Raw genomic sequence first — 60,952 nt, forward strand, 5'->3', positions numbered from 1 at the left:
TGGTGTGAATTATTTGTTCTTGTATCTAATTTGAGCTCTAGGATCCTTTCAGCAGCCAAATGTGTTAAGCAGTTAAAAAATCAATAGACTCCTGCTGGGGAGTAAGTCTCTTCCCATCTCCTGTGCTGATTTATTCTGTAACCTCTGACAAGACCACTTTCCACTTGTTTCCCACTTTGTCTGCATCTGAAACTGTTTGCAATAATGGCCTGAGAAGTGCAATGGCAATTTCCAGTCCTGGGAAGCAGAGTCCACTCCACTCATCATGCACTTCTTCCAGCCTCTGTGGCTTCCAGCAGTGGCAGATAAGAGATATTTGGCTTTGGTTGTCCTACCCTTTCCCACCATGCCCAATGCTTTCTCTGGAAAGCCCTATGAGAGCCACAGGGCAGCATAATGCAACTGAGGAGCATGCTCTGGGGGTATCTTCCAGTGAGACCTCCTTCCCCTTCCAAGGCCCAGTTAAACTATGATTCCAACATGCATTTGTGAGCACAAAACTTGGTACAGAGCTAACCAGGCCCCACATATACCCTGTATGTATATAATTTACAGCCAAATCTATATTTAAGTATATGGGTAACTGCAAGCCTTTAGAATCACAATATTTCTGAGAACTGACAGATGTGTTAAAAAATGGGATTGTTTACATGGATCCCTATGTAAGATCATAAACTAGTTTCCTTCCAGACTTAATATTGCATCATAGTCACTGACAGTTAGCCCCCATACTGTTTAGGTTGCTAGAGAGCTTATTTGCCACCCTTATGGCTTCCATCAACTGTAAGGGTAAGAGCAGTCATTTTAATTAAAAGTTTATATGCAAGCATCTCTCCAATTTCTGTGTGACAAATGGTTCTCCTCACCCTATGGATTTTCCTGCTGCTGCTCAGAACAAAATGCCTGCCTTTGAAAAAAATGACACATATTGGTCAAAACACACAGAGGAAAACAGTGATTCACACAGCTTAACCATGGGCTTCTGTGCAGGAAGCAAATTTCTGTCTGCCCTTCTTTCTACCCTGACTTTCCATGCTTATGGCTTCAATTCACAGAAGATTCTGTTTGTGTCCTGGGTTCACCTAGGACAGAGTTACTTTCTAACAGGAGGTTTGGAGAAGGCACAGCCAGGATAGATGACCCAAACTAGCCAAAGGAATATTTGGTACCATATGATGTCACTCAGTATAGAAGCTGGGGAACTAGCCAGGAAGCAGGAGGAATCACAGCCTGGAAATGGGCTAAGCATCAGGTTTCAGCTGGTGAGCAGTTGTATTGTGCATCACTCACTTTGTATACTCTTACATTAGTAGTATTAGTATTTATTTATTTGTATTAGTGTTAGTATTTATTAGTATGTCAAGCTCAAAAGGGCTCTGGGCAACCTCATCTAATGGAGGAGGTCTCTGCTTGTTGCAGGGGTGTTGGAGTAGATGACCTTTAGAAGTCCCTTTCAACTCAAAGCATTCTATAATTCTATGATTAGTATTAGTATTATTTCTGCTCTCACAGAATCACACAAACATTCAGGTTGGAAAAGACCCCCCAGGATCACCAAGTCCAACCAAGAACCCTACTCTACAAAGTTCACCTTCTAAACCATATTCCCAAGCACCACATCCAAACAACCCTTACACACATCCAGGGTTGGTTACCCAACCACTTACTTGGGCAGCACATTCCAATCCCTGACCACTCTTGCTGGGAAAATTTTCTTCCTGAGGTCCAGTCTCAACCTACCCAGTTGTAGCTTGAGGCCATTCCCTCTTGTTCTATCACTAATTACCTGGGAGAAGAGACCTTATGTTGTCCTGTTAAACTATGCCTAACTTCACGTCATTAGTCTGCAACTGCTTTAAAACAAAGACCATTCTCTTCTTCATTCCTGTCTACTACAAAAGAAATCTCAACAATAATATACTGAAAAAAATATTATAAGACTTGGAAGTTGTTTTACAGTGTACAGTGAAATGAAATGTCCAAAGCTATAATTGTACAAGCTATGCTAAGAGTTAAATAATGTGAGAAATGAAACATGTTTAATGTAAATGTTCTGGGTATGTCTGGTTTCCATTTCTGATTCTTCCTTTTCAGCCCTCTTAAGATGGACTGTTCTCTCTTCTTACCATATGGCTACCCAAATAACATTCTCCACAGGCAGTTGCTATAATTGTTGATGCAAATTCATTCCATAAACTGAAAGAAAGGTTTGGAGTGATTTTCTTCGTATCAACATATTGCAGTGGACCAGTCTAATATCATAGAATCATAGAATCAATAAGGTTGGAAAAGACCATCTACAAGTTGTGTCATTCTGTCCAATGCAAATTCATTGCCATGCAGTCTTGGACCAGCACAGATGAAGTCTATTTAGTACAGTTGTATACAAAGGGAAAACTCAGTATCTCTATAAAGCCCTCAGATTCTGTCTTGATTTGTGATATGGTGATGCTAACTCAGTGGGAATCTTTCTTGTAAGAACAACTTGTAAGAAGTCTTTTCACTGCAGGGTAGAATTTTGTACTTCATTGAGTTTCAACAACATTAAATAATCATTCTGACTGCTAATGGCCAGGAAATGCCTGTTTGCAAAGCTTGTTTACATTCTGAGTGGAAAGAATGGCTTTGAAAACCACTTCATGTAACTCTAGATGCCACAAGGATGAAGAAACAGGGAAGAGGAAGGAGAAGGCTTGAGGGAACACAGTAGGAGCCTTCAAGTACTTGAGAGAAGGTGACTGAGAAGATAGAGCTAGGCTTTGCAGAAGTACCTGGCAGGAAGATGAGAGACAATGGTCATCAAGTGAAATAAGGGAGAACTTGACTGATCACAAGGGAAAATATTTTTATCATAACAGTTAGCACTGAAATAAACTACTGAGGAATTTGTGGTATCTTCTTCCCTAGAGATTTTCAAGTAACTGGAGCGACCTGATCTGAGTTCAGTGCTGCTGAATTCAGGCAGGAGGTTGGGCTAGAGACATCCTGAGATCCTCTCCAGTCTCACTGATTCAATGATTCAAAGTTTGGACTTGGGAAAACGATATATGCAGTTATATTTCACTATGGTTTTTGACTTGCAGTTTTGCACTGTGAAAATGCAGGCACAGGACTTGCATGGCACATGGTGATGGGTGAACAAGGTAGGCAAGAGAAGATTATTATTTATTCCTCACTGAAGGAAAGTCAATGCCAAGCATTCAAAACCAAACCTCTGACATTCCAGCCCCTGCTCCAATGGCTTATTACACAAGCTGGAATAAGTGCAATGGAAGAGAATGAGGAAAGAACCAATTCCAATTTATTTTATTCTTCTTTTTGTGAAATATGAATATTTTCCTGCCCCAAACTCCACCCTGAACTGCTCTCCTCTGTCATCAGGTGCATTCTGCCCTTCTGCCAGGGCGATGGTGAAAGATGGAGACATCTAGCTAGCCTGGCCCTTCTCCTCTGCTCTTCTTAAGGCACTTTGTTGAGCTACAGAAGCTGGTTCCCCTGATCTCTCATATCCTCTGCGAGCACTGATCCAGAGAACTATTGAATAAAAGGTCACAACTACTTTTCTTCTAGTGCTTTCTGCACTGTTTGGTTGTTGGTTTTGGTTTTTTCCCATACTCAAGAATTCTCTTTCTTTTTTTCCCTGTGCAAATTAAATGCATCACTTTACTTTGGAGTTTGTACAAATAACACGTTTAAGATCTTCAGCCAGCACAAACCTCCCTGCTCTGTTGCTTTTCATGGAGCTGTACCCCAGCTGAAGGTCTAGTTTGAGACACAAAGCTGGCATCTAGTCAGGTGGTCCACCTGAACCATCCTACTGCTCATGTCAAGAGTGCCAACACCTGACATCTCTGTAGTGATAAAGTTCACAGTCAAAAACCACACACACAAACCCATTGCACAACATACCCAGACGTCTGGAGCCCAACAGAGGGACATCTGTTTTCATCAAGCAACCTTTCATAGTCAATGGATATATTTGGCTGCCTTGTGTTGTATTCAGGTGCAGGGCTTCAAATACATGCAGACACTAAAGTATTTATTCCAATGCACAATTATTTAACTGCAGGCAGCTGTGACATCAAAATCTGGCATGTGCAATCCTCTGGAGTTCCACATCTGCATTTATTGAAAGATTCCACATCACTATACACCAGCTAGTGTTTGCATATGTTGGGAGCTCTGCACCTGTATGTATATGAAGATATCGCCCCCAAAAAGGAGTTACAGAGTTCCTGCATTTCTTGCTTTTTAGTGACTGAAAGGCAAGCCTATATGGGCAGTCCTATTCTGTTCCTCTCAGCAGGAGAAAGAAATATCACATTTACCCTTCTTGGCACCTCAAACTCAGCAAAAAGTAACAAGATCTATGTTCAAGAAAACATTTGTTTATTCTTAGGTCTCAGCACACGTTCAAAGCTCAGAACTTCAACAGTTCTTGGTACAGCAAAGTACTCCCAGTGCGAATCTCTCCTCTTCCTCTTCCCTCTTCCAAACTATATAAACTTTTCCATTACCTTATTTTTCCAGTTAGCCTGTTGTTCACCTCTAACAACCTTGTTGCATAAATCGTTACCAGATTAACAATCTTCCTCTGTATATAAGGTACAATGACACTACTCCATAAAGAAGCTAAAGAAAGTGAAAAGACAGAAAATCAGGCAATGTCCCTGACTGACAAATGCAAATAGGTCATTAATCCTAAAATATTCCTGTGATATTTACAAAATATTTAGCCAAAAGGCCAGCTATTGTGTTCCCAGTCTGGTTTAGTTATTCTTGGAAGGATGCACCATTATGTCAGCAATAAGGAAAAAGATGCATAGTTTTAGGATTTGTCCATGGAAAGAGAGAAAAACAGCAAGATGTTACAAAAGGCTGCAGCTGTTTGGCACTGCCAGATTTAAAGATCCAGCTCCAGAAGCACCTGCCAGGAATAAAAGCCACAAACAAATGCAGTTTTGCCAGTGACAAAGTCAACAGGTCTCAACCTATGCGAGCAAAACACTCCCAAAAGATTCTTTCCCTTGATAGAATCACAGTGCTGTATGTGGTGATGTAATGTAATAATGTTACAAAATCAACTTTTCTCCTTTTTGATTAAAGTGCTTTGTTTAGGAGTGGAATACATGTAGAAGCTGACCCACAGATAACTAAGAGGCACAAAACAATAAAGGGCTACAGTCCAGAGGTGCACACAGCCCTCCAGCTCCACATCTGCTTGACAGCCACACAGTTTAGAGCCCAGTCATGATGAAGGCTGCTTGTGCCCTTGAATAACCCATTTTGGAAAGTCTAGACAAACAGATTGATCACCCCAAGGCACTTGCTGAAATATGTTCTGAGAGCCTCAAGGTGTTGCTGTCCCTTGGTCCTTATTTATTCTTGTTTGCAACTTCTCTCTGCCCTTGTTTTAATTTCAAAGCAATTTTCGGCTGAATCTGAACGGATGTGCAGAATGATGTAAAGCTGATAGATGTGTGATGGGAATGAGAAGTACCAAACACTTCCTACTGCCCTCTGGGTCACAACATAGACAGGCACTTAGCTTCAAATTCTTTGAAATCTTACTAGTTCCTCTTCGCTGTCCCAAAATGTCCTTTATACCAACTGGCTGACGACAAAGTGACATTCCCTCTGCAACTCACTTAATCCAGTAGATCTGCAGCATTTTGCAGGTGCCATGTTTTAAGATGCTGTCACATCCTTCTTTCTGGCAATAAAGATCCTACTGAACCAGAGAGTCAGTCCATTTTCCTATTTTCAAAGCTAAGTGGAAGGTGGAAGAGCATATCTAAGTGATGGGTTCTACACATTGGCCACTACAACCCCATGCAGCGCTACAGGCTGGGGTTGGAGTGGCTGGAGAGCGACCAGGCAGAAAGGGACCTGGGAGTACTGGTTGACAGTAGGCTGAACATGAGCTAGCAGTGTGACCAGGTGGCCAAGAGGGCCAATGGCATCCTGGCCTGCATCAGGAACAGTGTGGCCAGCAGGAGAAGGGAGGTCATTCTGCCCTGTACTCAGCACTGGTTAGGCCACACCTTGAGACCTTATTGCTGTCTACAACTACCTGAAGGGAAGTTGTAGCCAGGTGGGGGTTGGTCTCTTCTCCCAGGCAACCAGCTCCAAAACAAGAGGACAAAGTCTCAAGCTGCACCAGAGGAGGTTTAGGCTGGATATTAGGAAGAAGTTCTTCACAGAAAGAGTGATTGCCCATTGGAATGGGCTACCCAGGGAGGTGGTGGAGTCATCATCACTGGAGGTGTTTAAAAAGAGGCTGGATGAGACACTTAGTGCCATGGTTCAATTGATTAGATGGTGTTAGATGATCGATTGGACTTGATGATCTCAAAGGTCTTTTCCAACCTGGTTAATTCTGTATTCCATTCTGTATTCTAAACTTGGTAGAGCTGAAAGATGGCACTTTATATTGGATATCATGTAAATATGAGTCTATGTCAGGAACCATTTTTTCTCAACCAAGCACAGAGGGCAAAAAGCCATTACTCACACTATGCATCATGTGTCATGGTATGAAATCATGTCCAGCAGACTGAAGGTGGGGCTGGAATTATATTCAGCGTTTCCATGTATTAGTGGTTAATGGAGGAAGCCCATAGGCCCAGTCCTGCAGAACCAAGTTGCCTAAGCAAACCCTGTCTGAGGCACTTTTGCTGCTGAAAGTGTCCATCTTGCACAGGCACAATGCAAATGCTCCACTGTGGAGTCCTTACTTTGGGGGAGTGCTCCATGTTTTAACTGCATAAAGCTCTGTCCACTCACACATTGTCAGCTTAAATGAGGTCAGTGCTACACATGCAACAAGGACAATAGCTACCTACTGTGGCAATGTACATATAATAAATCAATTTTAACAGGAAAATTTGACCTCTGTCCACTCTGATGGAGAAATTTAGATTTGAATGTAGTTCAAAACCTCCTTCCAATAATAGAAAGAGGCTCAAATTTACTGTTTGATCAGAAAACCTGACTAGTTTTTGTCTTTACTCCTCCAGGAGCATTCTCATTATAGCCTAAACTTACAAACACACACAATAGATCTCATTAATTTTTAAGGTCAGAGCCATTTCTGTCCAAGGGCAGGCATATTTTTTGGTGTGAGAAGGACATTACTGGCAGTCAGGGATCCCATTTCAGGCATGCCACCATGGGTGGCTCTCAGAGGATACAATCCTTCTGATCTGCTGGAGTAGCCACTTGCATGATAGCTCCAACTAGAATTTACAGACTGAGTTTTTCTAACCAAAGTCTGATATGGATGACATCATTTTCACACAATGAGTATACATCAGCAAGTCTGGAAAGGCAGTACCTTCCAAGGTGGGATGGTACCTGGGTGCTCCTGACAAGCAGAATTGGTCTGTATTGGCTCTGAGCAGAGCAGGATGCTGCCCTTGCTGTGAGAGTGGGAGCCTGGGCACAGCTAAGCTGCACGGGGCAGAGATCATCTGGTTTGGGCTGAGCTATCTAACTTCAGAATGGGATATCAAAGAACTGCATCATTTGGCCTCAGTGACAAGTATGGTGCTGAGCTGTGACAAATAGACGTAACAAGTCCATTGCAGATTGCTTTGGCATCTTCCATGCACTGTTGTACTACAGCAAGCTTTACAGACCGTGCATCTCCTGAAGACTTTGTGTGTTCCCCGATTATTGTGCCATAACATATTTATTTCTTGCAGATGATTATCACATCTTGAAAGCATTTTTCTAAAGCTGTCTCTTGCACGTGCCTCTAAGCCTGACAACACTCTGTGTTTCTGTTAAGTGTGCATTGCTCTCTGCCTGACTGTGGAAAACACAAACGGAAAACAGAGAGGCTGCTGTGACCTTGCCAAAAGGTTTCATGTAAGTATTAAAAAGTCAGCATGCAATCAACACATGTCCTCCTGTTCCCAGTCAGAAAGGAGACAGCTTTTCATGTAAGTCATTATTTAATACAGTAAATATATCAATCCTCTCAACACATTTCATCACAATAACAAAGCTCAATAATGCCTCATATGGGTTACCTGTTTCCTCACATCAGGTGTTTAAAGAACAGAGCAAAATTAGCACTGAAAAGACTGTAATTATCAGTGGGGAAAAGCCCATGTTCACTCTCCATGAACATTATGTTTCAGCATCTGTTCCTTAAAACAGAACTGACATAATGTGAGTTCCACTGCTGCTCTTCTTTTCCTTCATTGAGGGCCTGGATTGCATTCGTGTATGTCTTCTGCTCATGTAAGTCAGTCTACACTGTTTGGTGTGTGCTTCACGCAAAAGTGCTGCTGCATGATGGAGGATTTCAGCAGACCACACCAAGCAACACCATCTGCATGCCACTTTTGAAACCTGGATTCAAATAAACTTGAGAAGCTGACCACCTTGTTGTTTGGGTGATCACTGGCTTCTGCAAACACTGAAAGTGATGGTTAATTATCTATGCACCCCCCTTGATGGCCCAGGTTGACATCCTGATATGTGGAAAGATGTCCTGTCCAAATGGATGAGGGACTACTAAGAGAAGTACCACTGGGAAGAGGTCCTGGAAAACTGAAGGTGACTGGGGCAAAGTGCCTTCAGTCATCTCTATTTTTTTCTTGGGAAAGTTTTGGAGCTACTGCTGTATATCTCATCTCTGCAGAGGGACTTGATCTCACTGTATCACATTAGCATTGTTCCAGAAATGCCAATGTGATATCCGATACCTTTCATATCTCTGTTTCTTCCCTGCCACCAGTTCGACACCCGTGCACAACCCTGCAATGCTCTGGTGTTCTTTCAGCCATTCTTTCTCCCTAAAACATGTCAACACATCATAAAGCAGCATGTGATGTTAGGAAAATCTCCTCTGGTGTATTCAAGTACTTTAACACCTCTACACATGGACAAAATTAAGCATCATATTGGGCAAATAAAAATCTTACGCTAACACAACATCAGCCTAAAAAATGTCAGTGCAAGACTAGGAAGGCAGTACTTCAGCACTCCTCTGTACAGAGGGCTTGGAGATGTGGTGTATACTGCCAGCAGGCCTACTGCCCCACAAACATATAAGTAAGCCTTGTGGACACAAGCAATCAAGACTTTTACCATGCCAGGAGAGGTGTGTGCACAGAGTTTGATTTGCTTTTTTCCAAAGCACAGGACCAATGTTGGCATTCAGTAGTGCAGCCACATGTCAGGGTAATATTTCAAGCAGGATATGAAGCAGTGACAAGAGAGATAAACCAACATGAGCCACTTTTTGGTCACTGAGAGGATAAAGTCTGGACTTTTAATTGGGAGGAGTAAAACTGTTCTGGCTCCAGCAGAGTTAAAGGGGTTGTCTTGCCAAGGCTGCAATCGAGGATTTGAAGGATTTTGGCCAGGTCTCTATTACAAAGCTTTACAAACATAGCTGTGCTGGCTACCAGTGTGGAAAAATCACACCTAGCAATGCCAGCAAAAGTCCTACCCTGGCCAGAGCTGTGCTTCCAGAGAATACTTCAGTTAATTTAACTTGTGTCATTTGGGACAGGTTTCATCTAGACTGGAAGCAAGCCCCATCATAGAGGTCCCTGCTAGGTGCCTCTGCTGACATGGCTGTGGTGGGATGACTGCCAACAGACACCAGACAGACTTGGGACACTTAAACAGTGCTAAAGTCTCTCAACATAAAACGATAGAATAATTTCAATTGGAAGAGACCTTTCAGATCATCAAGTCCAACCATTAACCCAGCACTGACAGATCACCACTAACCATGTCCTTAAGCACCATGTCCACACATCTTTAAAATACTTCTAGGGATGATGACTCCACCACTTCCCTGGGCAGCCTGTTTCAATGCTTGACAACCCTTTTGGTCAATAGCTTTTTCCTAATACACCGTCTAAGCATCCCCCGGCAAAACTTGAGGCCATTTCCTCTTGTCCTATCACTTGTTCCTTGGGAGAAGTGACTGACCCCTGACTCTCTGCAACCTCTTTTCAGGTAGTTGTAGATGAGGCTGCTCAGATTGAATCCAGCTTTCCTCCAGGGAAGAAGCCAGCCAGCATGGACTGTGTGGTTCAAATCCTTATTTGCAGAGAACTCCTGCTGTTAAGAATTAATAATGTTCAAAAACAGGATAGTGCTTTGGTGCACGTCAGCAGTCACATCCCTCAAAGCCCAGGACTGAGTGACTCAAAAAAAAAATCATCTGGGTTTACAGAACCCTCTGCAGAGAGAGATGAAGAGTGGGAGGGGACACCTTCACTGGGACATGGTGACTGAATCACCTACAGCCCAGGATCTGGGGAGATGCTTACTGGCAGAGCCAGGGAAGCAGCCCTCCAACAACCAGTGGGAACCACATCACACTGGTCTTCCCCTGTTCCTTTTTGAACAGAGACAGAGGAGTAGCAGTAAGATTAAATGCCAAGTAGATAATCCATGGGAGTAGAAAAAGTAGCATTATAAATATCTGGTTATGGAACTGTGAAATCTCAACACTTGTCAATTACTGTAAGACTACTTTGATACTGTGTGCGTGTCAAGACCAATCATGCTGAAAACCATGACATTACCACTTACACAAGAGGCAGGACCAGCAATGAAAATAAACAATGAATACATGTTTCTTTTGCAGGCTAATTAGATTGGTTCCAAGAAATGCATAAGTGTTTTTTAAATAGATGGCAACAAAACATGCTTGGGGAAGTGGCTGGAAAGCTGCCTGGCAGAAAAGGACCTTGGGGTGTTGGTTGATAGGCAGATGAACATGAGCCAGCAGTGTGCTCAGGTGGCCAAGAAGGCCAACAGCACCCTGTCTTGTATCAGAAACAGTGTGGCCAGCAGGACCAGGGAAGTGACTGCCTTGTACTTGTCACTGCTGAGGCTGTACCTTGAATATTGTGTTGAGTTTTGGGACCTTCACTACAAGAAAGACATTGAAGTGCTGCCATATTAAAATTCTGAAGAATGGCTCTTACATCAGTCCTGTCCTCACTGGACTCCACTCCAGACTGAAGTTCAACTATTTGGACTATAATACTAGATTTTCTTTTTCATGTTATTTTTGCCATCCAGTCTTCACCAGTTTTATTATCCTGATATCTTCATTTCCAAAGAGTTTGTCATTCTAGGCTTTCAACCATCTGGATGACACTTTTTAAAGTTTCCCCTAAAAAAATAAACACATTTTCCTTGCTCTCCTTTTTGATGCTTATTTCCATATGCAGTAAGGATCAACAGCCAGTTTTTTGTAATAGAGGTTACACTGATGTGCCTTCCAGTTTATGTTAAAGCAAAGCCTTTTGCATAGACAAAAGCTGGTTTACTGTAAAAGCAATTACAGAGGCCTGTGAAATACTTCCAGCACTTTAATTGCAGAATACAGGAGAGATGCAGTGTTACAGAGTAATACTCCTCTAGTTTTCTTTGAAACCAAAGATAGACTACTATTGCCATCAATCAGAAACAAATTTGGCCTTGGATATGTACTCGTTTAAGCAAATTACTTGTTAGCTTCTCCCACCAAAACCAGGGTTGAGCCTGCCATTGCCAGGCTGAGATAAAATTCACTTTCATTTAGAGAGCAACTGCCAAGGCATAAGCATAAGGGTTGCAAACTCCAAGTTGTTTTGGCTTCTCTGCTTCCATCAGCCACTTCCACGGAGGGGAAGGCAGGCAAAGCAAAATCAGCCCCACAGTTCTGGCCAATATGAAGCAAAGGTCTTCAGCAGCCCAGCATTACCACTGGGATGCACTGAGTTTGCAGGGTCTCAGAAAAGAGGCCCGCACACCTTGCTCTGCCCAAACATGTCTTGACCTGCATGGGGCTTTGATTTTACTCAGTCCAAGTACTGGATGATAAGGTGCAGCTTTCTTGGACCTTTACAAAACTCTGGAGACCTGCAAGAGAATCCCAGAAGCATATATAAACTCCAAGTGTCAAACTGCCTGCCCGTCCTTGTTGTCCTCGCTGTGAAATAACTGGGAAGTCAATACAGAGTTCCCAGCAGGTTTTATTCCTGGAGAATACAAAATGGTCTTGCCTTGGCACATTTACCAAAATGAATGTAAAACTTGCCCCTTCCACAAACCTCTTTGAAAGGACTGCATGCAATAAAAGGGTTAATAAGTCAGCCTCTCCTGTGCCTGTAGACATTAGTTTTTACAGCTAAACATTAAATTTTACAGTTACATATGTTTTATAAGCGATGATTTTTATTGCCTAGACAGTTCTGCATTTACGAGAGATTTTATCAGATCTTTCAGCTATTTGAATCTAGGAATGGAAGTTTAAACACTGCATGGTACTCATAAAGCTTGGGTTTGTTTTTCTTTGCCAAAAAAATAAATAAATAATAAAGCAACTTCCAAAGCATTACACTGAAGGCACAGTTAAAAATTCTTATTTTCAGGAAAGAACATTTAAACTAATGAATACCTGAAGTGATACATATCCCAGTGAGATCAGCATAGACATTGAATGTGTCCAGAGAAGGGCAACGAGGCTGAGGAGAGGTCTGGAGCACAAGCCCTGTGAGAAGAGGCTGAGGAAGCTGGGGTTGTTCAGCCTGGAGAAGAGGAGGCTCAGGGGAGACCTTATTGCTGTCTACAACTACCTGAAGGGAGGTTGTAGCCAGGAGGGGGTTGGTCTCTTCTCCCAGGCAACCAGCACCAGAACATGAGGACACAGTCTCAATCTGTGCCAAGGGAAGTTTAGGCTGGAGGTGAGGAGAAAGTTCTTCCCAGAAAGACAGATTGGCCATTGGAATGTGCTGCCCAGGGAAGTGGTGGAGTCACCATCCCTGGAGGTGTTCAGAAAAGGATTGGACGTGGCACTTGAAGCCATGGCTTAGTTAGTCAGGAGGTGTTGGGTGATAGGTCAGACTTGATGATCTTTTCCAGCCTTCTTGATTCTATGATTCTATGACATTTAAAGAACTGAATATTGTACAGAATGACATGCTTGAAGATTAAGTGAAGAATGAGACAAAGACCCTTTCCTATACAGACATTCTCTTTCAACACTTTTTTAAAATATAAACATCACTTTCCCCTCCACCCTCAGTAAAATATTTCTGTATTTCCAAACAATGCCATGTGTTCTGCTACCAAATTGGATCAAGAGGCTTGTGCAGCTTATCCATAATGCCATTGTCAGAACTCTTTATGGAACATATATTTCATCCACGGGATCTATGCCTTGAAACACAGTTTATTATTCTGGGCTCACGGCGACATTCAGTGCTTTGGATCCAAAAGCTGCTGACAGTTCATTTTAATTTCTCAGTCTCTGCAGTTCTGTGTTTAAATCCAGTCGAGTCCTGGCAAGCTGTGCCAGGAGTGCACCTCCAACCAAAGACACAGAGGGACAGATTTTTATTAGCAGAAGATAAACATCAAACTAAATTACACCACGACTCTTTAAGGACAGATAGATACATTTGAGTGTAAACATTAAAGTAATTGCCATAAAAATCATCAGAAAAACAGCCACTTGTCATACCATTTCCAAGTGATGGAGCCTTCGTGCTAGTTACAGGGCAGCCAAAATAATCCATCATTGGAAAAGTAACCACTGGATGTGCATTTATCAGCTACCAAAATAATTTGAAAAGGAAGCAAAAATAATGAGGATCAGAAGAAGTAACCACTGGATGTGTATTTATCAGCTACCAAAATAATTTGAAAAGGAAGCAAAAATAATGAGGATCAGAAGAAGTAACCACTGGATGTGTATTTATTAGCTACCTAAATCATTTGAAAAGGAAGCCAAAATAGTTAGGATCAAAAAGTGAACTGTCTCAAAGCTGAAATACACCACCAAATGCAAGTGTGCAAATTAAAACAGACTTAGTCTTGTAAAGAGTTGCTCTCTGAGTCAAGCCCAGCGAGGCACAAGGACTTTCTAACTATAAGCATGTCACACAATATTGGGATATAGCCACAGGCAGTTGTTTTCATGTGGTAACAAATAGTGGCACAGTACCCAGCATCTTGCAGGATTGCACCCTTTCTGCTTAGTTTGTATGTCTTGGACTGTAAGATTTAACTGCACATACCTTCCAAATATCCAGTATCTACAGACAGAGAGATACAAGCATGCAGATCCAGACATCTGTTTCTCTACTTACATAATAGCTATTAGAATTTAAATGCTTGTATAGCCACAAGAATTTAAGCTTAAATTATACTGTTTTTTTGTTAAAAGCACCTCCAGCCCACATAGCAAGATGAAAATCATCTGAAAATGAGTTCTTTAACCTCTATAAAAGTTTTGTCCCTTAACAGGTGTTTTTTCTATCATTCTCTGTTTTGCTTCAATGTTTTCTCCTTAGCGATAACTACCACATCTTGCCTATCATGCAAAGCTGTTGTAAGAGAATTAGATTTCACAGAAAATGATGGACATTTCCTAGGGACTATCACATGCCTTTAATTTCTTAGTAAATTTAGGTTGATTTAAGTGTAGGCAGGAGCTCTGTTGGAAGAGTAAAAGTTGCTGACTACTATGAACATCTCAGAAACTTGAGGGAACAGGTACAAAGTTAAGAGACACAAAGCACACCAGATTCCAGCATTGCCAGATGTTTCCTATAAATGCAAAATAAAACCATAATGTCATTTCATTATGGTCAACACCAATTTCCATTTTAACCCTATTGAAAGATCAGTGGATCATGATAGGTGATGCTGATAACTCTAGCTCTCTAATTTTCTCCTGTCAAGTTGTTTTCAGGGGCTTATATCTTGCCAAAACTAACCATTTAGATTATATTTTCCTTCCTTACTCTGGCTGGTTATGGTTTTGTTTTGATTTTTAGGTTTTGGTACAGCCAATTCAGCTGTTTCTGAGAAATGCAGGGTGAGGGGAAGTCAAAAATTTTGCATGAGCTCAAACTAATACACTAAATGCTTTTTGAAGTGTGCTCTTTATGTTTACATATAGCACTATGCAAATTCAATGTTGAGGGTAGGAGAGCTCTGCAGAGGGACCTTGACAGGCTGGACAGATGGGCAGAGTCCAAGGGCATGAGATTGAACACATCTAAGTGCTGGATTCTACACACTGGCCACAACAACCCCATGCAGTGCTACAGGCTGGGGTCAGAGTGGCTGGAGAGTGGCCAGACAGAATGGGACCTGGGAGTACTGGAGAGTGGCCAGGCAGAATGGGACCTGGGAGTACTGGTTGATAGTAGGCTGAACATGAGCCAGCAGTATGCCCAGGTGGCCAAGAAGGCCAATGGCATCCTGGCCTGCATCAGGAACAGTGTGGCCAGCAGGAGCAGGGAGGTCATTCTGCCCTGTACTCAGCACTGGTTAGGCCACACCTTGTGTCCTGTGTCCAGTTCTGGGCTCCTCAGTTTAGGAAAGATGTTGAGTTGCTGGAACGTGTCCAGAGAAGGGCAACAAAGTTGGGGAGGGATTTGGAGCACAGCCTTACGAGGAGAGGCTGAGGGAGCTGGGATTGCTTAGCCTGGAGGAGACTCAGGGGAAACCTTATTGCTCTCTACAACTACCTGAAGGGAGGTTGTAGCCAGGTGGGGGTTGGTCTCTTCTCCCAGGCAACCAGCACCAGAACAAGAGAACACAGTCTCAAGCTGTGCCAGGGGAGGTTTAGGCTGGATGTTAGGAAGAAGTTCTTCACAGAAAGAGTGATTGCCCATTGGAATGGGCTGCCCAGGGAGGTGGTGGAGTCACCATCACAGGAGGTGTTTAGGAAGAGACTGGATGGGGTGCTTGGTGCCATGGCTTAGTTGATTAGACAGTGTTGGGTTATAGGTTGGACTCAGTGATCTCAAAGGTATTTTCCAACCTGGTCTATTCTTCCCTTCTATTCTATTCTATTCTATTCTATTCTATTCTATTCTATTCTATTCTATTCTATTCTATTCTATTCTAAAATCTTTGATGTGCCCATGAAAACTCCCTGCTTTTGGCAAATGATGACATTCTAAAATACTTTCTTAATATTTAACCTACATTTTATAAGTGTAAATACAATATTTTCTATATAAAAGTTGTGTATATCCATTTATACATATGTTTATCTCTAAAAAGCAGTATATATATATATATATATTTATTTTTAAAACACCCTTGTATCAGCAGAACTTAATGGATGTTTGCTGAAAATATCACTAGACATCCCATCTGCAGTGAGGATGCTTCACCTCACCTGAAACAATTTATAAATAGCAAGTATAGCAAACATACCATCAGGAAAAAAAATAATTACAGCTCTGAGTGAATTTTCATTGCAGAAATTGCCCTTTGACCAGGGAAAACAAACAGTGAAATTGAGGGCAGGAGAGAAACTAAATAATTAGATGACTGGAGCACCTCTCCTATGAGGACGGACTGAGGGAGTTGAGGCTATGCAGTCTGGAGAAGAGAAGGCTCCGAGGTGACCCAGTTGTGGCCTTCCAGTGTCTGAAGGGGGTTACAAGAAAGCTGGGGAGGGACTTGTTAGGGGGTTGTCTCGGTCCAGAGAGGGAAAGAGGCTCAAGTTCTTTTAGAACATTCCCATGATGTGAAATTAGAGGCACAAACGAGGCCAAAATATCAACAGCTAGACTATTTATTGCATAAATAAAGTGGACATAAGAAGGGGAGAGGGAGAAAATAGAGAGGGAGAGAGAGAAGAGAGAGAGAAGAGGAAAGGAATTATATTACCACAGCCCTCATCCCCCCCCAAGACAGTTTGAGTCTGTGGAGGAAAGGTGCTGCAGGAGATGTTGGGTCTGTAGAGAAAGGGTGCTGAGGCTTTTGCTGGAGAAGAGCTGTGGTCCTCTGGGGAGATGTTGGGTTGGTACAGGAATGGTGCTGAGGCTCTGGCGGTGGTCCTCTGGGCAGCCTGGGTAGAGAAAGTGTGCTGAGGCTTCTTTTCTCCGGAGCAGCATTGTCCCGGCTTTCCCTTCTCAGTGGCATGGTCCGTCTCCTGTGTTTTCCTTCATCTCTGTTTTTCTCCCCTAAGCCAGTCTGGGGGATACAGTCCCCCACATTTTCCTTCCGCATTTTTCTTCCATGTTTTTCTCCACTTAACTCGCCAGTAGTTGCTTAAGTCTTTTATACAGCTTTTTCTGTGTGTTTGGGCAAAAGACCTGGATGGGGGATGGAGGAGGGCCCTCTACTTCCTTGGCCTCCATCCAGACAAACCCCCCATACTCATTACACATCATTGTCTACCCTTTCCAGGGTACTTGATGGGTGGAGATTATCTTAACCTGAAGGCGTGAATGGCTGGGTCATTGTTGTGGGCCAGCTGTGGCCCAGTGAGCAATGTTATCTTTGCACCTTCCAAGAGTCGTTCCAGTGGCTCTGTCAGCTATTGTCTGCGCAAGCAGCAAGTGATTTTATCTTTGTTGACTCACACCAAGAGAGACAAACTTTTAGTCCCTCACAGGGGTCAGGCAATGATAGGACTAGGGGGAATGGAACAAAAATAGAAATATGTAGATTGAGATTGGATGTTAGGAAGTTCTTCACCACAAGGGTGGTGAGGCACTGGAACAAGTTGCCCAGGGAGGTAGTAGAAGCCTGATCCCTGGAGGTTTATAATGCCAGACTGGATGTGGCTCTGGGCAACCTGATCTAGTGTGAGGTGTCCCTGCCCATGGCAGGGGGGTTGGAATTGATGATCCTTGAGGTCCCTTCCAACCCTAACAATTACATGATATTATGATTCTGATCTAAAGACTAAATAATCCTGATTTTGTTTTTTTCCCCTCAATTCCGTTCTTCATTTTCTCATCCTAACTCTTAAAAGTAGCTTTCTGAAAGTACATAGTATTTGTAGACTCAATTAATAAAATATATGAACTTGAAATACCACCCCAGTTTTGGAATTAACTCTTAACAATTCTATAACCCAAAGTCATAAATTGCATGTTAATATTTAATTGCCCATACCTAATTGGTCTAGGAATGGGATTTTCTCTGATGTAGATTTATGAAACTGACTATTAGAGGAGATGCTACTTGGCTCATCTTTCTTTTTTATGACAGTATAAAGCATTGTCAGTATTTTAATATATTGACTATTATTAACGTTTAACTGGAGTGTATAACTTGCTGTAGTGTGTGCCCCATGCTGGATCCTTGGCAGCTCAGCTTGAGCTGCCCTTAGACAGCCTGCCTGCCTGGGGCATTTGCTTGATCTGAGGGGCTGAAACCTTCATCGGCTGCTTCCACTCTAATCAAACCTCTCTTCTGTGCCTGAATAGTAGCTTTTCACCCTATCTGTCCCATGTCTAGCTCACAACTACTAAGATAAGCTCATCAATTAGTTTAAACAAGTAAGTTGATTACCAGAATAATTGGATTTAGTGACTTCTTGTGCTCTTAACGCTTTTTTCACTGGGTCTGCTGGCTAGGATTGAGCTCCTCTTAAGAGCCTGCAATCAAAACATCACTTACTTAACGATTTTTGCTAGCAGGAGATGGACAAAACTTAAATCATAGCTCAAATTAATTCCACAGTCACTGGAGATGCCAAAGCTCGGATCCAGTCGGATTTCATCTGCTGCTACTTCCAGACCCTGCCTTACATCAACTAAGGCAGCTTGCACAGACCTAGCGTGGTTTCACAGCTCACATCAGCACTGCTACTGGGACTATAGATACCCAAACTACTTCTAAATAAAATATATGGATAGGATAAGCCATACCTGGCAGGTTATAACTCTGCTCCACATGGATTAATTTTATTTAAGACTGCTGATGCAACACAGTGATACTGCAACCAGTTTTATGTTCAGCGCTCAGCCTGTCATTTACAGCTGGCCTTGTGTAGTTTTTACACCACACCAGAATATGGCCCTGGAGACCAACACTTACAGAGTACGATCCCTCCACTCTCATCTTGCTTCAGCAGAACACACATGAAGGATTTAAGCAGAAATCTTAATGGGTTTGAGCTCTGGTCCTGAAGGATAGGGAAGGAAACCTGCTTCTTGGTGACTAGTGGGGGGGGACCCTACCTAACCCTGCTGCTTCTGCTGAAACCAAAGCCAGGGAAGTCGAGGCTGTCACAGAGGGTGGGGGAAATGTGGCTATTAAAATATGTGTTTCTGTTGAGGGCTTTATTTTATTATTATTATTATTTTGCTTGGTTTTGTTATAAATTGCAGATAGCTGTTGGGGTTGCAGAGTGTCTCATCAGTCAGCACACCACGCAGTGCCTATATTAAACATCCTACCCAGTCCCATCGGGAGCATGAAATTCCTGATGACAAAAGATAAGAAAATATTCCCAGGTTTTGTTAAACAATTTACATGGTGAGGGACTGAAAGTTCAGCAAGCAGAAATTGTGCTTTACCTTCCTTGCATATATATTGCTTGGTGATTAGGTTAAAAAATGTTGCAAATACAGATGTGAGTGAAAAGATGACTATCCGCAGGCAGAGATGGGAAAACAGAGGGGTTTGTTATACTGTGAATTTTAGTCCCAGCACAACAGATGCAGCTAATGATTGTGCATTGCTAGAGTTGCTTTTCTGCCTCTTGTGGGTATTCTTGATATTTTGCCTCACCATACTTGCAAAGTTTGTATAAAATTACTAGAAGAAATTATATTTATAATCAATTCTTGGGCATCAGCACTGGTTAGGCCACACCTTGAGTCCTGTGTCCAGTTCTGGGCCCCTCAATTTAAGAAGGACATTGAGACTCTTGAATTTGTCCAGAGAAGGGCAACAAGTCTGGGGAGAGACCTTGAGCACAAGCCCTACAAGGAGAGGCTGAGGGAGCTGGGGTTGTTTAGCCTGGAGAAGAGGAGGCTCAGGGGAGACCTTATTGCTCTCTACAGCTACCTGAAGGGAGGTTGTAGCCAGGAGGGGGTTGGTCTCTTCTCCCAGGCAACCAGCACCAGAACAAGAGGACATGGTCTCAAGCTGCACCAGGGGAAGTTTAGACTCGAGGTGAGGAGAAAGTTCTTCACTGAGGGAGTTGTTAGCCATTGGAATGGGCTGCCCAGGGAGGTGGTGGAATCACTGTCCCTGGAGGTGTTCAAGAGGGGATTGGACATGGCACTTGGTGCCATGGTTTAGTGATCGTGAGGTCTGTGGTGACAGGTTGGACTTGATGATCTCTGAGGTCTTTTCCAACCTTAGTGATTCTATGATTCTATGATCTCCAGTGCAAAAATGCATGAAGAGCGAGTTCATCCTCAGCTGGCAATATTAGACAAGTGCAAATTATCTATGTTTTCATCCTATTGACTGCTAAGGGGTTTGATCATGTCTTCAAACACTTGCAAGGATGGGTGATGCCTCTGCAGACCTGGTAAGCTTGGTTGGCTGGATAATTAGTACTGAAAAATCCATAGTTCACGTTTTCTACTTCATGGGGTAAATGTATGATGGCCTTTCTGGAAAAAGAATTGATCAAAGGGAAGGGGAAAGACCAAATTTTGACCTTCTGTGCCCTGCTTAGCCAAACTGAATCACACCTATTTAGCAATGAAGCTTCTGCTATGTTTCTGTTAGGCTGAATTTAAGAGTAGTTTTCATTTCAGGGGGAAAAAAAGAAAAACAATGAAGAATTTTTAATGCAAAAGACAGGCAACTGGGCACAAGGAATTTCTGGGCTTTTTGCCCAGATCTGTCATTGACTTCTTGGTTATATCTTGTGGGTCTCTTCTATTTCTTTAAGGGACAAAAGAATGCATTGATCAGAATGTTAAGAAAATAAGGAGGTTTGATTCACTGCAGCTTGGCCTGTAGGGTCATGTTGCAGGCTGGGTTAGGAGACTTTGAGCATATTTTGGTCCTTCTCTAGATGCATTTTGCCATTTATCTTTATTATATACTGGATACAATTCTATGGTCTTCAGGGCAAATGCTCTGTCTGGCTGCATGTGTACAGTGCAAGCAGCAAAGCAGGAAAGAAACATCTATGCTAGCTTTAAATTTTGTCTCATTAAAGGTGACATTCATACAGGCAAAGGCACTAGGCTTCTCTGAGATGCACAAAGGTCCATGCTGACCTGGTGAAGATACTTCTGGTGCTTGAGAAGATACTAAGCTATGAAGCAAGATGCAGCACACTCCATATAGGAGTTTTCTGCAGGGAAGGTGCAGAGCATCCATCTCATGCTGCAGGAAGAGCTGCTCCCTCTATTTATTCCCGTCACAAACCCCTCTTCTTGAGGAATTTGTGGGAGTGGGCTCTGTAGATACATACCTGTATGCATAGAGAAACAGATACCAGAAAACAGCATGAGGAAAAGTATGCACAGAGAGCTAGTAACTGAAAGTCTCCCAAAAGCTGATAAGCTTTAGGGATTTTTGGTCTTGTTGAATCTGAGATAGCAGATAAACTCAGAAAAAAGCCTTTGAAGTGTATCCAAGGCCATCAGCACACAAGAGCATCATCAAGTTTTATAACTGAGATCATAGCCAAGCACTTGGCAGCTGCAGCATGCAGACACAGACCACAGGATACAGGCTTTATGTGCCTAAGGAAGGAAATTCTGAACCCCTTCCAAAAAAACCACTGGTGCATCAGCATGGCCCTCTGCTTCTCACTAAATACTCAAGGATGACCTCCATGCTGCTTCTGTAGTTGGATAAAATTGAGGAGGATACAGTGGATAGATTTCAGCCACCTGCTATTAATAGTAACAGCTTCATTCTAATATTAATAATAGCTTAATTCATAAAATGTGTTTGAACAAATATTGGTGGTAGTTGGTTTCTCCCTCTGACTCACTCCCCTACCTCAAAAATTTACCTTCCTCTCCCCAAAGTTGGAGTCAAGGAGGCAACACAAAGAAGATGCCATACTGTCCTTGCAGGGGATGGGGGAGGAAGGGATGATGCTCTGGCAGGGCAGACAGGAGAGCAAAAGTCTTTTGTAGAGCCAGAGAAAGAGAAACCAGCAACATACACTAGGTATCTTGGGCTTGCAGAGGTCACTAATGACAGCTTGGTACTGGTGGCATTAAATTACCAAAATTCTTGGACAGTGCTACAGGCTGTTCTCTTTCTCTCATCCCATCAGTAAAGCAAATGTGGGTAGCCATGTGAAGATTGCTAAGTATTCCCATCTACAGATGACTGTTTGCAGACACTAACTCATCTGGGAATGCAGTTTAACTTCTGGAAACAGAACACCTCCGTCCAGGAAACTTTTCTCCCATTAATAGTGTTAATTGGCTGGTGAAGGGACAATAAAATGTTTGCCTTTATGTTCTCCAGTCCTGTTGCTAAGAGCTATATACAGTAACAAAGTCTTCACATAAATATTAACATTTTTCTTAGCTAAAGCCCCAAAAGGAGAAAAAACACACACACAAAAACCCCAATTCTGCTGACATTGATGAAGAATTCAAAAATTCTCCTATGTTTTTTGCCATTCCAGGTTGCTAGTTTATAGTCTGGGAACACTATCACAGCTTCATTTCCACAACAAAAAGGCCCCATTCTTTTCTGAAAGGTTTGACCCTTCATCCTGTCCTTGGTGTTTTGCATCAGAAATGCAGTTGTGGTGGCAGCCTTTCTACGAGTACTCACTTATCAGGGTACCAAAGACAAGTCTAAGAAAAGGACAAGTGTCTAACAGGTTACTATAGTTTCTTTTGTGCTCTTAAAATTTGTGGACTTCAGGCATTCAAAAATGTGATTTACATTTGTGCATAAGATAAGTTTAAACATTGAGGGAACTTTTCACACTTGAATGTTAAGAATTTGAATTAACAATTCCCGTTGCCTGCCCTCCAGGAAATTTCTGTTGCTGATTATTTTTACTCCACGGATTTTTGCTGGGCTATAATCATACTGGGTCTTACTAGGTATTTTATAGATACAGAGCAGGAACCAGCCATTTACATTTTCGATATAAATCCATCAAAATAGAAGGTATTTTCCCTCCAAAGGTGAGAGAATTACTGCAGAAGAGAGCTTAACCTTTCCAATCTCTCAATTTTATACTGAATATGACATATATGGAATGTTAGAATCACAGAATCAGAGAATTGTTTCAGTTGGAAAAGACCTCTAAGATATCATCAAGCATAACTATCGATTTAATACCACCATGGCCATCAAACCATGTCCCAAAGTGCCATGTCCACACGTTTCTTGAACACCTCTAGGGATGGTGACTCCACCTTCGTGCCCTACTAGTTCCCATACTACACCTTGAGTACTGTGTCCAGTTCAGGGTTCCTCATTTTAGGAAGGACATTGAGATACTTGAACATGTCCAGAGAAGGGCAACAAGGCTGGGGAGGGGTCTGGAGCACAGCCCTGTGAGGAGAGGCTGAGGGAGCTGGGGTTGCTTAGCCTGGAGAAGAGGAGGCTCAGAGGAGACCTTATTGCTCTCTACAACTACCTGAAAGGAGGTTGTAGACAGGTGAGGGTTGGTCTCTTCTCCCAGGCAACCAACACAGAACAAGAGGACGCAGTCTCAAGATGTGCCAGGGGAAGTTGAGGCTTGAGGTGAGGAGAAAGCTCTTCCCAGAAAGAGTAATTTGCCATTGGAATGTGCTGCCCAGGGAGGTGGTGGAGTCACAATCGCTGGAGGTGTTCAAAAGGGGATTGGATGTGGCACTTGAAGCCATGATTTAGTTAGTCCTGGGGTGTTAGGTAATAGGTTGGACTTGATGATCTCTGAGGTCTTTTCCAACCTGGTTGATTCTATGATTCTGATTCTAGTCAATTTAGGGTCACCTCAACTGTCCACTCCTCCCCATCTGTGGGACCTCTTACATACTCTACTGTAAGTCTGGCACACAATATTTAGAGTGACCTTGATCTCCACAGGAGCAAGTATAAGCAAGAGACTACCTGCACACCAATCCTTGGTAGTATCTATAAACAAGAAGAGTTATGACTTCTACAAGCAGACTCTATCTGCAGAAGCATGCACTTCAGAGACTGCAGTCACTTGGGAAACAGAGCTGAAAAGCAAAATGACTGAAGAGAGTTCTGTTCTAACTCAAACCAGGGCATGCAAGAAGTGAGCCAAGTCACTTTAGTGTTGTCTACTTGAAAGCACACTGCTGTCTGTATGACAAAATCACATATCACAATTTCATGGTATAGACAGCTTGGTTGGCAAACTCAGTAGCATACAATGACTACTTCATTAGCCTCTGGTGGCAGCATTTGCAGGTCAGGGTGAGGTAATACAATATCAAGAAATCTGCACTGTGCATATTCCATGACACTATCCTGAAGTACATTCTCTGAGGCTGCCAAGGTGATACCTACCAAAGAGCCTACTTCAAACAGTCCTTAAAAATTCAGCTGAGGCTTTGTCTGCAGGAAGACATTAATTACAGTAACTTAAAAAGAGACAGACTTGAGACAGCACCACTGAATTTTGTTGACATGTCCTCTTTAACAATTGGTGCTCAAGAGAAAAAAATGCTGTAACATAGAATTTGAGTGTACACACCTCAGCATTTTAATAACTGCAAAAGCCATTTTTGCTAGAATGCCATGAACATTATTGCTGTAAGATAAAATGAAGGACAATTCTATAAAGCAGTACATAAAATGACAAAGACTTGTCACACTGCTTATTTCAGGTCTAAAAATGCTGGCTACATGTTCCCATTGCACTGTTTTAATGTTCCCAGCTGGCTTTTGCAGGGCAGTGCTTATTTTTCTTACAAAGAAGTGAAGCTATTCCTGCATCCAACATGATTCATACAGGGACAGAAAAACTATCTTCCTATTATCTTTTTGCTCCCCATCTCCCTGAGACAAAAGGATACTAATTGCAGATTGCTAGCACAGATATGAGACTTTGGGAGAGCAATGTAAATAGATCAATGTTGAATCAAAGGGACAAAATAAATTCAGTTCAAAAGCCTCACCCCAATGCATATATTGGTAGCCTCTCTACCATGTATGTGCTGGAGTTAGGCATGAGCATCACAACAGCATTAAAGGCATTCATCTGTCCGCTAATGTCAGAGGTAGGATGAAGAAATAGGACCCAGAATATTTACTCCACTCCAAATGGCAAGGACCATGGAATGAGAAGACAATGAAAAGAAGACACTGGGAGATAAAAAAAGCAGAGGGGGTTTTAGGTAAATTCAGAGATGTTCTTGTATTATACTAGGAATTCAAAAGGTCTACAAATTAAGACTCACAAAGCAAGTGAAATTATTCAGGCTGAAGGAAGACATTATTAGCAAAGAGAAGGTGAAGATTAGTTTAGCTTTTTATTGTTTTTTTTTTCTTCAATAGCAGTAAAAGGAAGCTTGGAAATGAGGGCATAAATGACAAGTATTTTAGCAATGAAGATAAATTGGCCTGGATAGGTTTTGTAATATCACATGGAATAAAATCATTTGATTTAATAAGTGTATTGATGGAGAGGCAAAGCATGAATGAGAAATGAAAGGTAACAATAAGGCAACAAAACAAGACGGAGAGCAAATTCTTAACCAAATAAAGGGAGGAAAAGAGCATCTTTGGTGCAGCTAGCAAAGTCTTGTCTGAAGAGAGTTTGAAATGACAAGGTAGCATCAAAGAAGGTGTGTCAGAAGCAAAAAGTCACAACAGGAGGGGAAAAAAAAATCTAAGTAACAGAAAGTGTTGAGGGGGATGAGTCAGTCAAAATAGAGACTACAAAGATAAAAGGAGGAGGACTGAGGGTGAAAATCTGAAGGGTGCCAACAGATAGTGGATAGGGAGTGGGAGGATCTACCAGAGGAGGTGATGAAGACAAGAGTATTTGAGGTAAAAGTAGAAAGCAGAGAGCACAGGCTCCCCAAAGGGTAAGGTGGAAAGGAAGATGTGGAGAAATGTCAGTGGTCCTGAAACCTGCATTAAGGGAGATTGAAAGAAGTCCTCTAGTTTGGCTAGTAAAAAACACTGGTGAAAGAGGTCTCAGCAGACACTAAAACTAATTAAAGAAGGTCTGTCAAAACTAGCCAAAAATAAATGTTTGTCAAGTGTAATTGGGTATGAGATAATCTCAGAGCAGACAGTGCAACCATGTTTCCAGGTTGACTGAAAAACAGAGGCAGAGCAGCAGAGAAATGGCTGAGGAGTTATGAGAACAAGGTACTGTGTTGAAGATGGAGCAGAGAGGCAATACCAAAAAGTCTTACCCTTCAAGACACAGAAAGCAAGGGGAGGTGGGGTTAAATTGAAGCACAAACAGATGAGGTAGAAGAATTAAAGTCGTTTTAATTATCTTTAAGGGAGATTTGTTATATAATATTAGCAAAGGATTGCAAGCTTTGAAACTGTCCTCTGCAACTGCAAGATCCAGAAGTCTTGATAGATGTAGTGCCATCTATTTAACTGATGATATAGTTGACCTTGTTTCCTGAATAAAGAGAGATATTAACATCTATGGTAGCTGTCCAGCCACTAGAAGTACAACAGAACTAGACAAAACACCATAAAATCTGTCCTAGTTATGGGGCAATCTAACCATTAGTGTTGAGGTGAAAATATTTCTGAGAATCATTAGGGTTGATTAGTAGATTTACAGGCCCTGGGAATTACAGAATAAAACTGTGTGGAGACCCCCATTTTCTGATGAGACTACAGGAACTACTGAGGCCACATCAGCCTTGTGGATGAAGTATCAAGGCAGGCTGGTTTTGATTTCTCTCAGTGACCTAGCATGGTCTGGGAAGAGCGTGTGCCTAGATGATTAGTTTTGGAAACCAACATAGATCTTTCATAGTTTTCCAGTCATTAAATGATCATGGCAAAGAAGGCCAACTCCCAGTTTCCAAGCTGCTTGTGGCTTACCAAACAATTTACGTTTCTCAGAAGGGCTGGTGATGAGACAGGCTCTACTTGCACGTTGCCACCAACTACTTATGCCATAGTTCCAAGGCAAGATACCACTGTACCCTGTAACGTGATGTAGTGTGCTGTACTGGTATTCTGGTGCTACACTCGTACTGCTGTGAAGGCCACAGTTCCCTCACAAATTCAGTAACTGCCTGAGACAGTAAAACATCCATCACAAAAATATCAGCACAGCTTCTGTTTGACACATCCTCATTGCATGTGGTAGTGTTAGCTGTGCTGAGAGTATGGCTTAGTTGAGCACAGAATAAGTTGTTGACCTACAGTAAGCCACTGACTAAGGTTGTCAGGCTGGCTCACGTCTTAATCTGAAATACAGAAGTTACTTTACATACCCAACATTGAAAATGCTAGGGCACTCCCCTATAACTAACAAGATATATGTCCTTGAAGATGACACCTAACTTCCCTGCAACAGGACAAGATAAAGAAATTGGAAGCACAAGATGAAGAAATTTGAAAGAAAGCTGCCTTAAGAGATTGTTCCCTCTTTTTTTTGTGTGTGTAGAAAAGTACCAAATAATAAATTACATATGAATAAAAATGTTTTTAACAAAGGTCCACCTGCCATTGTATGCCTTCACATAATTAAGTTCATTCAGTAGGGCATTCCCCCTAGTCCTATTGCATCACTAAGGTAAAACCAGGATTCTCCTGACATTAGCAAGTAACACATAAGGAGAACTTAGGAATATGAAGTAGGGTAATTAATTCAAATCAATGGGTCTAAAAGCTACTTTTCTTCATGTATATATGGAGCAGAAATTTCTGTGCTTCTAAAAAATATTCCTTTTTAAAAAAAAACATCTAAAAAAATATTTATATTTCCTGTGAATTGATTTCAGGGCCCTCCCTGGGTCACTGGGGACAGTTTCTCATCATCAGTGATTTTCAAGTATTTTCCTACAGTCTGATTTCCCGCCTCCCCCCCCCCCCCCCATGCTAAGGTAAGAATATGAAGGTAAACCTACTATATTTTAAAGGAACCTTAAAACCAAATTCATAACAGCACATGGTGTTTAACTGCTGGGAGTCGAGGATATTATACACAGGAAACCTCAGAGCTAAGGGATTTCTGCATCCTAGATATTACACCACTGGGAATATTTAGATTTTTGACTCAGAATTCAGGTGGATTTCAGCGACACCAATTTTACCCTGACACGGATATTATCACACTACAGGCAAATAGTGCTAGTTTGTTCCTATATCCCATCTGGATGCATTTCTGAGTGACCTGCCCTAGGTGATCCTGCTTTGGCAGAGCGGTTGGACTCAATGATCCTCAGAGGTCCCTTCCAACCCCTACCATTTCATGAGTCTATGATAAGAAAAATTTAACTTTTATTACAAAAATAATGTGCTGACTAGGTTAACTTCTGTGCTGTGCTGAAAGGTTGTATAAGGTTTATGCAAAACCTTATTCTGTAGGTACACAAAGACCTCAGAATAGTACTTGAGGGGGTGTGTGTACGTATATGGTTTTCGTTCTCAAAACACTACACTGACAAAGGCAAGAAAAGGAATGGGATTGCTGTGTCCCAGTTAGCCTGCTAGATGTTCACACTAATAGATATAGTTACTTAGTGAAAAAACCCAGCTCTCAATGTTGACATTGTTATATATCAGAGTTAGAGATAAGCAGGATTTGTTAAACTAGAGCATAGGTAAGAAAGTGGGTAGGTGATTATACACTAGTATTATTACCAAATCTCAGCCAAAGGCAATTTATCTCTTTCCTGGAACAGAGGGAGCCACAAGATAGAAAAAACAGTTATTATTCCATGTTTAACAATTTAGATGGGTTTAGCAGGTTTAGTTTTCCAATGGCTTGAAGCAGGAATTTGAAGCCTGGCATAATACAAGCATGCTCCTACTGATCTGTGTTTGGCTTTCTCTGTGAAATGCTGCCTACAGCAGAACAAGCTGTTAGCCTGAATTTGAAAGGAAATGAGGCTTATTCAATTAAAGTCTCTGTCAATCCTTCCTTAATAACTTTTGAACCAGATGGCCAGTTTAAAACAAAAAAAAAAAAAAAAAAGGCTGAAGTTCCCAAAAGCTTTCTGAAAAGAAGAAAATACAAAAAGAAGGAAGAATTAAATACTGCGTAGCCAGTGGAGAAGACAAATGAGCTCAAGTTAACTGTTGTGTTTGGCCTGCCTGGCAGCCCCTCAGCAATGGGGAATCCAGGGAAGTAGCACCCCAGTATATCCAAGGAAAAATCAGCCACAATACATACTTTCTTTATTTAGAATAAAAACCTTTATTTAGAATAAACCAAACCAGGTTGGAAGAGACCTTCAAGATCATCGTGTCCAACCCATCAACCAATCCAACCCACCCAAACAGCTAACCCATGGCACCAAGCACCCCATCAAGTCTCCTCCTGAACACCTCCAATGACGGCGACTCCACCACTTCCCTGGGCAACCCATTCCAATGGGCAATCACTCTCTCTGTATAGAAATTCTTCCTAACATCCAGCCTGAACCTCCCCTGGTGCAGCCTGAGACTGTGTCCTCTTGTTCTGGTACTGGCTGCCTGGGAGAAGAGACCATCATCCGCCTGTCTACAACCTCCCTTCAGGTAGTTGTAGAGAGTGATAAGGTCACCCCTGAGTCTCCTCTTCTCCAGGCTGAGCAACCCCAGCTCCCTCAGCCTCTCCTCATAGGGCTTGTGTTCCAAACCCCTCACCAACTTTGTTGCTCTTCTCTGGACTCGTTCCAGCAGGTCAACATTCTTCCTAAACTGAGGGGCCCAGAACTGGACACAGTACTCGAGGTGTGGCCTAACCAGTGCAGTGTACAGGGGCAGAATGACCTCCCTGCTCCTGCTGGCCACAGTGTTCTTGATGCAGGCCAGGATGCCATTGGCCCTCTTGGCTGCCTGGGCACACTGCAGGCTCATGTTCAGCCTGCCATCGACCAGTATCCCCAAGTCCCTCTCTGCCTGGCTGCTCTCCAGACACTCTGACCCCAGCCTGGAGCACTGCATGGGGTTGTTGTGGCCAATGTGCAGAACCCGGCACTTGGATGTGTTAAATCTCATGTTGTTGGATTCTGCCCATCTGTCCAGCCTTACCTTCTCTTACCTTGCCCATGGGAGGAAACTTGAGGACAAAATGGGAGGGAAAAAGACTTAAGGGAAATGAAAAAGGAATATTTTAAGAAAAGGCAAAGTACTAGGGGCTGTGAGCAAGGCTTAGAGTTCTCCCAGGTGAGGGTAGAGAGAATATGTACTAACAAAGACACAAACTGGTAAGAAATGAGACTTAAGTACTTCTGTGGATCATTTAGCTTCCTGCTTATTAAACAATCATCATGGTATCATACTTAAGCATTTTTCCCTGAACTGAACTTTTGCAAGGAGATCACACAAATGTTTAGATGTATAGATGTATGCCTATACACATGTATGCATTTAGATCTGATTAACTCTGCTATATCTGCATGTCAGGTACACAAAGATATTTCTGGTGGTCACAGCAAGGGCACTTCATCAGGCAAAGGGAAGAACAACATTAAAAAGTGAAAATTCTCTTCCTCTTTCCTAACTGTAACATGAAATTCAGGCTCACAGCATTTAGATTTGAAATTACTACTTGCAGCTTTTTTGATATAACTGTTACAGTGTGCAAATTAAAGCTGATTCTAAAAACCTACAGTATCACCAGAGTCAAGAATCCTTTTATCTTTTGCCCCACCTCTATAGAAGGTGAGCTTGAAAAGGATTCTGCAATATAAGAAGATGAGCCTGCAGATCTGCAAAGATGGGGGACCAGCATAGCAATGCCTATTTATCTTACTGCATCCTTTACTACTGTGCACTGGTTTCTCCTCCTGCTTTCATACCACTGATTAGATAATGTACATTCTACACTGAAATGTGTTGTATCACAGAATAAAACATTGGCCAGTAACAAATGTCAACAGAACATGCTGGAAGCAACAACAGGCACCAGTACAGGTTAGGCTGTACAGGGGCTGTCCTGCTGGAAAGCAGCACCATGGAGAAAGACCTGGGAGTCCTAGGGGACAGCAAGCTCTCCATGGGACAACAATGTGCCCTTGTGGCCATTAGAGTCAACAGTATCCTGGGGAGCATCAAGAAAAGTGTGTGCAGCAGGTCTAGGGAGAAGACTCATCTGGCTTATCAGTCTACAAATGTACCTCGATCTAAATCTTGATCACTCTTCAAGACCACCTGAACAGCTTGCTTATGACCTTAGCATATGAAAATCTCTAACATCTTCCACTTATATGCCTTGAGGCACCTTCAGATTATCCTATATGCAGCTGTAACTTACTTACAACATTTATTGATCTCTATTATCTCCACATGAAGTATTTATAAATGCACCCTTCATATAAAGGATGATTTATTCATCTGCAGAAATTTATTGTTTGAGGGGTTACATTATACAAAACAGAACTTTCTTATTAATGGAATGAAATTACAGTAGCTTGTAACAATTGTTTAGGATTATAAAGACACAGAAACTATGCTGATATGTTCAACAGTATGACAAATTGGGTGGCACAGATATTATGCTGTACATATAACATATAATTTTTTATGTAGCTTCAAAATAGTTATTTTGATGCATCATGTTGCTCTAGCTTCTAATATTGAATAGGATAGGATAGGATAGGATAGGATAGGATAGAATAGAATAGAATAGAATAGAATAGAATAGAATAGAATAGAATAGAATAGAATAGAATAGAATAGAATAGAATTAACCAGGTTGGAAAAGACCTTTGAGACCATCAAGTCCAACCTATCATCCAACACCATCTAATCAACTAAACTATGGCATCAAGCACCCCATCCAGTCTCTTCCTAAACAACTCCAGTGATGGTGACTCCACCACCTCCCTGGGCAGCCCATTCCAATAGTCAATTCTCTCTAAATCCTGTAGACCACGTAAATGGTTTAATTAATTGTTATTTTTGATCAAACAAATAAATATAGCCATACCTACATGCAGCAGGAGAAAATTTCAATAGACAGATAGTCCTAGACAATTTCTACTGAAAAATATTTAAACCACTTTGAATTTGTAAAGCAATGACAAACAGGAATTGTGAAAGGTAAAGAACTTTCAAAGGAGAAGTGCATAGTTAAAGAAAAATTTCAGGGAGAAAACTGCCTTTTCAATACTAAACAATTGTAAGACCTGATACTTATCTGATATGAAATACTGTATTTCTACTAACTTCCAGTACTTGATTTAATGGCAGGCTGACTTATGCCACTGGGCAACCTTGCTCAACATCTATTAATGTTACATAGTTTGACACAGAATCTCTATTCCATATATTTTCCAAAGAATTCAGCCTTGCCTACAAGAAGGTTACCTTGCAGTAAGAATATTCATTATACTCATGTCACACTAATGGGGATGCTTCATCCATGTTCAATGAGCTGACTTTCAGTTTACCATGATGCATTGCTTCTATACAGAGAATGGAATTTATTTTGAATGACATGCTCAACTTGGGGAAGAAGTATGCTGCCGTTTTGGGTTTTTTTTCACTCCCTTTTCAAGCACCATGCTTTGGGGAAATGGTTCTATGAAGTCTTGGAGGACACTTAACAGAAGGCAGTTATACTGGTAATCAATGCAATTCAGAGCATGGAGATTTTTTATGTTGGATATTTTATTCCAGACATCACTTATAATTGTATCAAGGGATAATCCTGATGTAATTTTCCATATTCTTTTAGAACAGGACAGTGTCTGGGAGCAAGGTACAACTGAATACTTTCTGTCTTTGATATGAGAGGCCTCAAGCACAAGCCCTGTGAGGAGAGGCTGAGGGAGCTGGGGTTGTTTAGCCTGGAGAAGAGAAGGCTCAGGGGAGACCTCATTGCTGTCTACAACTACCTGAAGGGAGGTTGTAGTGAGGAGGGGGTTAGTCTCTTCTCCCAGGCAACCAGCACCAGAACAAGAGGATACAGTCTCAAACTGCGGCAAGGGAAGTTTAGGCTGGAGGTGAGGAGAAAGCTTCTTCATAGAGAGAGTCAGCCATTGGAATGTGCTGCCCAGGGAGGTGGTGGAGTCACCATCCATGGAGGTGTTCAAGAGGGGATTGGACATGCCACTTGGTGCCATGGTTTAGTGGTCATGAGGTCTTGGGTGACAGGTTGGACCTGATGATCTTTGAGGTCGTATTGATTCTATGATTCTATGGATAACTGCACCTTTGGCGGCTGCTGATGGCAGTTTACAGAACGGTAGCTACATATTGCCACTGTAGTGTCAGAGATGGCTGGTGGGGCAGATCCATTCTGTGCAAAACTGCTTCCAGACTTGTGAAAAACACCACTAGGTATATTCATACAGTTAGCCCCATAGCTGCAACAGAACCAGAAGGAAGATAGGTATCTTCCTGGTGATGGGTGATGAAGTAGAGACAGTAAAAAATCTTGTGATAAAGATGTTACTTAAGCATGGGTCACCTTGTACTGATTATGTGGTGCATGATTTGCTATATCAGATCCTAACAACCTCTTCAGTTCCACCCCTCCAGTACTAGAAAACATTGAGAGCTGCATTTCCATTGTGATTTCAGAAATGAAAATTTTCATTGCCTCAGTTACATCTCTTTGTGTTCCTTGAGTGAAATAAAGTGGTAGGGGACATCTTTGACTTGCCATGCAGAGAATTCTCAGCAGATAGAAAATCCTTCTGCCAGGAGATACATGCAAAAGGATGCATTGTGAACAAAAAGTCCCTGTGGCAAAAGGGTAACATTTTCAGTTACTCACATCTTTTACTTCCATCACTTGGGATTTGTGCCAGGTGGCCCATACCAAAAATAGGAAGTCCAAAGTACCAGCTAGAGTGAAAATATTTGTCTTCTAATGTTCAGAACAGAGTGCCATGCTGATTTTGTGATGGCAGCCAAATGTCAGTTTCACAAATCATTACACCTATGGATCACCTAAAGGCAGTTGTATCTTACAGCTGAAAACTTCTATCTGCACTTGCAGTAGGAGGTCCCTTCTAGCAAGTCCCGCTCTTCTATATAGCTGCAGTAGAGCTGACTTGCTGTAAACAGAGGCTGAAACTGCTCCTCAGAGAAGGTCCAATGTATTCAAGAAACTTGAAATTATCTGCCTTGAAAAGCTTTGAAAGTACACAGGTTCTAATCAAATTACAAATGATAGCAGGTTTTTTCCTACCTCACCTGGGTAGCAGCATGACTGTGACTCCTCTGAATTTCTTCTTTGAGGGCTCAAAAAAGCAATTTTTTTTGCAACCATGTTGCCAGCGATTTGAAGTGATGGGGCAAAGTAGCTTAGACTGGAAGAAACTGGAAGATGGATATGTGATCCAAGAGAGGGACTGGATTTCAAATTTCAAGGGAAAATACTTATGTGGGGAAAATTATTACTTCAGCTATTCAAAAGGAATTACAACATATTGTTCTTTCTCCTATTGATATGTGAACTAAGCTGTTCTGGACTTGAAAATCATGGTTGTGTTGCCTGATAGATACACTTGACCGAAGCTGGAAACCAAAATAGGCTTTTTGCCTCAGTTTCTAAATGTCACTGCATAATGTCATCTGCTGTATGCCAGCAAGAGTGCACATAATAGTCACACACTTGGGTTTTTATGTACCATCTGGAATGCATGTGTCTGAGCAGAGCCAGAGGAGAAATTCTAGCTAAGAACTGAGTGCTGCATACAAATTAAATAGTGTGCTGCTTTCCTTCTGGTAGATTTTTAGAAACAAAACCTGAGTCAGGAAGATGAGTTAGGACATCCAGGACAGTTTCCAATCTGAGTGAGAAGAAAAAATGCAAACAAACAAACACTAGTAACAGAAAAAATATTATTATTTTTTTTCCAAAGAATTGATCTTCATGAGGAGCAAAGTGCAAAAGGGTACCATTGGAAAATATTTGACTTAATCATAAACATTTGAAGCAGTCATGAAATAATTTCATCTATGATCAATAATGAAGAGAGCTCATTTGTATTCTTGAAAACTGACAGGTCAGTGGATGGAGATCAAAGGAAATGAGTTCCAATACACTGTAATTGTGTTATTCCTTGTTTACAGTACTATAATTGTTTACAGTATAAATATCTGCTTGCTCATGAAGTGTAGTAAAAATGCAACATTCTTTTATCAGGCAAATAACTTCTTTAGGGATGTGCAAATTAACTGTCTGGATTTTAATTTTGATGGAAGGAAGCATTCCTGTTAGATTAAAGGGGAAAGTATCAAGCTAAAAGACCTTGGGAAAAAAATAAGCCATATTAAATTAGACTGGCATCATTTTAGAGTACATTCAAGAATAAACTAGAGGGCAAGATTACAGACTGATCTTCACAGCAGTCACATACTGCCATGAGAAACAGATGTGATAACAATTCAAATCCTTTAGATTTAAACTGAGCCAAATTTATCGACTATATACTCTCAGGGATTTGCATATACTTGCTTCTTTGAAGTAGGTACTTTTAAAGTCCTAAAATAACTAAGCATGCAAAGACTGGAAACTAAACTTCAGAAGAACTGCAGAATCTGACTGCAAAGAGTCATCTGGAAAGGATGAAACCTATTTACTAACTTTATGTTTTAATTAGATGGTAAATATCAAAATCCCTTCACTCTAAGCATCCTAGCTTTGTTTATTTTAAATGATCTTTTGCTTAAATGGTACAGAGCATAAGACAAAAATATCTGAGGCCCATTTTTTATTTCATTTAAAAACTGGGCAATGGTTAGGGAAATGCTAGTGACAGTTTATTAAAAAATAGTTATTGTTAATTCTCTCCCATCATTAATTTCTGATGCCAGTCAAAGGCAATCTGATGTAGAGCTTCTAGAAAGGCAATGAGCACACACTGGCCAATACCAGCTAGAAAAGGAATTCTTGCCAAAGGCTACTGAACCCTCAGTGTCTGTCGAGACAGAGGATTCCTTTCAAAAATGCATGTAAATGAAATAAGTCCTCAACAGGGCCAGACCCAAGCACATGTATTCTACAGACTTTTCAGCAATGCTAGGGGATGGGCTATAAGAGTTTAAATTTCTGATTCACACAGTTGTGCTATTCCTTTATGAGTATGGCTTTTTTTCATCCCTGTGAGTGGTTTTCCTAGAGCAGCAAGCAATGTGTCTTTACTGGTCCACACTTTTGCTGGGTTTGGAAGTCCAGTATATCAGCAGTGTTAATTTACATTTGTAATCAATGGCTCTAGGCCTTGGCCTGTAGCCTAGACACTCCCTAATTTAATGCCTAGACCACTAACTGATTTCATACTGAGACAAAATAAATAGTGGGGACACTGCAAATGTTTCCCTGAACAAAACCCTCCTTAAAACATCACCATACCTAGCAGAACTCTATGTGGGGCCCTCAGTGAATGGATATTTGCTCTAAATAAAGATGAATGCTGAAATATGAATAATTGAATCTGAGGAAAGAGCATCAGCAGACTGAGCCTGGATGTTTTTACATATTATTTGTTGATGTTATCAGTCACTAAGATGTATTATCCAAGTGTCACAACTTGCAGTCATACTTCTTAAACCCTTGGTAAGCATATTTCCCAGCACTATTTTTGTAAACTGATGCCCCATTACACATACTAAAAAAATACTATTTCTGAAAGGTTTATAAAGGTTTTGTATCTTGGATCCCTTCAGGCTAAAGACTTTGCTGTTGATATAGAATGTTACTTTATTTACTTATACCTCCAGACTCAGAGAGAAGACTTTTTGACTTCCCATTCCTTTTAGTCCTTAACCCCTGTTTAAATTCAGTTGTAGCCACAATCCCTCATCAAAGGCAGCCAAATGGAGGTGTTCAAGAAAGGATTGGACGTGGCACTTGGTACCATGGTCTGGTAGGCATGAGGTCTTGGGTGACAGGTTGGACCTGATGATCTTTGAGGTCTTTTCCAACCTTGTTGATTCTACGATTGTAAATTACAAACAAAAAAAAAACTCTACCGCCTTCCTAGATGCCATTGAAATAAAGCAAGCCCAAAGAAAGCAAAATGCATGGCGTGTGCAGTTGCTCCCAACATAGCAAACATCCCCGCAGCGTAACAGAAACGCCTGCAGTGTTTGAGAGCAGGGGCAAGATGCAAAGCTCCAGGAGACCTGGTTATTAACCTCCTTAAGTAAACAGGCTGCAAAATAAAAAAGGAAAACGAAGGGGTGGAAAAAAAAGGATATTCGTTTAAAATTAGACCCTTATGTTTTAAAACAAATTAATTGAAAACTCAAGAGTCATCTTCGAGACAGAACTTTTTATTTGCCAGGTAACAAGAGACCCAAGAACTACATCCAGCGCAGCCCAGGCTGAACTCGAAGGCTGGGCTATGCACTCCCGAACGAACGGCGTCCCCAGACTGGGCCTGACGATGAAGCACCCCGCCCGACCCCATGCCCCACTGCTGCAAGGTAGAGCCACCGGATCGGGCCGGGCCGCACTCCAGCGCCGCACTCGCCCCGGTAACGCCGCGTGCCTGCCCACCGCCCACTTCCGCCGCTCCCTAGGGCAGCCGGAATGCACCACAGAGGCTAGATAGCGGCACAGGCGCAGTGACTCCATCAGTGCCTCAGCCTCACGCCTCACGTGCAGCTGTCACTCATGCAAGCTCACTGTTCCGCCCCTTCTCTCCGGGGCCGAGTGCATGCGCAGCTGGCCGGGTCCCGCAGGGTGCCCTCCTCCTGGCGGTCCGTCGTGCGGAGTACCGCGCAGGCGCCTTGGACGGCGGCGTGGCCCGGAGGAAGGAGGGGGCATTTTAACAGTAAACATCCTGCCGATTTGAACGGCTGGTTTGGGCGGCAGGAAGGGCTGCGGCCGCCATCTTGTTTGTTTGAGTGAGTGGCTCTAGGAGGAGGAGCGGAGCGGATACCGAGCCCGGCCTCGCTAGCCTCCCCACCAGTCATCTCCTGCACCGGTCCAGGGTAAGAAGCGACGCTAGCTGCGCTCGCTACCGTCGGGCGCCCCGGTTCGCTATCGCTGTCCCAAGAGGTGTGGCGGGGACCGGCCGCAGCCTGGCTCTTGGGGCGCTGCCGGCCTACTCGGGCTCGGCTGGCGGCCTCTGCGGCTGGGTACAGCCGCACCGGCTCTTCTGCCGAACCGTCTTGGTGCAGACGGGTGAGGGGCAGCGGGAGGGGAGGGGAGTGCTGGGCCCCGTCAGACAGCCCAGTGGGTGGCGAGGCCCAGGCTGGAGTCCCGTGGCGCGGGGCCGAGTGGTTGGGGTGACCTGCGCGGACGTCGGGCGCAGCGGGGCCCCGTCTGCGGCCTGGCGGCGGCACGGACACAACCGCACAGGGGAGCGCAGCGTGGGGCCTCACCGGAGGCGGCGAGGGAAGTGTGGTCCCTGGTGCAGACGGCCTGTAAACGGGGAGCGGTCACAGGCGCGGAAGTGCAGTGACCTCCCCTCTTCCACCGGAGAGCCAGCTCTGGGCAGAGCCGAGGGAGCGACGTTGGGGTCTCGTGGCCGGAATAACGCAACAGATCCATAGCTGTGGGTTGGCAAAGGGTCGGCAGAGCTACTGCAGTGGGGGGACTGGGAGAGGAGCGAAGTTTTGTCTGTCTCGTTTTCTCATTTAGTTTAACTTCTCGCTTGGATAAAACAGGCTTTTGAATGTTCTCATAATGCTCACTAATAGCATAAGAGTTGCCTTTCAGGGCACGGTGACTGTTGATCTGCAAATTAAAGGTCCCTTTAAGAATATCTACCTCCTGAAGAATTAACTTCTTACTCTCATCTAAATCTTGTAAATAGACTTTAGAATTTTTCTCTGAATAAAATGATTTTGTTAAATATAAAGCAAGTTGTGGTTTTTTTATCAAAAAGAGAGGAAGTTTGGGCTCACTGACTTACTGGCTGTTTCAGTGCCAGGTTCAGTGCTGTTTCAGTGAAAATGGCTTTTTGTTACATTTAGATACATCGAAGAAAATACTGTAAATTTGGAGACATTTTCATATAGGCCCACATTGTGTGACCATGTGCAATAAGCACATGCTTTAATTAATCTCTTAGTAAAATTCATTAGATCAAAACTGAGGAAACATGAAAACATTAGTAGTGCCAAGCTTGCATTTTGTTTTGTGATGATCCATTTGTAAACATTTTGCATTCTGTGAAACTTGGAGACACAAAGCCCACTCATCTAAAGTTTTAACTGGGGAGGAAATAAGTGCGGTGGTGGGAATAAAAGGAGGAGCAAAAAGTGAACAAGACCTGCAATAAACTTAAACTACCACATAATTAAATTAGTCTTGTCTTGCCATCAGGGTTGCTGGTCTCATGGGATTTCCCACAGAAATGAGATTAGGTGCCTGTGTTACTACATGAGCTTAACTTTTTTAGGGCAAAATGTGAGGTTTTTGCATATGTGCTCTTCGGGTGAGCATTGCAGAAGAATAACTGCTGCAAAAGATGGAGCAATACAAGGAATTCTGTTTTCTTTAACTTGCATACATTTAAGGAGTGTGTTAATACATGGTTTCTGCAAACATTAGTTTGAGTTGGAACTGGAATTGTGCAAAACACTTTGGGATAATTGAGATAGAGTCTAAAATACTCTTTCCATGGGATGAGGGCAAGGGCAAGATATTTGCTGGGGTTTAGATATGAAAATGAACTTGGGAGAAGAACTATTTTCATAGGGTTTGAAAATCTCAAACCATGTAGTGAGATCAGCCTTTTGAATTAGTAATTTTAGTGGGGCACCGGTTCTAGCAATTTGATTATGTAGGTGCCTAGTCTGTTGTAATTGGAGAACAGCTCATGTAAAAGAGGACCATTACATAGTTGCAGGCCTGCTAGTGCAACCTCACTTACACAATTTCAGAAAAATTGTTGGTGAAACAATCAAGACACAGAGACAAATGGGAAATGCTGTATGTCTTTGTCAAAGTTCTATCTAGTTAGATTAGCTCAATATCTTTCCACAAGAAATTGAGGTGACTTGTCCCTGAATATTTGTGAATTGATGGTTAGGATGAAGTTCATAGGTAGCATCTAGCCAGTTTTCTTGTTGCATCTTCAGGACCATCAATTACCTTTTTAGTTCTAATACAAATAGCCATTGTTTAGAACAGGTTAGGTGGGGGAGCCTGAGGACAAGTATGGCACATTGAAGGAAATTTAAAGTTCATTAAAATCAAGTGTAAAGTTTTCTAGAAGCACAATTTGGCAAGATTGTGATTTGGTCTCACCTGGTCTTGTGTCAGTACATTCTATTTTTGCCTCAGAGCAGTGCAGGCAAGACAGAAAAAAATGAAGTTCTTCAAACAAGTTTGTGAAGTCCTGGTTCATATCTAGTCAGTTAAAAAAACTTTGCAATTATATTTTACCTTACAAGTTTTAAAGAGGATTCTTATCAGTTGCTTTGGCAGCCAGCAACATATGTTTTACATGTCTGCATGAGCACTGTGCCACTCCAAGAAAATCATAGTTCCTTTAACATTCATCTCAGTCTCGAGTTATGCCAAAAAAATCTATTTCTTCTCCTTTTATGCCACTTCATCAGCATACTGCTTTATGGATTGAAGATCAGATGTAAAGTCTGAAATAAAGAAAAGCATTATAAAATACCCCAAAACAAGCAAACAAACCTGAAGAAAAAGTGAGAGCAACCATTGGGGCCTGCTGCAAGAATTGTGTTGATGTGCTAAACAACAGTGTGTGATCTGCTGCAGCTCAGAACTGTAAAGGCAGGGTTTGTACAGTTGCTGTAACCCAGGTATTACAACACAGAGCAGACCATCTGCTGGAATCTGGAAGTGGAAAATACTCCTAACAGTTCAGATTAATACACTTTAAATTTCTCTAATCTATTTCTCTGTGACTTCATTAATGGATGAAGAGAAACTGGAGACAGCTGTCAGTAGTTACTTGTGATTCTTATTCACTCTAAAAGTTTAAGTACCCTTGCACATGTAGTATAGTCTCATCATTAGCCTTACAAGCAAGTTTTAGGTTTGATACATAACTCCAGTACTGAGTCAAACCTAGGAAACACCTGAGAGGTGACCACTTACTGTTTTGGTGCCATGATTTTCGACTTCTTCATATTTAGGGGTAATTTGCAGGCCTGCAGTTACCAGAGCAGTGTGTGGTTGTGATAGCAGTTCTAGCTGTTGAAGTGCTGTGCTGCAAAGGCAGATCTTTGCATATACAAAAATACTGTGAGGTCTTTGAGAACACAGGAGGAATTGAATTGTTTGCTGGCCTTTGAATCAATGTGATGTCTTTCAAACCACTGCGGGGAGGAGGGGGAGTAAAGTACCTTCCTTTAGATAATGTCTGTTCATCAAGGAGACTTCCAAAATTGTTTATTGTGCTTTTTTGAAAAGTGTGCTCATGTCCATCTTTGTGCAGTGCTGTCCTTAGATCCCCACAATCTCAACAAATAAAAATGGCATTTGGAACTTTTTGTTCCATCTGCAGCTTTGTTATGACTCAAAGCTGATAGCATAAAGCTGATACACTCCCAAGAGTAGTTTTAATCCTGTCTATCTACTCTGTTAACTTGAGCTGAAGCTGAACCTAGGCTTAATTTCCTTTAAACCCGCTACACTGTCATTCTTGGTTTTGAACAGATTCAGTGGCCAGTCTGTCATTAAGACAGATAAGCTTCATAATCTCTTCTGTTGTCCAGACAACTCTGTTCTGTTTAATGCAGCTGAAATTCAAAGCTCTCATTAGCTTGCACATTGATACCTATGAGTAGGTGTAAGTTTGGGGTATGGTACCACTACAAAGATAATTTTCCCTATCCTTTATATTTCTTCAGATCCCATTTATTAAAGCAAAACACACACCACCCCCCAAAAGAAAAACCAAACAACAACAAACAACTCAAAACAAGCAAAGCAGAACCCCCATAACAAAAATAACACACAAGTATTATTTGGCTTTACTTTCAGAGATACCTGCCTAGATCTGTGATTATTTTCCTCTGTTCTCCAGATACGTAGAAGTTGGCTTTGCCTCCGCTGAACCACTAATGCCAGTCATTCTCTTGCTCTCTACTTATTTTACTAGCAGTCAAAATTGTTCTTTTTCTTTTCTGCCCCTCCCTCCCTTTTTTGTTGTTATTTCTACCCCCTCTCTGTAAAGCATACCCTATAAATATAAACAGCTCTACCCTAGGTGCTTTGAAACGTGTTCCCTGTTTGCTTTTAAGTTGTGTTGGCATTCATTTGGGACAGACTGGGTTGGGTTTTTTTAATGACTGGAAAGTGATGCTTCTCACACTAGTTCTGCCCATGTTAAACTGCCCTACTTTTACTGTTAGATTGCTGTGCTTCCTCTGACAGTTCTTCTGCGCTTGCTGCTTCTCTCCTGTTCTCTTTGGTTTCTTTTTCTCTAGTTGCAGATATTGCTGGAGAAAGAAAACCCAACCTGTTTGTACAGAATCTTCCACCTCTTTAAAGCAACCTTTGTTTTCTCAACTTGTAGTTGAACTGAATCATATGCTCACCTCATGCTTGAAATTGCCACGTTTAGATCATAAGATACTGTGCTGTTCTACTTGCCCATGGTTTGCTATGTTGGCATCTTATCAGCTGTGAGAATACGGTTACTAGATGAGTAGACAAAAGGGAGTCTTTGTATTTCTGCTGAAGGAGAGAGGTGAAAATGGAATCTTCAGGAAGTTGAAAATTACAAAGTCAATTTTCTTACCATTATTATCAACACTTGAATAAAAAAATATGATGCATTATGAAGAGGATTATGAAATGAAGAACAGTCTGTTCCAAAGTGAAGACATCATTGTATTTTCTGTTAAAGAAAATACGATGAAAGCCAAAAAGTTTAGGTCTGTGTATTTTACAATGCTGAATGTTTTAGTGATACAGTGTAGAATACATAGTGGTTTAGTGCAGTAGTAGCAGCTGAGTTGAGAGTAGAAAGACATGGAAGAGGTAGGAAACTACTGTTGAACTGAAAAAAAAGGAGACATGTTTGTGTTATAAGCTTGGTATTATTACCATAAAGTTTAATATGTTGAAGATACTTTTTTTTTCTTCCTTGTGGGATGGTTAACATTTTTACATTACATAAATGGTCATTGGTTGATGTTTTTCCTGCTTTATATTTCTTGTGCAATAAATTTATATGCTGTTACAAAGCCACCACTTGGAAGTGGCTTTGTAATAATGAATTTTATACAAATAGTCTGACCTTAATGGTTGAAAAGTAAACATGTGCATTGCTTGTTCCTCATAAAGATTTTCCTAAAAGAAAACCAACTTTTTTTTTTTTTCCTTTCTCTTTACAGGTTTGCACTTTGCTTTAGAGATTCGGAACCATGTTCTATGCCCACTTTGTTCTGAGCAAACGTGGGCCGCTGGCCAAAATCTGGCTGGCAGCCCACTGGGATAAGAAGCTAACCAAAGCTCATGTTTTTGAATGTAACCTGGAGAGCAGCGTGGAGAGCATCATTTCACCAAAGGTATCTATTTTACACTGATACAGTGTTACCTTGTAGTGAAAAGAATTTGTATGTACAGGTGGTGTTGCTGTTTGGGTCACTGGCACAAATAAAATTCTTAATGTTGTGGCTTTAAAGGGTGGAAAGGTCTGTTCAGATGTGGAACACTCTGTTGACTCTTGGATTCCTAAGACTATTTTGTTGTCAGTTATACCAATGCTTAAGTGTCATGCAATTAGTTACAAAGTATTTTGCTTTGTGTACATGGGGGACTTGTATCTTGATGTGCCAGGGGAGGTTTAGACTCGAGGTGAGGAGAAAGTTCTTCACCGAGCGAGTTGTTTGTCATTGAAACGTGCTGCCCAGGGAGGTGGTGGAGTCACCGTCCCTGGAGGTGTTCAAGAGGAGATTGGACGTGGCACTTGGTGCCATGGTCTAGTCCTGGGGTCTGTGTTGATAGGTTGGACTCGATGATCCTCGAGGTCTCTTCCAACCTTAGTTATCCTGTGATACTACGTATGACTTAGAAGCAAATGTTTGAAAAAGAGGCAAGCCCAGGCTTTCTGAGAAGTGACTTTTAAAGGCCTTATGATGACACTTTCAGTGCTGTTATTACTATGCCCTGTGGAAATTGTACTTAGATATTCTTGTTTATGCTTATGGCCTAAGTTCAGAGCCTGTTTCTGATTAGTTACACATAAAAGTTCTGAAGTATCACAGTAACTTGTCCTACTACTGGTTATAGGAGCATCATTTTCCATATAAATAATACAGTAGTGTAAAAGCCTTGCTTTTGACACTTTTAGTCTCTGGGTTTCTGGAAAGTGAATGGGTAGCAATAAAAATGAAAGAACATAGCACTTCTGGATGGCTGTTTTGGAATCAGAGGAAATTTTGAGGAACTTGGGTTTTTTAATTATTCCCCCCCACTACTCAAGAAAAAGAAATTTGCCATTTAAGAACTAGCAAACTGATACAGTTGATTTTTATCACTTAAGAGATGTCTGAATGTCTTGTGAGAAAATCAACTATTTCAAAAATAAAATAAAAAAAAAAAACAACTATTTTGATGGATGCAAATATAATAATATGTCTATAATGTTACTCTGGATTTTGGAAGACCTGCTAAGTATAAGGAAAAAATGGTTAGTACAATCACAAGTACTTACTGTTCCAAAACAGTAATCCACTTCAGTGTCAGGTCTGAAAGGACTTAGAATATGTGGAGAGTCATCTTGAACTGTAGCTGTTTCATTCTTTCTTCATTTTTTTTTTCTGCTGATTTTTATACTTGTTTGGGATATTTGATGTTACTGAAAAACTCATTGAAATCTGCCTGAAATTGCTTTAAAGGAAGGAAAAATAAGACTGCACCTAATTGGGTGATTGTGCAATATGTTTTTAGGTGAAGATGGCACTTCGAACCTCAGGACATCTCTTGCTAGGTGTTGTTAGAATCTACCACAGGAAAGCAAAATATCTTCTTGCAGACTGCAATGAGGCTTTCATTAAGATTAAGATGGCCTTTCGTCCAGGTATCGGTATCTTTGTCTAAGCACTGCCAAAAGTTGCATTGTTATATAATGCTATTTATTAAGGTATATGCTTCTATCATTCTGTCTGTGGAAGAATTGGATAAAATTATGCTCTATTACAGAAGATACTTTGTTTAGTGCAGCTTCATGCTGGCTGTGTGGCTGAGCCAAGTACAAAGATATGTGAAGTATAGACTCCTGCTTATTCCTGGTCTCTCTGGACAGTGGGTCTTTGATTATCTATTGCAGAAGAGAGCCCGTGGGCAGAGTGTTTCTCAGAACTGCCTGTGTTGTGTGGGTCAGAAGGCAAAATATAAAGCTCTTATTTTCTGCAAGTTACGGGAGGAATTGAACTTGCCTTTCCCATCCACTTTGAAGTGTCCTAACCTCTAAGCCTTTGAATAAAAAAAGAGGTGCCAATTACTGGCACTTCTCTGTGATGCCTACTTTGATAGTCATTAAACATCTTGGGAGCACAAGGAAATGTGTTCATGTAGTTTAGGTAATCCAGCCCTTTTAAAGGCAGAAGCCTAACAGTTTGTGTGGCCAAAGCACTGCCATTAATGTGCTAGGTCTTTCAGAACTAATCAAACTGACTAAATTACCAGTAGCAAAGTAGTCATACTGTGTTGCTGGTGCTTTACCCAAACCATAATACAGGATGAACTAGCTCACCTGGAGCATCATGGTAAATTGATTTTGTATCAGATACCTGCATAGTTGTGATGATGTACAGCACCTCTGTTAGCTGCACAGCTCTGCACTGTACTACATAAACATTGAGTGATTTGAGGCTTTCAGGGTTGTAGAAAACAGTACCAGAGCTTGAGGGTGCCTGTTTTGAATTTAGAATGAATCTCAATACTAACATTATCTAAAGTGGTTTTGTAGGTGCCTAGCATTGGTTCAATTTGACAATGTAAAGACAAGAAACTCTGCAGAGACAATAATGGTTAAGGAGTAGGGAAAAACACTGTCCTTGTAAGGAGTGGGAGCTCATGTTTGAGTGTTCATCTCTGCAGGGGTTGTCGATTTGCCTGAGGAAAACAGAGAGGCCGCTTACAATGCTATTACATTACCTGAGGAATTCCATGATTTTGACCAGCCACTTCCTGATCTAGAGTAAGCTTGGTTTGTTTGTTTTTCATTTCCATGCAAATAATGTTTGATTTTTAGTTGAGGAGAACTTTGATTTTAAACAGCAAACTCATTGCCAAATTAAAGTGTGTATGTAACTTTTATTCTTAAGTCTTTTAATATACCAAGCAAATACACAGTCATCTTGGTATTGATTTTTAAGTTCATAGTAGCAGGCAATTTTAACAGAAGTTAAAGCTGTCCTCACAGAGGATTTTGAAAAATTCAGATATGCATTATCATTTTCTTTTTTCTTTCATGCAAGGCACTCTGCATCACATATGTCTCAGATAAGAGTAGTTGTAACTCAGTGTCCTTATTGGCCTTTTGTGGTGGCATTTGTAACTCTTAAAACTTTTAATGCTATTGTGTTACTTGCAAACATAATAACAAGTTTACCATTTGAAGAGTTCTTGAGATTTACAAAATTTCTATTCCCCATTTGGATTATTTATAATGGCATTTCTGGGATACAGCTTGCTTTCCTCAGGTTTCTGTTGGTTTATATTCAAATGAAGAATATATGCCAATCTGAAATTGCAGCTAGGAAACTTAATGCATGTCAGAGATTGTTAACTATTAGTAGATAAACTTACTGATAAACTGCACTGATAGCTTTTGAAATTGAAGAGAGGGAAGTGTTTTCTTGCTTATTAATTTGGCCTTTAGACCTACTGACTCCAGCTTAGCAATGAGTGAGAGGTTACTGATACGTTTCCCAGAAACTAATGCAATTTAGCTTTAAACCTAAACAGTTTTACTGCTTTATGTAGTTCTATTTTGTACTCACCATCAGCCTATTCATTAAGTATATAGTGTGCTTTTTAGGAACTAATTTCACATTTATCTAAGGAGTCTTTATCAATTGTTAATTACTCTTTTTAATGGAGTTGTTTGGGTTCTTTTAATAACTGCCTTTTGTTTGTTTAAGTGATATTGATGTGGCCCAGCAGTTCAGTTTGAACCAGAGTAGAGTGGAAGAAATTACAATGAGAGAAGAAGTAGGCAACATCAGTATCCTCCAGGATAATGACTTTGGTAAAAATCTTGTGTGTTATTATGTGTTACTAAGCTAGTTTTAGCTACTGTAATGTTATGATTTTGAAGGTACTATAATGTTCCCACTAGAACAAACATGCTGTGCTTCCACACTTTTAATTTTTATTTTGTACATGTCATTTTTCCCACAGACCTTGTCCTCTACTATTCACCAAACTTCTAGCTGCCTATATAAAGCTAAAGAATATTCAGTTGGTTAATGAGTAAAGCATTGCCAGTCACCATTTTCAAAACCTGATGCAAATATGAAGTTAGCTGTTGCTTTACTCACAGGCATACGTTCAGTCAGAAACTGTTGTGAGGTTTCTGAAGCTGAAGAAGTCTGTGGTGACTAGTTTAATGTGTCAGTATAATTTCAAGGACAGTGTTCTAAGATCTGAATCAAAGCCTGGAGACAGTTGTACTTGAATATGTAGTTTCCAGAGTGCAATGTCATCCATAATCAAGTTTTCTTTTTTGAAAGTGTGATGTAGATATTGGTGATGGTGTTGGTTTGATATTGGCTTCCTCTCTTTGGTTTCAATACAGCTAAAATTCAGTAGAATCTTGCTAAAATCAATTCAAATGAGTATAATAAAATTCTTTGAAGAGGAGGCAGCTATTTTTTCACATAATTTCTTGAACAGTTTTTCTTGCTATGATATTGCTGGGTATAATTCCTTATGTCTTGTCATTAATTTTGCAGTTAATTTGAGATGAGGTTCAGTCTTACATTCAGGCTATTGCTGATAATTAGCTAGGTGGCTGATTGATAAGCTTTTATCTTGGTTCTTCAGCATTTAAAACAGTGGAATCTTGTTCTTGCAGGTGACTTTGGGATGGATGATCGTGAGATGATGAGAGAAGGTAGTGCATTTGAGGATGACATGCTAGTGAGCACCAGTGCTTCCAATCTCTTACTGGAACCTGAACAGAGCACCAGTCACCTCAATGAGAAATCTAATCACCTGGAATATGAAGACCAATACAAGGATGATAATTTTGGAGAAGGAAATGATGGTGGAATATTGGGTATGTTTGAGGAATTTGTTTTTCTTCTGTCCTACCTTCTGCCTCAATAATTAGTTCCTGAGGGGACAGAGAGGAGGTTGTTTCCTTTGTTGCCAAGGTGCCACTCTTAGGCCTTCATCATTGGAATTCTGGTTTGTGAGTGCTAAAGCAACATAGATGATATGTGACATGTTAAGTGGTGGAATATTTCAAATTAAATAAATCACCCAGAGTTTTGCCATTCTGTACATAGCATTCTGTAGAGAAAAAAAATCAATATGCAACTCTTCTTTGACTCCTTGCAGGGGTTTGTTTAATTATGGTGAGAATCATATTGAGAGCTTCTCTGAAGTACTACTAATATTGTAATAGTGGTGATCTCAAAATGTAAGCTGAATTGCACCTTGAAAAAACACTTCCCATTGCTTCTGTCAGCATCAAAAAAGTATTGGTTTCTCTAATCTTTACACTGTCTTCATCTTTGTTCTCATAAACTTACCTGCACTACTTTCTACATTTGTTTGTATTTGTTTCATGAATTCCTGGATGCATAATGGATTTGTTCTCATGGCTGTTTCAGATGACAAACTTCTCAGCAATAACGATGGTGGTATCTTTGATGACCCTCCTGCACTCTCAGAAAGTGGAGTAACAATGCCAGAGCAACCTCCCCATGATGATATGGATGATGATGATAATGTATCAAGTGAGTAAGATCTAGGGCCAGATCCAGAATTGTTTTCAACTAACTTAATTTGGATTCTACTACTTCAAAACCATGTTCACCTCAAAATTATGAAATGCAGTAAACCACACCAAGGAATGGAGAAGGGTAGCAGAGTTCGTTAATGTTTTGATGTAGTGCAAGATTCTTGTTCTCATTGGCAGTGGGTGGACCAGACAGTCCTGACTCAGTAGATCCAGTTGAACCATTACCAACTATGACTGATCAGACAACACTTGTTCCCAATGAAGAGGAAGCTTTTGCTCTGGAGCCAATTGATATAACTGGTGAGTAAACTATTTGGGAATACTTTACTTGGGTCATCGTAGACCACTTTAGCTCACTAGAGTCGAAATGAATGTCTTAGCATTACTTCTTACTCTGTGTGGAAGAGAGGAAACCAGGGATCAGGTGCTGAATTCCTTTTATTCTAATGGTAGCCTTCCAGTGCTTTCCAGGCAGATAGCTTACAGTGATGTTCTTGGAGGGTACTAGCTTGTAGCTTTTGCCTTCTGTATGTGTCGCAGCGTGATACTGCAGCTTTTCACACACAGAACTCATTATATTTTTAATCCTAATACAGTATCTGTAGTACAGCACAGTTCTTGATACACTGTGTTTGACGGCCTGGAGTGACTGTTGACTCTGAGAATGAAGGCACTTACAGTCATTCATCATTTTTTAATGAATGGCTGAATTCAGGACACTCATCTTTGTATTTGGAGTTCCACTAAATAATGAAATTATTTCTTTTTCCTTGCATTATTTTAACTGGTACTGTATTTATCTCATTATAAACAGAGCTCTGCTCTAGTTAAAAGAATTAAAATGGAAAAATGCAGTTTGTTCTGTGTTTTCTGACTGAGCTTCAGGCCCTGGCTTAACTGCTTGGTCAATTAAAAAGCCCTAGCGCTGCCCTCTGGTGGCAAGCTAGCAACAGAGGTCCTACAGCTGATCGTCTGGGACCAGCAAAGACAGTGTTTGCCAGAGCTTCAGGGTCTGCTGCAAAGGGCCAGGCTGTAAGCAGTGTACTGTAGAGTCATTCTAGAGCAGGATGACAGGTACTGGTAAGATAATCACCTACTGTAACAATTCCAAAGCTCAGCAGTGCTTAGAGGGAAAACTTGCTGTGGTATTTTGACTGTTTGGTCAGAGGGAGTTTACCTATCAAGCATTTATTCCTGAAGAATGGCAGCCTGACAAGCAAGCCATGAGGGAGAGAAGCATGTGCAGAAGAGGATGTTGAGGCTTAGGTAGGACTACAAATATGCACAGAAGAGTTTAGAGGTTATGCAGTGCCTATAGCTTTTAATTCCTTTTCCCAAAGCTAACATTGCCTTAGATTATTGAAGCAGCTTTATACATAGGCAAATAAGACCTCTAAGACATGCAGGGTTCTTCTGCAGTGAGGTTATCTGTTTGACCTAACTTTGATGATTTGATAAAAATCTCAACAGTCAAAGAAACCAAAGCAAAGAGGAAGAGAAAGCTGATTGTGGACAGTGTGAAAGAACTGGACAGCAAGACTATTCGAGCACAATTAAGTGACTACTCTGATATTGTTACTACTTTGGACTTGGCACCTCCTACTAAGAAACTGATGATGTGGAAAGAAACAGGTGGAGTTGAAAAGCTTTTCTCTCTGCCTGCACAACCTTTGTGGAACAACAGGCTACTGAAGGTAATATTTTTGTCCAAGTTCATTTCTAAATGGATTCAGGATTGTGCCTTGTATATAAGCATCAGCATATATGATATAGAAGTGTTCATCACTTTAAAGAAAAACATAGTTAAAACAACTAAAATAAGACCAAAGCCTAAAATATTTATCAGTTACAGATACAAATTATTCTTAAAAACTGTTACTGCTGTGGGAGAGGAGCTTAAGAATGGGAAAGGATGGCCCATAGTTACTTTATGAAATGAAGGACACTGAGAACTAGAACAGTGAATAATTAAACTTTCCTCTGTAGCTCTTCACACGTTGTCTTACACCCTTGGTACCAGAAGACCTAAGAAAGAGAAGGAAAGGTGGAGAAGCTGACAACCTTGATGAGTTCCTTAAAGACTTTGAAAACCCAGAGGTTCCCAGAGAGGAGCAGCAACAACAACAGCAACAGCAGCAAAGAGATGTCATTGGTTTGTGTCTTGTTAAAGATGCTCTGCTTTTTCTTGGAGCTTGTTTTTCTCTTTTGTTTGTGCTTTATATTAGATCACTGAAGATGTTGAATGAATCAGAACTTTGCAATGGTTGTTTAGCTTGATATACATTCTGTGACCTAATACAGCCCTTTTACTGGAAGAGAGTTAAAGATTCAGCTTGATCCAGTGATTAAATGGATATTGGATTGGGTTGTATGCATATCTGTACCAGTCCTGTTTAACTCACAGCAAGAGCTATGCAGGCTGTTACAGAGTGCTAAATTCTAATTTAATAGTAAATCAGACTTAGTAATGTACCAAACTATCTCAAACTGGGTTTGTTGTGGAATATAGATGAACCTATTCTGGAAGAACCAAGTCGTTTGCAAGAATCAATGATGGAAGGCAGCAGAACCAACCTGGATGAATCTGTTATGCCACCCCCACCGCCTCAGACAGGTGTTAAACGCAAGCTGCAGCAAGTAGAACCAGAGCCAGCGTTACCTGTGAGTAAGATCTTTAATTTAGGGGGTTATTTTGTTTAGAGAATGAGAAGTGGGTAATGTTTTGACCAAGAAGTGAGACAGATTTGAAGCACTGGCTTTCTGTGGTGTTGTGAGATGCTGGAGTAGTATCAGAATCTCTGTCTCTGGGTAGTCTTTTTTAGTGTTTTTCTTCAGTGGAAAGCTTACTGAAACATTTCAAACAGGATAAAGAAATGGTTCTGCTTCCTCCAGAAAGTCTTCAGGCAGCGAAGTGTATTGTTTACAAAGCTATCCTTCATCTGCTGGGCACATGTATACAAACAGCTTTTACTGACAGAAAGGGATTGTGCTGGCTGCACAAATTTCCTTTAAGATAGTCCTAGTGTGCCAGGCTTAAGGGCTCACAAAAACAATTTTTGATCTTCAGGAAAGATTTCCTAGTTATGTGTAGACTCAAATCTAGCTGTCTGCCTGTGCTGCAAATGCTGCCATGCAGTGTGAAAGGAAACCATCTTTGTGAAGGGGAGAGAAAGTGGACAGAATGAAAGGTGTATTCTTATTCTGAATGCCTACCTGGTGAGAACAGTCTGGTTTATGCTGTATTTCCTGTATTTGTGCATTTTTAACCCCACTTTTCACATATTTCTTGGCTTAGCAGGTGGTTCATTGTAGAACGAGATTGTTAGATGTTACATTGTCTTGCTGAAAAGGAAGGCAGCTGCTGCTCCTCTTGGCCATGTCACTGACTGTGCTGAAGTCAATGCTGTTGGGATGTGTTAGGAATTTTTGATCACACCAAGCAGATCAGGCCTCTATCATCATAACTGTAGCAATACCTGCTGTGTGACTGTATAACAGAAATTATTGTGAACTACTTTTAGGATGTGTTTAGAAGGAGTTTCAGATGTCAAGGCAGCTTTACTGGCCAGCACTTAACTGTGTTACAGATCTAGGAGAAGAATATTGAATATTTGGGTCCAGTTTTGTTCATTATCTTTATCAACGACCTGGATAAGAGGATTGAGAGTACCCTCAGGAGGTTCGCTGATGATACAAAACTGGGAGGGTTGGCTGACACCCCTTTGCGCTGTGCAGCCATCCAACGTGACGTGGACAGGCTGGAGTACTGGGTGCAGGCAAACCTCTTGAAGGACAAGTACAGGGTCCTACATCTGAGGAGCTATAACAACATGCATCAGTACAGGTTAGGGGCTGCCCTGCTGGAAAGCAGCTCCATGGAGAAAGACCTTGGAGTGCTGGTGGACAGCAAGTTCTCCATGGAACAACAATGTGCCCTTGTAGTTGAGAGAGCCAGTGGTAGCCTGGGATGCATCAAGAAGGTTTGTCCAGCAGGTCTAGGGAAGTTCTACCTCTCTACTCTGCCCTGGTGAGACCACACCTGGAATACTGTGTCCCGTTTTGGGCTCCCTAGTTCAAGAAAGACAGAGACCTGCTGGAGGGAATCCAACAGAGAGCCATGAGGATGATTAGGGGACTTGAGCATCTCCCCTATGAAGAAAGACTGAGGGCCCTGGGGCTTTTTAGTCTCGAGGAGACTGAGAGGGGATCTCATCAATGTGTATAAATACCTGAGGGGTGGGTGTCAAGTGGATGGGGCCAAGATCTTCTGGGTGGTGCATAGTAATAAGACAAGGAACAACAGGTTCAAGCTTGAACATAGAAGATTTCACCTCAACATAGGCAGAAACTTCTTTACAGGAACAGGCCGCCCAGGGAGGTTGTGGAGTCCCCTTTTCTGGAGACTTTCAAACCCACCTAGATGCATTCCTGTGTGGATGACCTTTAGTGATGCTGCATTAGCAGGGAGGTTGGACCTGATGATGTCTTGAGGTCGCTTCCAACCTCTGATACACTGTGATATTTCTTTTCTTGGAAACAGACTACATAAATCCTGTTGAACCGCTTTTCTGGATTTTCCTCCTGATACCAGTCAGTCATACATTTTTGGAAGTTTCAGAGAGTACCAATGTTTCATTGCCTTCATACTTGTATTGCAAAGAACAGCATTTTGATATTTCAAAGAAGTCTTGTTCCAGAGAGCTAGTGTGTGCTTGTGGGCACGTGGGACTTCAAAAGTTTCATGTGCTGATCCAAGAAGTGAGATCAGTAATTGGGGTGGCATACTAATGAAGTTATTGGAAAGCCTTTTTCTTCTTAGTGGCATTGTAGTTTCTGATGTGAGTAGACTCTAAAAGATTAAAAATACATGTATGGACAGCAAAAGAAAGCAAATTGCTGTTAACTTCTCACAAATAGAAAATGCTGACAAATGGCTAAGATCTGGAGAGTTAGATTTTGTGAACCCAGTTTGTAGCATCGTAATACTGTTGTAAAAGCACTGATAAAATGATGCTATCGGTTTAACTAATGTGTACTCTTAAAGCATCCACCAGCACAGCAGCTGGAAATGCCACCTGTAGAAATGCCTCCAGAGGAGCCCCAAAACATCTGCCAGCTAATACCAGAGCTGGAACTTCTGCCAGAAAAAGAGAAGGAGAAGGAAAAAGAGAAGGAGGAGGAAGAAGAAGAGGAGGTAAGGACTCTATATACTGAAAGAGTTTTTCTGTTTGACATTGGATTCATTAAATTGCGTAAGAAACAACTCTTCAATCCATATTTAGGAAATTACAACCTTTAGAAATGTAGATTCCAAAATTACTTCAATAACATTTATATTACTCCTTTTTATAAGTTGCATATACATTCTGCTTGGAGTTAGAGGGTTCTCTTGTTCTCACGCATGGTAGGATTGAAACACTTCATGTATTTATGATGCCTTCCACAGAAATGTTGAACTTAATTTCATTAGTACATTTTAAATCGTTCATGCCACTCAGTAAAAGTAGATATATTTCTTTTGGTAAGAAAACCACATCCACAAATGTGATAACTGAAGCTCTGGAACAGCCTATTTTCCTTTTGCAGTGGTTCTGTTTCCACAGTCTAAGGAGAACATGTCTGTGTTCATTAATGTTTGCAGAATAAAAGCGCTGTTGCTACCATGTTCAATACTAACGATCCCAGATTGATCTGAAGTCGCTCCTCATTCAGCTGTCATGACTGAACTTGGTTTTACTAATTGTCAGCATAACATTTTGAGACATGATCATCAGTGGCAGGCAACCTTACTTCAGTACATTAGCTTACATATGTTTCTTCTTCCATTCTGCTTTCTGCCTCTTCTAGGTGTATCCTGTGACTCAGGTTGTATAAACCCTAAGGCTTGATGAAAAGAAAAAACTGCAGTGGTATCTAGAAATACCTTTCCTTTCATAACTCAGTGAATAACATTGTTTACTGTTCTGTAAACGAGTGAATTTTGGCTGCTTGCAGGAGGAAGATGGTACAGGGGGTGATCAGGATCAAGAAGAAAGGAGATGGAACAAGAGGACTCAACAAATGCTTCACGGACTCCAGGTACACTTGATGATTCACTTAGAGTAGCTTTTGAGTGTGCCCATTGACACTTTTGACCTGAATAAAAAGGTTAAGAAAGAGCTTTCTTTGCAGTAGGTGTTAGGGACTTAAAATACCAGCTCTGTCTTAGGAGTGTGAAAAATACATGCTTGGTTTTTGCAAGGAATATTTGAGGTAAAATTGTTCTGCTTAATTTTTTCAGTCTTTATGTCCACACTTGGTGTGCAAGTAAGACTCTCAGAAATTCAAACTATAAAATAATTTGATAGTGAGTTTTTTAGTGAAACTTTAGCACATCTGACTTTGTGCTGTGTGACCCAAGGCAAATCACATCGAGGTCTAGGAATAAAACCATTTTACAGGGTGTTTGTCCCTGGCTAGGCTACTTTGAAAACTTTCATGCTATGATAAAGCGAATCTATTAACAGCTGTGGGAATCTGATCTTGGGTGAGGTACAGCAATAGCTTTCAGCATTTGGCATCAGCCTGCACAAATGGGTAATCTTTGTAGGATGGATTCTTGCTTGCTAGAACTAAGGAACTTTTTTCTGGTAAGATTATTGAGCACCCCTAGTATACTCTGAAACTAAGTGCCAATTGATGTTTGCATGTGGGTGTGTGTATTTCATCTGTTCCTGTCCTATCTTCCCCATTCAGTCTAGTTTGCAGTTGCTGCCCCTTTGTTCCCTTAAGCATTTTGCAACTCCTGAGATGGTGCTGTCACCGAAGCGTTTCTGTTCCATCTCTCTAAGCTGTTCTTATTTTCCAAAGTCATCCTTACTACAATTTATGGAATGAACGCTTGTGTTTTTCAGAGAGCTCTCGCTAAAACTGGAGCAGAATCTATCAGCTTGCTCGAGCTGTGCAGAAATACAAATAGAAAACAAGCAGCTGCAAAATTCTACAGTTTCCTGGTACTTAAGAAACAGCAAGCTATAGAGCTGACACAGGAGGAGCCTTACAGCGACATCATTGCAACACCCGGTCCCAGATTTCATATTATTTGAATGGTTAGTCTAGAGCAGAGCTAGTGTCTGTTTCACTAGTGCGTACACGTATTGCCCCATCTGTAGGGCCCACAAGATCATTGCAGAGAATTTAGATTTTACTGTCTGTATAAAGTCCTTGGTTTTTTGGGTTATTTTGGTTTTTGTATTTTAAATTTACCACTTTAAACTTCTTGTGAAACTGCTGGGGTGGGCGGCTTCAGTTCCGAGTGCAGAAACCAGACGGCTCAAGGACCCAGATGAAGATTTAACAGCTCTGAGCAGTTGTGTGCAATATTGGTGCATGTAATGTTGAGTATCAATGAAACGTCTCCTGATGATTTGACTAGTTGATTCAGTACCTTTAACCTAGACAAGTAAGCCGGAATGGCCAACCTGTTGTCTGATCCAAAACTTTGCCAAACTCGTCTAAAATGTTCCGTCTGCTTCTCGTAGTAGTGGGGTTGGTTTTTCTCCCGTCCTTTAGATCTTTGTGCGTACCGTGGGTCTTTAAAGCTGCCAACATAAAAGGTGGTGCCTGATACGTCAGCTTGCTTTGTCACTGCATTTTTGCAGTCAGATTTTCGTAGCCCTTGATGCTAAAGGGAAATGGGTGTCTGTGGAAAGCACTTCCTCTACGTGCTACTGTTGTGTACCTGAAAGGAAGGAAGGTGTTAAGCATTTTAGACGAAACATTCCTTTTCGCCTCGTGATGGTCCACTACTGATAATGGCTAATTACTGTTAAATGAGCCTCAATTCAAAATCCTGGTCGTTTCTTTTAGACCTTGAAGGCATCAAAATGATTCAGCTTTGTTAGAGCTGTGTATATACTTCCAGACTTTTTAAAAATGGACTTCTAGATTGTAAATTATCTGATTTTTATTAAGCAGGCAGAAGACAAGAGTGAGAGAAGGTGACCAGACTGCCTCTGTAAAGATGCTAAATTCTGATACCACCTGTACTGAAAGGGCAACAAACTTGAATCTACAGTGCAGACGGGCACAGTTCCACTTAATTGTGTAGTGTTTTAATGGCTCTTTGGATATATTTATGGTTTTAGTATCGTTTTTCTTTCCAATAATGCACACTGCTGTGTTCAAAAGGTTTTTACCAGTTTGGCAAAAGAAGTCCCATTTGATTTTACTTACAGAGGATGGAACTTTCCTGTTAGAGCAGGTAGCACCAGAAATGATGTGAATATGTTGAGGATGGAAACCTGTCTTCACTCGGTCGGTTGTCTTTATTTTTTAGGGCGAAACTATTCACGCAGAAAGTTCTGGTTTTAACGTTTGGCACTTTGTGAAATAATTTTGGGACTCTGACATTTCAGTGTTTGCTCAAAACTGTAAAATTATGTGAATGTTTAAAACACAACCGGAGACTACATGCTGACCATGTTTTCATAATCCTTGGAAAAGTTAATTGTATAAAGTTACTGCAGCTTTATTTTCAACATGTGCCTGTAAAACCATGATTTTCCCCCCTTGTAAAAAGAGACATTGTAGATAACTTGAATGTTTAATTATAGAAAGGGTCATTAGTTTTCTTGTTACACATTTTTAGTCCATTTTTGTTGCTTTTCAAGGTTAATATTCTTGGAAATAGTTGATGCTGTTATGTATAACTTTTCTAATAAAATTTGTGTTATAAGCTCTTATGTATTAGGTCTGTGTCAGGTTTGAACACCTTCCATTTTATGTAGTATGGGACCTAGCACTTACAGGTTTGGTATTTTTTGGGGGGGGAAGTGGAAGTGTAAAGGTTCAGTTCAAGTTTTTGAATCTCTCAAGGAATATGTCTATAGATTTCTTGCTATTGTACAGGCCCTGTTGTGGTTTTGTTGCAATGTTCCATTACTTGGAATGTCTGTGTAGAAAATTGGGGGAGAGACTCTAAAATGTGAATAATTTCCATGCCAGTCCTTTCTGAATGCCAGAACACATCCACCTTGAATTCCTTTGCCTCAGCATGGGTATAGAATTGTAGAGTGGCCTAGAGTTGGAAGGAACCTTAGAGATCATCTCCTCCAAGCTCCCCACCATGGGCAGGGATGCCTCTCAACTAGACTTGGCTGCTCAAGGCCTCATCCAGTCTGACCCTGAATTACCTGCAGGGAGGAGGCACCCACAACCTCCCTGGGCAGCCTATTCCAGTGTCCCACCACCCTTGTACTGAAGAACTTCTTCCTCAAATCCAGTCTAAACCTACTCTCCCTCAGCTTAAAACGCTAGTCCTATCACCTATAGTGACAGCCTTATGAAAAGTGCCTCTCCAGCCTTCCAATACCTGAAGGGATACTACAGGAAGGCAGCTATATGCCAGTGCTTATGAAGTCACTTGGGTTATCTGCAGAGCTTACATAGAGTCTGGGGTCATGAATTCTATTTCGACAATAAGGAAGATGTTGACTTGCTGGAACGTGTCCAGAGAAGGGCAACAAGGCTGGGGAGGGGTTTGGAGCACAAGCCCTATGAGGAGAGGCTTGAGGGAGCTGGGGTGGTTTAGCTTGGAGAAGAGGAAGCTCAGAGGAGACCTTATTGCTGTCTACAACTACCTGAAAGGAGGTTGTAGACAGCTGGGAGTTCGTCTCTTCTCCTCTGCAACCTATGACAGAACAAGAGGACACAGTTTCAAGCTGTGCCAGGGGAGGTTTAGACTGGATGTTGGGAAGATGTTCATCACAGAAAGAGTGATTGGCCATTGGAATGGGCTGCCCAGGGAGGTGGTGGAGTCACCATCACTGTTAAAAAGAGACTGGATGGGGTGCTTGGTGCCATGGTTTAGTTGATTAGATGGTGTTGGGTGATAGGCTGGACTCGATAATCTCGAAGGTCTTTTCCAACCTGGTTAATTCTGTAACTAGGGAAGACTCCCTCCTGGACATGTTTCTGTATTCTGTATGAACTGTCTGGAAGTTGAAGAACAATCCTGGGTCTGATAGGCTGACTTCACCTGGGCTCCACACAGAAGTGACTATGCTGCTTTTGAGCTACCCATCGATACAGCTGAGCTGATCTTGTGTGTGCTGCAAGCCTTGTGGAATGCAGGCTGGCCTGTGGTGAGCTAGCCTGGAGGGGGGTGTATGTGTATGTATGTACACAACTTGCCTGCACTGGAAAATAAGGACTTCATTTTTCATTCCTTTTGTTAAAGCTGCATAAGGAGAGAGAAGTATGGGAATTCAGACACTCAGAGTAGAATGAAGGGTAGCTTTTCTGCCTTTTTCTTCTCATAGCCTGAAACTACCACACCAATAATCTGGGACATTTTTATCATCACTTTTCCACTGCTGTTATCAGCACTTGGGACAAGTTGATTTTGCACAAATGTACACTCCCAATGACACTAAATGCAGCCTGAAGCAATGAAGGCAAAGCTGTGCTTGATAACCCACAGGGATTGTTACCAGTTTTGAACATAGCCTGCAAGCAGCACTGACAGATTTCTTGGAAAGCAGGCTCTGCAGTAATACACTCATCAGCTGTTGAACAAGGTTTAAGGAATGCTGATGGACAAAGCATTTGCTGTATCTCCTATAACTACAAGAAGTATTATTTCCCCTCCTCTGTTATTGTGCAGACGGATGATGAGATGCAGAAAGGCTGTTGCACAGCATTTATTCTGTTTTCCCTGTGACTTGTTCTTTACAAAGATATTGCAGTACTTAAAGTACAGCATGTGCATTTTATTATAGTTCCCTTTCAAATAAATGTCTGAAAAGGTTTTAAAGGCCTTAACCATAAGCACTCAGTTAGTAGATAAGAAGCCATTTTCCTAGCAGTGCAGAGAGTAATATCATCTACTTTCCAGAAACCAATCTTTTTGTGAGGGGGTTTAGATTTGATAACAGTACTGTAAAATTTACTCCTTGCTGCTTTAACCTTCAGTCTGGAATGTGTCTGGTGTCTTTGGCTATGGCATTACCCTGCACCAGTGAGAAGGAGGAACTGCTGTGAATACCTTTACAGTGCTCTGTTTTCCCCACTGGCAGTAGGTTTGCTCTGTCTGCAAATCTTAAGTATTTACATCAGTGACTGCTATGCCTGCCCTGCTTTCCAAATTACTCCTTTTTTGGTGGGTGAGAAGGAAAACAGTTCATGAATCCCACAAGGATTCAGTTGTTGAATGAATTCCTGCCCTGCATGTCTGACCACCTTGAGGATATACTGTCCCAGTTCTCCCACAAGACACCTCTGTTCTCATTCCAGCTGGGACAGAAGGGAGTAAGACAGGCAGATAATGTTATCTGCATCTGTAGGTTAAACAGCTTCTGGGATGGGTATGAGTAGAGGACTCTTTGTAATTCACATGGTGTTTTGTAGGACAGGATCTGAGTTAGCTAAAAGTGTTGGCCGAAGGTATTGCTGGAACTTGGACTTCAGGATTCTAAACCAACTTGGTTAGTCACCTAACTGGCAGCTGCCATGTTCAGCCTTGCTCCAGGGACTTTGCTGGCAGGTCAAGTATGTGGTGTTAAGGGTGTTGAACTGTGCCAGTCTCTTAAGGCTAGACTGTCTGTTCAGCTTTGGTCTTTCCAGCTGATGTGCTTCTACAGTCACAAATTAAGGTAAGTCAAGCTTCAAAGGGCTCTTCTCCACTCCCTATTGTCATCCCACTGCCAGATGTGTGTCTGTGTGCTTACACCTTTTTTTTTGGGAGAGAGTGGGGTTCTGATACAGTTTTCTGCTCCCAGAGTTCTCACACATCCACTGCTTGTAGAACATATTTCATCCAGTGGTTATCATGTTCCTGCTTGTGGTTTTTCAAATAACTCCTCTTCTGTTCTGCATACAGGAATTGGTGAGGCTGTATACTGTGAGCTTCTGCAGGATGAGTACATTGAGAAACTAAAGCTCCAGGAAATAGATTCTGCAACACACAGAGAGAAAGGACAAATCCCTTTGCATTTATTACTGACCTTTGATAAAGCCACTTGAGAGACAAGAACAGAAACTAGGGAAAAAGAGGAAATTTTTCCACTTGTTCTTAGAGGATCTGGTTTTACATTTGTTTGAGTTCAAAACATCTTCATAGAGTCCAAAAAATAAAAATCCAAAAGCTCAGCTAGGATGAAATATTCCTATTAGCCAAACACCAATGTTAATGTTGTGTTATAAGTAGAATAAAGTGCCAGAAACTTTCTGGGAGAACACACCCTTCAATTTCATTTGGCCCTAGCTATTCCCCAGCAGCCAGGAAGGATACAAGAAGTAGTTTGGCTGTCATGAACAAGGTC

At 41.4% G+C, this 60,952-nt stretch overlaps 1 protein-coding gene across 1 annotated transcript; it reads left to right on the plus strand.

The window, feature by feature from the left end:
• The first annotated feature begins 37,558 nt into the window (after positions 1-37,558).
• Positions 37,559-57,373, plus strand: RAD21 (RAD21 cohesin complex component). Its single transcript, XM_068163237.1, has 14 exons — positions 37,559-37,728; positions 43,066-43,239; positions 44,624-44,753; positions 45,776-45,875; positions 46,822-46,928; positions 47,757-47,960; positions 48,520-48,645; positions 48,828-48,950; positions 50,121-50,344; positions 50,637-50,802; positions 51,160-51,311; positions 53,695-53,844; positions 54,645-54,728; positions 55,544-57,373. Exons 2-14 carry the CDS (start codon positions 43,096-43,098, stop codon positions 55,733-55,735), a joined length of 1,902 nt encoding a protein of 633 aa, XP_068019338.1. The 5' UTR covers positions 37,559-37,728; positions 43,066-43,095; the 3' UTR covers positions 55,736-57,373.
• The last annotated feature ends 3,579 nt before the right edge of the window (positions 57,374-60,952 follow it).

The sequence above is a fragment of the Melanerpes formicivorus genome, unplaced genomic scaffold (genome assembly GCF_026170545.1).
Source record: "Melanerpes formicivorus ecotype bairdi unplaced genomic scaffold, bMelFor1.0.p_v2 SCAF_71, whole genome shotgun sequence".
Lineage (NCBI taxonomy): Eukaryota > Metazoa > Chordata > Aves > Piciformes > Picidae > Melanerpes > Melanerpes formicivorus.

Coding starts and splice junctions, on each gene's coding strand:
- RAD21 (XM_068163237.1), top strand. CDS start 43,096: ATGTTCTATGCCCACTTTGTTCTGAGCAAACGTGGGCCGCTGGCCAAA. Junction 47,961..48,519: donor AAATGATGGTGGAATATTGG/GTATGTTTGAGG, acceptor TGGCTGTTTCAG/ATGACAAACTTCTCAGCAAT. Junction 54,729..55,543: donor AAATGCTTCACGGACTCCAG/GTACACTTGATG, acceptor TGTGTTTTTCAG/AGAGCTCTCGCTAAAACTGG.